This window comes from Haliotis rufescens, unplaced genomic scaffold, assembly GCF_023055435.1.
Source record: "Haliotis rufescens isolate VD_foot unplaced genomic scaffold, xgHalRufe1.0.p SCAF_28, whole genome shotgun sequence".
NCBI lineage: Eukaryota > Metazoa > Mollusca > Gastropoda > Lepetellida > Haliotidae > Haliotis > Haliotis rufescens.
The window spans coordinates 4,380,151-4,452,239 of NW_025963979.1; the positions used below are offsets into that span (position 1 = coordinate 4,380,151).

Genomic DNA, 72,089 nt, shown 5'->3' on the forward strand with positions numbered 1-72,089 from the left:
TACCAACGCAAGGGTATCATAGAAGTATTGTCTGCTTTTCCTTTCCTATCACGGCGAGCGTCCACGTGCTCGGGGGTATTATGAAATCTTTGACTTGACTTTAGAGTGATTGGGTGACTATGGTGTTTATCGCCGATGTCAGCTGTGTAGCCGGGACATCAGGACGGCCTGCGTTGAACCGGGGCACCCAATAACACGCAATCCGCCAAGAAACCTGACCATCTGATCAAATAGTATCGCTTCAAACGTCTTCGCCAGTAAATAACTAGTCTCGATTATCCGACGAAACCATTGGGCGTAAAAAGCTAAATAGCCATGAAAACTATATAAATGGATCACTGAAAATCAGTGAAGACATTAGGTTTTCACGGAAAGTAGCACCCGACACTCACAGAAGCTGCTTTAAAAAGTATTTGTTTGTAGCCTGACAACGCACAGAAGCACTCCTGTCATGCGACGGCGGCATGTTAACAAACCAGACAATCAGGTGATGAGTCTGAGTCCAAAGACACCATGGTGCACTTACTGATTTTCTTTCTGATCGAGATGTATGTTGAAAGACAGTGTATTAATGAGAGAGATGCAATAAAATCCATATGGAACTGGATAGTCCATGAATTAGTACGGCATATGGAAATGGAGACATTGCAGACAATAATGAATGATAACTGCTAGAGTTAATGTACACCATTGTCCTCTTCGTGTTATCTGATGGCATATCTGAAGATAGTCCATTTATTCATATCTGAACGTTATCTACATGGACCATATATGCAGCCTTGACACCGAGTAATCATTTGATAACATATCTTGAGGTTGTTGATATAGTTTGTCGACTAACCCTTATGACTTAAATACAGACATGGGGGTTTTATACGCGTTTTTGCTGTGTTTGATGTTAAACGTGAGAGGCGGACATGCAGAGAAGCCATGTGGTTTTCAGGTAACTGAGAAGTTGATTATTTATTTTACAACGAATGTGAGTTTAGTTGAAAATGTTTCGTAAATGGAATTGGAAAGCCGGAAATATTCTGGACATTTCACTGCGTATGGAAACTTTTCTTGATAAAAAAAAATGGAATCACAAATTTGAAAAATGTGGTACGGTGACATGATTGCATTGATTTTCTTTATATCCAACAACGCAGTGACCATGATAGCATGTGAGGGCATGTATTGTGTCATGGCGGTATGTATCATTCCAGAATTACGTCATACCTGTCGCACAGCTGATTGCACACACGTCTTTAATATGTCGATATCACCGTATGTTCCAATCGAAATTATAGGCCATCGACTACGCAAAAACACCTTTAATAATAATAATAATAATAATTCTTCATCTGAAACGTGGCAAGGTAGAAGAGGGAGGACCAGTCAGTTTACTTGGGGGGCGAGTTATTGACCATCTCGTGGAAGGTCAGACCTATACGAACTTGGTGATGCAGGTTAGGGACAAACTCCAGAATGCCCATATCAAGGAAAAACTTCGGACAGAGTACAAATGTAGGCTTAAGAACATCTGGAGTTCAGAGCTGAACGCTCGCAATGAAGTTAAAGCCACAAATACTTATGCTGTACCAGTCCTTTCATATTCTTTTGGTGTTGTTGATTGGACGAAACAAGAAATTCAGGGTATTAACACACCTCACACGAAGAATCATGTCAGACAATAGACCGCACCACCCTATATTATATTTCCCAATTATAATCGGAGAGTGTGGTTTGATTAACTTTGGGGATCTTCGTGATAGAATGTGCATAAGACTCATGATGAAAGCAAGGCATTCTACAGTTTACGTAGAAAGAGCTGAGGATGTTGGACATCATCTCAATGTCAGTATTGATTTTGTTGATGGTTTTGTACTGCTGGGCGGGACAAGAAATGAAATGAGTGTCAACCAAGCTAAGTGTCATGTCAAATCGGCCCAGACTCATTTTTGCAAGGAGAGGCTATCTGAACGACCAATGCATCGGGTTAATGTGTAGTGTGTTGAGAGGACCAGCCACCCTGCAGAGTCCTTCGGTTGGATGAAGTCGACTGGCCTGAAAGGTGAAACAGAAGGCTTTCTGTCTGCTGCTCAGGACCTGTCACTTCCCACTCGAAACCGTCAATATGTGATTTTGCATCAAAATGTAAATATGAAATGTAGATTATGCAATGAATGTAATGAGATTGTCCAACACATTGTCAGAGGATGCCAAGATTTGGCACAAGCACAATATCTTAAGCGACATAATGGTGTACCTCGATCATTTTATTACCGTCTTTGCCATGGTTTGTGGTTTTCATACAGAGGTCCATCCATGGTACGACCCGGAATATGTAGAGGGCGTCATTGAAAATGATAAATAAAAATTCTTTGGAATAGGCCCGTTTGCAGCCTCAGACGTATGCAGTCCAACAAACCTGATCTTGTCCTTTTTGATAAATCCAATGAAATCATTTTGGCACTAATGTGATTGACAAGATTCAGCAAAAACATGGTAAAAATGCAGACCTCGCTTTCGAAATGTCACGCTTGCATCCCATGTACCAAATTGTCCGACTCCCCATTTCTCTCGGTGCCTTTGGTTTGGTACCTCCCAATCTGTTGACTGACATTGGGAGAGTACCCTTCTTACAATCTGGGTAATGCAGAAGACTGCAGTGTTGGGGAGTCTTCACATTTTCCGAAAAGTTCTGGGTTGGTTTGCCTGGGCAGCGCTTCCTGGGAGAAGTCCCATTCGCTGTCTGGGCTGCGTATAGAGGGGGTAAGGGCGCTGAAATGATTATGAGCCTAACCATCCTGACCCTCTTTGCTGCATTTTTTATTTTAATCTGTAAATAATAATAATAATAATAATAATTCTGAGGCACCGCAATTCGTTCTGTAGATTGCGTCTCTTAGGCCTGTCAAATCCATATCCTCGCAAGTTCGAGAGATGCCCTGATTATGATCAATGCTTTGTGTGACACACACCCTTGCTGGCATGTTTCACTTCGGACTTTCATCCAACATTAAGTTAAGGCGTCGTGATATTAGCGAAATAATGAGAATTTGTAACTTTAATATACCACTTAACGTATTTCTAGAGCTGCAACCATGTGGAAGAGGACATGCTAAATGTGCACCTTGTTCCCCATACACACGATGATGTGGGATGGTTGAAAACTGTGGATGAATACTACTATGGGGGTGAGTATTTCCTACATGATATAAGATTTTGTTACATGCACAGACATAATTTCCTACCTATGTTCTTTCTGGGAATTTTTCTATTTCCCAAAGGTAATATTGGCTTGCTTTTAAATGTGTTTGTGTCCCGTGCCATCGGAGCGGCAGGACACTCACATTTTTTCAAGAACACGTGATATCATCATCATAGTGATTCATAAACAAATGTTCATGATACAGGGTGAATTGCAGGCATGGGAAATGCAGTGACATGACGCTTTTCTTCAGGGTACTGGGTCAGTTGCTTTTCCAGTTCTCTCAAGGCATACGTGTCGTACATTACCAGTTTTAATTACAATATCATAAAATTGTCTGCCTCATTTCTGAACTGTTCCCGATTTAAAACCAAAAATGACAATGTTGTAAAAGTTGCATTAGTGTCACAATATTCACTCACGTTTTCATAAATAGGCGAAGATCATATCACCCATTTTCGAGCATCACCGCACCCAAACATTATCTGTGAACGTGGAATATACATTCAATTTAATGTTAGATTTGTTACTCGAGTGTAATAACTACAAGCATGTCTTGTATGCAAATTTCGTAAATACCAAAGGTCAGAACAATCACACCTAGGTATTTGATTATGATAAACTAACAATATTTGCCCACACACGTAACTTTAAGCATTATACAATTAGTTTCGCTTGTGAGATGTACATATTATGCATGTATATTGTTTTTACCACACTGAACTGATAATTCTGAACATACCGCGCTGTTTAATATTCAGAGAAATCCACAAAGATTATTTATCCGACCATTGTATACAGCCTAATAGACAATGAATGGAATGTGAGCGACAGAGTATAATAACCTCACCATGGTATCATACCGCACAGGGCAAAATATGGAAAATCTTGAAAGATGTATTTGCATATGCAAAACATATCATGATACAGATAACTAAGTAATCAGTTATAACAAACATTGTTTATTGGCCCACGTGACCAAACATACAGTGAAAAGGCTATGTCAGGGTGTACGACAATTGATGTACATAATACATTAATTACAATACAACTAACTAAGACTTGTGACAATACGGGAATAATCATGAGAAGGCTGTTGTTGTTTTTCTATAATAACTAATACAAGATAATTAGCTGTCTGTCTGATTGTAATAACCTGTACGTGTTAAACGTGCTTGAATGTACAAGGTCTACTGTTATATCACAATGAAACTTATCACTTACGCGCAGAAAGGTCCATAGTTAATAGTTGATTTATATTTAAATAGCATGGTAATTGAAGTATATGTGTCTAAGGCAATTGCGTATAAAATGATCAGTTTTGTAGGAGTACATGCAATGCACTTCGTATTGTTATCAACATTACTGTGTGACCACACTAATCAGGACGTCCCTCCATACATGTACATTGTATGTATTTTTAACCAAGCAAATATATATGTTCATATATCAACTGCACTAATATCAGTGTCAAAGTGGTATTTATCAATCCACTACATAAAAGTATATACCAGTACATACATGTATTCATGTAGATTAATCAAATATTCACGTCAAAAAGAATATTTAATGACAACATTATTAAAGCATGAATATTTTACAAACTGGGGTTTACATGTATTTAACAAATGTACCTGCAATACATTCACAGCGTAACATCATAGAATACATTGTGCATGTATGGAGAGTGTTGCCATGGCCCGCCACACATAGATGGCGTGATAGTCCCATAAAACTCCTAATTAGTGCCACGAAACAATAAAATAGTTTTCGCAGAAATCCGCGGATTATTCGCGAATTATTCGCTAATTAATTGCAAGTTATCTGCAGAGTATCCGCGGATTTTTCGCAATTTTATAAAAGAACACGATAACGGATGATAGATTTATATATCAGAAGACATACCCATTTTGAATTACACATGAATTTGAGTTGCTTATCAAAATGATTATCCATTTTCGAAGAACTTGGCCAATACCAGACTTTTGAAGGACTAAGATAATATAAAAAAAATTATCAGTATCAAATGTCTTTTGAAAATAAATTAACGTCAGTAGTCCAGACTAATTGTGTTTCCTCCTTTCATAGATCAAATCATATAGTAATCTTATATTGTCGTTTCTGATGTTCATGTATCAATATGTTTAGAGTCTCCTTAATCCTATTAGTAATACATATCCTTATTATTTTTTATAAGGAATTATACATGAATAAGTATAAAAGTGGAGCGCCAATTTTTAAGCGTTTGTCTTTATTTAGCTTTGTACTACAGTAATAACACCTTGTTGATCTTACTAGTTTGTTAGGTCTTCATATGTTTCCTTAATAAACCTGAAAATCTATATTCCAATATATTTCAAAGCATATTATAAACATTCCACGGGGAAGATATCTAAACCAGAACTCTAATTATACTTCATGGTAAAAATCGCTTTTTATTATTTCATCCATACCATGCGGTTGACCCTTCTAAACTGGGAGTATCTGTATTATCGAGAGAATCTCGTCCCATTCATTTATTTCCATCATTGAACGAGTATAAGGAAGCATACAACTTTCTTTGTTTGTCCAAGTTCAATTGTTCTTCTATTATTTCATTTCTGTTGCCTAGGATATGAGTTCTCCCCAGACACCAATCAAATCTAATGATGCATTTTTTCAATAACCCTTAGTCTCGCCTTTAGGTTATTTATATGCATGTAATTTCCTTAGTCAACTTCAGGGTCAAGAACAAATTTCTTCTCAACAGGAAACTAGAGGTTTGCAATGGAAATCGTCAATATTAGTAAATAACTTCCTATAAAAATACAGGTCGTCCTTGTTCTAGATTCATAAATATTTACTAAAGTCATCTTTATTCCTTCAACAAACACTCGACACGAGAACAGTTTCTATATTTATCCTTATCTGTGTTGCTTATTTATTCTCAATTGTAATTGAAAAGTATGCCTACTTGTATTTTATATAAATGGGGCAACTATACGGCTAAGCCCCCATTCATTTAGCATTACCTTTACATCAGCGATATGTATATCCTGCAGACATACTATTGAAAAAACGTGTTTTTCCTCCAAATATTCATAATCTCTCTACAATATTGTTTTCTTCTAGGCCTTTGCAGTCATAAAAAACTTTTGTTAGCTTTGTTAACATAGAAGAAATTGGCGTTCTTTTATCAACTGCGTACATGTAATAAAATTTTGCCTTGCTACATAGAGTTTGGGGAAAACATTTACGTTCTTAAAAATATAAACAGAAATGGATAGTGTTTTAAACAAAATGATAAAGCAAACATACAAAAAATAGAGATACAAGCTAAGACATTTTTGTTACCTGTCACATCCATTAGCTCGACTGGACATACAACCTGCTGGTGTCGTCTACATCCTCGATTCTGTGATACCCTAGCTGTTGCAAAACCCGTCAAGGCGGTTCATCTATGTCGAGATCGCCTTTTTCTGGAGGTGGTGGGAGGAACAGACCGAGGACATGCAGAACACAGTGAAGCAACTTGTCAACGAAGGTAGTATAGATATTTTGTAAATACATTGTTTGTGTAGTTTCTGAATTATGTGGACCATGTCAACATTGGGTAAGACGTGCTGCACACTGTGTGAAATGGTAATACGGTTCTGATTTTGTATTAAGTTATTCAGAAACTCACAGTATTATATGTTTCATTAACATATGTACATGTATGGAAACTTAAAGAGGTATACGGCGATACTCCACACGATTCACGAGACTCACACTTATGAGCTGCAATTCTCAAGTTGTTTGTGTCTTTGCTTGATACTAATGCTTAACCCCGAAATATGTACAAAATTAGGAATGGTTACAACTTGAAAACATTATATTACAAGAACTCTTAATGTCGAAGTAAATGGCTCTGAAACATAGCACAGAAACTGTAATGACAATATTCTGTTTTTACTTGTACACCGGCCACTTGTCACAAACGTTGACCACCACACCTTAATCTTTGTTATCTCAAGAACACTATTTATCCTTTTTATTCCTTGTTAGGAAGATTAGAGTTCACACTTGGTGGATGGTCTATGAACGACGAAGGGGCCACTCACTACAATGCCATCATAGACCAACATACTCTTGGACTCCGGTTCCTTAACTCAACCTTTGGACAATGTGCCCACCCCCGAGTAGCGTGGCAGATAGACCCATTTGGACACTCACGGCAACAGGCCTCACTCTTCGCTCAGGTGTATATTGTTTTCACGAGTCCTGCAGTAATTGCTGTAATTAATAGATTTACAATGAAAATACTACCTTTTGGGGCGTGGATAGATAAAATAATGTTCAGTTATTCTCACTAAGCATTATTACGAGGAGGAACTGGAAAGTTCTGATCCTAACTAAGATGGACTGCGTTGATGGAATTGGTTGCAAATTATTCTTTATCTTAATGCCCTCCGAGGTCCACACGCTTCTGCCAACGATAATGGAGTGCCTGGATCTCAGTGGTGTATAAAGGCTTCCACCTGGGGATGTAAAGGTCCTCCACAGCAGTAATTATGTCATTATCATTTGCATAATTCTTGCCAGATAGTTCTTTCTTCAAGTTTTGGAAGAAGTGGAAATCTGCTGTTACCAAGTCTGGGAAATACAAGGATTGTTCATGGGAGTTCAAAGCCACAAGTACGTGTTGCAGCTAAGGGTCAGACTTGTGCACAGGTCCATTGTACTGGTGGGACAACGCACCTTTAGCGAGTTTTCCTCGACCTTTAGCCTTGATATTCTTATACAGTTGCCGAATCTAAGCATATTAGCATAATATTGGCCATTCATGGTTTGATCATTCGGGAAGCAGACCACCAGTAGTGGGAGAGACGTTAGATGTTTCCATTGCTTTGACTGTTGTTTAGTCTCTGGCTGATAGTGATGAACCCAAGACTCTATAGTTACAAAAAGCCCAACAAACTCAGCTAAGTCTGCTTCAAAATGACGAACATTCTCACGAGATATGTTAACCTGGTCAGGGATCAGAAACCTTGATTCCAGCGTGCTGAAACCATTGTCACGCCCAGTTCATTCCTCGGTATGTTCTCAACTCCTCATGGGAGATGCCTACTGAATTGGCTATGTGACGTGTAGCAAGTCGTTCATTTTCCATAATTCATAAGTTCATACCATATCCGCATGGCTGGGTGTTGGAGCCCTTTCTGTTAGAGAAACCTGATGATAGCACCGGAGCCAACTTTGTTCATTTTCATCAACAGAAGATACTTAGTCACTGTGATGCCTGCAAATATATGCTGACTTAAGTATTTGGTTAAACTTAAACCTGTCAGCATGGAAAGTATTGTGCTTAATACTGCAATCTTGCATAGTTAGGCTTTTCAGCCACCCATCGTAGTTTTGCTCAGATAGTTCGCACCAATTGTTTACATTGCTTGTGAAGATGTCTTTAGCAGCGTGACGTCATATGCACGTACTGCCCGAACAAATATCGACGATCACGACGTCACAAAATATTTCATCTGACGTTTCAACAACACACCGACTGAGATAAACCCACATGTTCTGCATTTTCGTAGAAAAAGGACTGTAGGTAAAAAAAGACACTAATCTACTCGCAACAATGAATTACTGTTGAATTCTATCGGGACTGATTATTCCTCTTAGTTTGTGATTAATGCTCGAAATGCGCTTCTATATTAAACAGGCAGATGCATACACGGGTTTATTTTAGAAATCTAAATGTATAACTATCATGCTGTTTTTGTATGTAAGTAATTTTAATGACTGGTGACTCACTGAAATCAACTTTGTTTCCCGCAGATGGGTTACGATGCGTTGTACTTTGGGAGAATTGACTACCAGGACAAAACGACGAGGCTGAATGAGAAAACCATGGAAATGATATGGAAGGGAAGCCCTGAAAATATTGATGAGTCCGGAAGAAAAGGAAGGGGTGCATGCATGATGTTTGACACTGTTGTCTGTATCACGACGGCTTGTTAATCATTAATCGGGTACAAACACAAGCAAGTAAGGCAATCAAGTGGTTATTAACATAGTCAGGGAATCTTATTTAGTAGCTTTTCAGTACCACAAGGGGTCACGGGTAAAGAGTTGACTTCATACAATCTCATTAAAATCAGATCTTAGTTCTCGCTACCGCTAAACAAAGTTGTTTAGCGGTAGCGAGAACTAAGATCTGATTTTAATGAGATTGGACTTCATAGGGCATATCAGAAACCAATGAATCCGGTTCGCCCTAATTATGAGCTCTAAATCCGTGCCCGTGTGTGTGTGTGTGTGTGTGTGTGTGTGTGTGTGTGTGTGTGTGTTGGGTTGGGTAGAGGGGGCGTCCCTTAGGTGTGAGATGGTATTAGACTGAGGTACAATATCATGTTGGTTGATCACATTCGAGGTGTAACTTCAGATCTATTCTCTGGAACCCTGTTCAACGGTTACGGCCCACCCTCTGGATTCTGCTATGACATCGCATGCGAAGACCCACCCATCATGGTCAGTTAGCTTTCAACAAATGTGATATTGTACTACCTGTTTCATTTTAAGGTTATTTTGTCGTCATGGTGGATCTGTAATTCCCATAAGATGCTTTCGTTCCTTTGTTATAATTATTATTATCAGGATGATGTGCGGATGCATGATTACAATGTTCAAGACCGGGTTGATGCGTTCATATCTGCAGCCAAGGAACAAGTACGTAACAGATCATTTATTTTAGTCAGTAATACCCTGTTTATTTGGCTAATAATTGTAGACATAATATTTGAGGTGAGGTGAAATTGGGTTAAACGTCGCGTCAAAGATTATTGCACTTACATAGCGACGTGCATGTACGTGTGTCTGTTTTTGTGGCCGCTTGTACTAGTCCGGACTGATGCCGATTTATAGTGCTAGCTCACTGAGATATCATGCCGCAGTTTTAACATGAAACCCCCCCTCAGACACAGTATACTGACTCCGTGCCGACCAGTCCTTGTTTTAGCCCCTTAATGCCGAACGCCAGACAGGGTAACAACAAGTACCATCTTTTAACGTCTTTTGGTATGACGCGGCCGGCAGTTGAACCCCGGACCTCCCGCTCTCCGGGCGGAGGCTCTACCACTAGACCACGGGGGCGGTCTGCATAATACATGAGAATATTTCATTCGTAAAATATATACGCCTCATCACCTATTTTGTTTAGGCAAAACACTACACAACCAACCACATCATGATGACTATGGGATCAGATTTTCTTTATTCCAACGCGCACACATGGTACAAGAATTTGGACAAGCTCATCAGATATGTAAATCAACAGGTAATCAATAATGTATCCTAAGTGAATGTCTTCTTCCTATCATATTGAACAAACAACACTCGGTTCGTCTTCGATTTCATAATTCATGCAGTCTCATTATTATCAGATCTTTAGCTCCGACTCGACTCTCCCAAGTGGAGCTGTCAATCCCTCAAAAGTGTCAAATAAATAAGGATGTGTGTGCTTTTGGGCCAATGAGATGTCAGATTTCTAAAACGTCTGCCTAATTCTTATCATCCCTTTCCCCAGAAATGTTGGTCTGAACAAAGGAAAAGACACACAAAAGCAGAAATGTGACGTCTGTAGTACAGCCATGTGATTGCAGATACCAGGGTGCAAATATCCACAACACACCACGGCCTCTATCATCATTCATTCGGAACTGCCCGTTTAAGTCCTTTTCGAGGAACAGATATCAGATCTGCTGTCTATTACTTTTTTCATTAATATGACTTGTAGAAAAGCAACCCTGGTCAATATCGTGTATGTATTGGTGTTCAAGTCGACGTTAATGATTACATATATTGCATCGGAACCGTTAGCATTGTAAACTGTCGTGCAGAAGAAAGTATAAATTTGAAAATTGAATTTGACAACCAGGTTTTAGCCGTTATACTGCAAACATAAGGTCCAAAAGACAACTAAGATGCCCATATCAAATACATCACTATACTTCGTTTCACTTTTAGCCAACATCAAATTTATGTTTGTCCGGTAGTTTATATTATAACTTTATGCCAGCGACATAAATGAATCACAAGTCTTTTGATAACTTTTGAAAGCAATCACATCTGAATATCAATATATCTAAAACCAAAGTTAAACCAAGACAGATTATAGATGTTGTATAGTGTTTACTGTAACAAAGATGAATTTACATAGCAAATAATGTGAACAAGACACAAAGATCATGCATTATACCGATACCATAATCTTTATCATATTTATTATATCTGTTTACCTGCGTGGTTGTTCCTGTACTAACGCATGGGTATCTAACATCGAGTATAGAAAGCACAAATTGTTCAGAAAATGTGCATCTACGATTCTTAAAACATTTAGCTTCCCTCATATATATAAGGATCACTTTCTAGGTCAGTTTAAACATAAATGGATAAGTTAATATACGTTTATATTTTACAAAACTGTCCTTAACTACGTTTGGGACAACATGGAAAGCTTGAACTAATTGACTATCTTGCCCCTGGATTGTAGGGCCCGCGACTGTTTTGTCAGGTCAAGACTCGACTGTGTTACCCAGTCCGCAGTCGTATGCTTTCCCTTTTCGCGAACATCTGATGTTATCACAGAATTTCAAAGATCCATTCAGACAATGTTAACCGCTATTTTACCTTTTACGCCCAAATGAATCCCTTTCGGAAGGTAATTGAGGTTGGTTATTCGCTGGCGTTGATGTTTATATTTATAGGTGCCACTTATAACGGCATATAAAATGTATTTCACTTTGAGTGTTATTTATGAAAGAATAGGACATTTACATTTTGTTTAATAGTAGGTACATTGTGTTTGTTTATGCCTGTACATATATTCTTGTAGGTAATCAATGTACTTCCTACATCGCAGAGAGTGAATAAAGCTCTGTCCTGTTCAGTCCAAATGCTTCACTCACTTGTACCGAGGCTTTAGAAGCCTCAACGCCTATCAGGAGAGTTAACCTCCTTTGCAGGGTTTGACAGGCGTTTTGTAAATTGCTTAGTGTCTTTTGCACATTGACTGTATACATCGAACTGTTTATGTCATATATGTATGTGAGTATTCATTTGTTATTATCAGACGTATTTGTCTGTTGTATCTCCTTGTTTCCTCACTTCCAGCAGGTAAACGGTAGCAGCGTGAACGCCCTCTACTCCACACCATCATGTTATACATACCATGTGAACAAGGCTAACCAAACTTACACTACGAAGGAGGACGATTTTTTTCCCTACGCCATCAAACCGCACGGGTTCCTCACAGGCTTTTACACCAGTCGGCCTGCTATTAAAGGATTCGTCAGAGACGCGAACAACAGGCTACAGGTACGTTGATTCATTGTCACGTCAGGTACAATGTCCCGGTATTCAACCTTTGTAATGTTCATGTGATAAATATGAAAATAAATTACCTGTGATTTCTTTGATGTATACCCAGAATCGGTTATTTGGTATTATTTGTTTGACGTTGTAATCATTACACAACTATCATATAAATTTGAATGGTATGTAAGCAGGCTATACAGACCACGTGCCAGTATTTAACAGCTGAATGTGTCTTCTGCCCTACTCGTACATCAGATCGTGAGACAACTACATGTCCTTGCAAACCTGCAAGACTTCGACAACAGTTTTAGTAAGATGTTCCAGTTAGGTAAGATGAAATTAGATTTTCTTCATAGCTGGACAGCCTTGTAAGGTGTTGTTCCACAACTTAGTATCGTTACTGCACAATACTTATACCAAACGGTTACTTATGTATGTTTGAAGCTCATACATATACATTAAACTATGTAGGCGAAATGTATGATAACACAATGCACGTCTATTTTATTGCGGTTTTGTTATCTCCTTTGCTTCATATAATAGCTCAATGTAATAGTTATCTTATTATAAAAGTAATATACAATACGAACGATAACTGTAATTATAAGTTAACTAAAATTACATAAACACTTAAATAACTCAAATTATTCCAAGATATATTCGAAATTAGTTTATTACGAGTTCATGAACGCATTACTTACAGAGGAAGCCATGGGGATAGTACAACACCATGACGCTATAAGGTGAGTCCAACTGTAGGTTATATATACATGTACATTATGAAGATTTATCTCAAAGCTTAAGTATAAATGCATGATGTTCGCCATAGTTTTTAATATTGGGTATAGGTAAATATCTTTCTTAATCTGACGTTTAGATGATATAAGGTTTCTCCATTTGATGTGAAAGTGACCTTTGGGATTGTACCGTACTACGTCCACATTTCCTAGGAAACCCCATTGGCAATGCCTTAGTATGAATACATATAGAATATGTTTGATGAAATGTAAGTTTCTTATGATATAGCTCGTTACTGATCTAATAATTCTATTGAGGCCCATTTTTTAATTAACCAAATCAAAGGACCTAAGTGTAGGGCATTTGGCATTTGGGGCCTTCACAGCTCATATTATCTCTCATTTTGAGGACACACAGCTTACATTATCTCTCGTTATGAGCATACACAGCTCATGGTATCTCTCATTCTGAGCATATACAGCTAACATTATCACTCGTTTTGAGCATACACAGCTCATATCATCTCCCGTTTTGAGCATACACAGCTCATATCATCTCCCGTTGTGAGCATACACAGCTCATATCATCTCCCGTTGTGAGCATACACAGCTCATATCATCTCCCGTTTCCAGCATACACAACTCATATCATCTCCCGTTTTGAGCATACACAGCTCAGATCATTTCTCGTTTTGAGCATACACAGCTCAGATCATCTCCCGTTTTGAGCATACACAGCTCATATCATATCCCGTTTTGAGCATACACAGCTCAGATCATCTCTCGTTTTGAGCATACACAGCTCATATCATCTCTCGTTTTGAGCATACACAGCTCAGATCATCTCCCGTTTTGAGCATACACAGCTTATATTATATCCCGTTTTGAGCATACACAGCTCAGATAATATCCCGTTTTGAGCATACACAGTTCATATTATCTCTCATTTTGAGGATGTATTTACACGAGACAGATGATGGTTATAATATGTCTGTCAATGTATACATGATCAAGAAATCACATGTATCGAATGAAATGTTGTAAAGTCGGCCCAAAAATACCGTATGATTAACTTCAAAACTTCAAATACTCCTTGGAAAACGCACTGCAAACCATACGCAAGTGGAAAAATTGGAACTGATGAATTGTTATGTCAGGAATAAAACGAATGTATGCGTTCGATTGCACGTCTAAGAGTCATCGCATTTCGGTATGCCAAAACTAGACCTTGAATATCGAAACATCTCTGTCGGACGTCTGGAAGTCGGCGAGTCTTAGTAAGCAATTGCCCGTCATTTCAAGATCCACCAGAGCACGATTTCCCGCCTTTGGGATTGAAACCACTACCAAAGAGACCAAGCACCACAACTGCAGTTCAGGATCAGTACATCCGAATAGTCTACTTGCGTTATCCGACTGTTACATCTACAGAAACCACCGTCAATGTGCCTTGCCAGCACAAACAATCCGCAATCCACTGCGTGCGTACGGACGTCGAACAAGGTGACCGTATGTTGGTGCCATGTTGGTTCCCGTATTACCGCCGATTTTCCAGAACATTACTGCGCTGCCATGGCCTTCCAGATCACCCGATTTATGGGATGACCTTTATGGACGTGTGCGACAACGTAAAACGCTATCTCAAACGCTTCAGCAACTTCAACAGGTACTACAAGATGGGTGGGAAAGAGTACATAGGCTCGAAATTAGAGATTCATTCAATGTCTGAACAGGTGATGCAGAGCCGTGTTACAGCCGATTGGTGGTCACAACAGACACTGATGTTAACGTATCACACAGTGTGAATTTGATTTGACCTTTGCCATTCGCCACAACATACCTGTGACATTCTCAATGTGGAAATTTATGTACCTTCATGTCCGATCTAGTTGTTCAATCTGTCTTTAGTAAAAATGGTCTAAAAGAATTCTTTTCGTAAATTCGCAATGTAAGTTGACACGAATTGACTTTCACTCTTTGAATGTTCATACTCCAACGAATACAAAGTACTATTCAATGCTAATTAAACAACTAATCGTTATATTTCCAATAATCTAAAACTATCAAGTATCAACAGAGGCTCAATTTTTTTTTTCATATGAGACAAAAGTACACGTCTTATAATTCACCATGTATAATTCACGCATGCGGTGCGTATTGAAATCTCCGAATTTCTTCTGGATAGTTTTGTTAAAAAGTTTAATGACATGCGGATTACAAGTATACCACTTATTGAGGAAGAATAAGCATATGCACCGAAACGTTGTGTTCCTATTAATAAAGAAGTTGACATCCATAAATTCTCTTCATCATGTTGCATCAATTCTAAATGCCTTTCAGAGACTTGATACAACACTTATTCCAAGGTAGCCTCTATTTCCACGGTCATGTATCGAAATTACTGTGGCCTCTTATTCGTCTAAACAAACTGGAGTATTGAAAGCCCGTGTCTGTAAATGTTACAACGTCTGTAACTGTCTGACACCTACAGCCACCTTTGTACTACCATCATTTTACGTCCAACAGACATGTGTTACTTTGTATGATAAGTGTATAAGTGCTTTTCTCGCATCTTAGTGGGACGGAGAAGCAAGCTGTAGCCCGTGACTATGCTGACCGGCTTGACAGAGCGTCGATAACAGTCGAGGTAACATCTGATGTACTACCGTGCTACACAGTTGTGTCCCTTCAGCTGACAGATAATGCTATCTTTTGTGTGTCAGACACAGACCATACTCAAATGTCGGGAATCACTTGTCACAACTTTGACGATGCTCAGTCCTATTGTTTATGCTCATTATTGTATTGTACATTACTGTAAGTCAACCTAAACGAGCTGTGCAACTATGTCACTTCTGATTAATTACTGTTTATACTTATGACTTGGCTGTATAAGCCTTGGTCCAGAGACGAAGAAGGAAGGGTTAGACTGGATGCCCTATGACATCAACACAAGAGCTAATATCACTATATGTGCGGACCTAGCACATAGTTGCTTTATACAAATACAAGTCTACAAAAAGTACTATCTACCGAGAACCTTATAGGAATATGCAAGTCTACCCAAACACGCAGGCAACGCGCTGTTTTTCCTTTCACCGAAATTGTCGCCATCATGCACGTTCAGTCATAAAATAAGACAAAGTAAAGTGTAAATATTAAAGTTATATATACAATAACACTTATATGTTTACTTGATGTATTACGCCACACTAACTCAGTATTGTTCTTAAAAGGACATTGTGTTAGAGGGGCTTGCTCGACTACTATCAAACGGTAGTGTGGCAACTCCCAAACCAAGATCAACCTACTGCAGTGGCCTTGTACAGAGAATATGCAAAGTACCACATACAACAGAAAAGGTATCTAAATAATAATCATATATCTGAAAATTGTTTTCATTTTATCATCTATGGCAAGAAAAATATTATAAAGAAAATATTCATTTCACATAATCGATATTCTCATAATCTTTACAATCATTCATATGCAGTTAGTTAGCAAGGAGTATGTCCCACGTACGACGTGTCCACCATGCCAGGACTCAGTGAACACAACATTGGTGATATCTGTTAACCAGGTACAACTCATAGTTTGGAACCCACTCACCCGCCCCACTACGTACTATATAAGGGTGATTGTATTCCAATCTGGCTTGACCGTGGTAGGTCCTAGTGGTGAGCAACTAAATTACGATGTGAGTAAATATTAATTGAGGTTTCCAGTAAATAAATAGGATATTCTTAGTGTACAACTTATTAGACATTAAACAATCGTAATAGTGGGATCCGGATTGTTTGATCACGAAAACGCTTCTTTCTAATCACGCTCCAGTATACCAATCAAGTAGTGAGGGATGACTATACAGACTGCATTTCCATGTCACACATAGTAACGCGTTAATACACATAAAAATGATAGATTTACAGTGATCTCGTAATCATCACTTTGCAACTTAAGAGAACTTACCCCTTTGTCGTTTCGTCCATAAAAGACACGAAACTTACGCTTTGCAGTTGTCACAGGTGGCGAGTCATTACTAAACATCGATTTTCTATTTTAAATATTAATCTATCTACTCTGAAAAAAATTCGATACACCAAAACATTACAACCGCATGCAAGATGATGTCTTTGAACGGAAGATTTGCATTCCTTTTCACTTTTAATTATAAGGCAACATACCACATAATTACTTTTCTCATATCAGAAAACAGTGACCAGTGCATGTCCGTAATTCTTACATGTCAGCAGATTCTAGCTACACACAAGGATAAAATAAGAATTCAAATTCATTATAGACGAGAAATCATTGCAACTATGAAGGGATAGGTCCATAATAGGTCAGGTTCTTGACGAGTCTACTGTTGGCAAGGAGATCATCATACCCGCCTCTCTACCGTCGCTAGGATTAGGCGTTTTTTTCCTCGATACACAAAAAGGTGAGTGCCATTTATTGTGATATCTTTGCAAACATAAACACTTTTATTGCACATATTTTTCATCATTTTACATAGTTCCATAAGCGATTTCAATTTGAGAAATATTTTCATACCTATTTCCAGGATCTCCAAAAAGCAGGAAAACATATATTGGGGATAAAGTGGTTGGAAATAAGGTAACCATAAAAATAGTAAATGAATGAACATTTATAGTACAGCAATAAGAAGAAGAAGAATTCTTATAATGCGCTAACTTCCACGCAACAAAGCATGCTTAAAGCACTGACAACACACATACATATGCAAACAAGAGTTAAATGGCACATGGTGCATGCATGCCATTACATGACGAGATTTTCTGTCACTAGCTTTCTGTACTTGTTATTACTGTTGCAACATTTCACTTGTAATAGCCTGAGTGTACACATGACGATACTATAACTGTCAGAGGTGACATTCCTGGTACGTAGGTGAAGCCACATCAGATATATTGTTATTGGTTATGTTTCACATAGGGTGTTTGTGTGTGTGTGTGTGTGTGTGTGTGTGCGCGCGCGTGTCTGCTTGTGTTTGTGTTGGGTGTGTGTGTTAGGTGTGTTTGCGTGCGCGTGTGTCTGTGTTGGCTGTGCAGTCGTAATGATTACTTGGTGCTGAGAGTCAGATGCGCATGGAAAGTTAACGTCACCTGGTCATTATCGCTTCTCTCCCTATTTGTTCACACCAGATGGTGTCGCTGGTGTTTGATGGTACAACCGGTAGGCTAAAGCAGGTGAATAATCTACAGAAGAATATCAGCATATATCTGGAACAGGAGTTTCAGTATTACCTGTCTTATAACGGGGATTGCCATGATGACGAGCACCAGGCATCGGGAGCCTACATATTCAGATCGAACCACACAACTACTGAGAAGTTTCCTCGACAGTTTTTTAATACGACTTTTATTCAGGTACTGCGAAAACAATATTTACTGGATGAGAATAGTTCAGTGATATGAAAATGATTTACGAAATAATAACTCTGGTATCCTATGTTTTTAAAACATGATTTATGAAGTAATAATCCTATTTAGCATAAAACGTGCACGGGTGGTCCAGTGGTAGTTTGCGTCACAATACACTGTTACTTCCGTTTGCCGTGCCGTGTTGGCTTTTGTTTCGAATCCCTAATTTTTGTCCGATTATGATCATTGGTTTGTCAGCACCAAACTCGTAGCAGGGTTCCACCAAAATGACAACGTTGTATTTCTTCGGGCTCTTCCTCCAGTTAGCCTCATACGCTGTGATGTTACTGAAACACTGTTCAAAGTGGCTTTCAGTCAAATTCATTCACCGAACATAGCATAGCACAACACATGTCATGGCATGGCATGGCATGGCATCAGTCCTGTAACACTGATTTAGTGTTGTATTAGTGTAGTACAAGTCTCCCTTGTGTTGTATTCAGGGCAAGGTGGTACAGGAGATACGCCAGGTATTTAGTCCTTGGGTTTCACAGACCATCCGAATCTTCGAAGACAAGTCCTACATAGAGGTAGCATGGGCAGTTGGACCGATACCTATTGAGTATGTCCGATGATATCTCTGGACTACAGTAAGACTGAACTACTAACTATTTGCTTCAAGTTACGAGATACGAGCATGAGCATATTGAAAGCATAACGATGCTTGTTTCGTGATTTTCATCAAGATTAGATATTTCGTACACGTTGAAGAAATGTATGATAGCTGTTTTATAGGTGGTCATAATTGTGAAACAGTTGTGAGTGTATAAGTGCATTGTAACTGCATTATTGTCATAAACCGAATTTGGACGTTTTACTTGAGGGACAAACAAGGAAAAGAAGTCATCAACTTGTACAAAACGGATCTCAAGACAAATGGACAGTTCCACACAGATGCCAATGGTCGTGAAATGATGGTCAGAAGGTATGATGAAACGTAACTATCTATTGAGACAATATACACTTTATAAGTGTTAAATGGTTGAGTGAGATGTGTTTGCAATATTACCGCCATATAACGGCGGGGACCCAAGAATGGGTTCCACTCAGTTTGCCTATGTGGGGAATCGAACCCGTCTTCGGCGCATCGAGAACACGCTTTAACCTCTAAGGTACCCACCGCCTCTAACATGTAATCAGATAACACATCGTTCATGGGTCCGAACATGACAAAAAAGACAATTTACGCTTCATCCGAGGTGAATATCAGTGAATAATGTCATATTACACTTGCAGGTGTTGACTGTTTCAGATTAAATCATCGCGATACTTGGCATCTGAATCAGACGGAGCCAGTGGCCGGAAATTATTATCCTGTAAACTCTAGAATTTACATCCAGGTAATCATCATCTAGACGATGTATTTCATTTTATAATTGACACACGAGAATTTATTATTCTGTTACAATTTATGTTGTTCTGTTACAACAGCAACGACAGACACGTGGGATCGTACGTGGTCACATGACATTAGAGATCTCTAATTAGATTATGAGATGTATCATCGGTCATCATGGGTCAGCTGTCTGTACATTACTGATTAGATGGCCGGTACTCAATAACTATCCCTATATTTAACATGTGGCTGAACTATGATATCCTTTGCCACAGTGGTTTGGTGATACGCACAGTTTCAATAGACAGGCTAAGTTTAATTACTTTCCTGAAGCGAGTAACTAGCCATAAGCCAAACAGGCCAAGCTGACACGTAGACTTATATAATAAGCTTGAGTGTTACATATTTTGGAACTTGTAAGAGATATTATTAGTTATCTTTTCTATAACGGCTGTCTGTGAGTATCAGACATATCACAATGTCTTTATTTCGTGTGTAGGACATGACAAGGAACGTGCAGTTCACTGTGTTGACTGATCGATCTGAAGGTGGGAGCAGTTTACGTGATGGAGAAATTGAATTGATGGTAAATACAGAACCTTCCTGTTACATAGCACTGGCGAATTTGTTTGAGAAGACAACACGAACATGTGGGTAAATTCACGTTATTAATTCATAATACCTAATATTCTCAACTCAAGGTTGCAACCTAACTCCTGCTGTCAAGTAAATAGAATATGTGAGGGAAGTGCTTCATAATCAGGTAATCTGCAGTTGCAACCTGGTTACTAGATGAAAAGATGAGCTATAAATGAATGTCAGCCCATTGTAACAATCAAACAAGGTTTATAATAAGGATCTAGGATTCGAACCCACGATTAGCTGATTCGGACTGAGGGATGCAACCCTGTAAAGTATAGTGTGCCACCAAGACGGTATGTCCTTTTCACAATAAAATACCGTTTTTTCGAGATAACACTGTATAGCACATGGATTAATCTTGACAAACGAAGAAGTCATAAATGATATGCTTGTGAATTTCTGTCGGTTATGAACAAAACATTCCACATGTGAAAGAGATAGCCTTTCTTCATAAGGTTTTACGTTTGTCTATCAGGTCCATAGACGCTTATTGATGGATGATCACCTGGGAGTAGGCGAACCATTGAATGAGACGGGCGATGACGGCAAAGGACTCGTGGCTATTGGTAAAACTAGTGTTTAAAATCCATTAACTTTTCATATTTCGTTCGATATGAAGTTTATGATTCTCATCACAATACTTGAACAATCATTATTAAGTTCATATACGCTTTATTCTTTAAGTATAAGTATATATGAGTTATATATTACTCAAACTACAATTATGATCAAAGCAAAATTATTATAATATTTATCTCTGTCAAAGGGTTCGTTGAAGGTTTTCAACATTTTCTGTTGTGCATCCTTTATCCATATCATCATACAAATTAAGTCAATGCCATCTTTACACAACTCAGATGTGGTACTGTTGTAGGATCACATTACTTGTTTCTCGACACGGTCCCTGCATCTGCAGCTAAACATCGACTTCTCGCTGAAGAGATCTACATGAAACCATTGGTGTCTTTCTCAGAGACAGATCACACCTTCCAGTCATGGAGCGATCTTTATGTTACGAATGTAGGTCTATCCTTCTTTGACAATCAAACACTGTTGGATAGATTCTCATAGACACGTTACCAGTATTGAAAGAGACGGTAATGCTGGTTGTAGTTACACGTTTTCCGCTGAAACTCAAATATATAACTGATATAGATAAGTCAAATATCATACCAACTAACTGTCCTAATCCTGACAACACATACACACACAATCCCATTCTTTCAGAACATTCTAAACACCACCAACTTTCATTCCAACGAGTCACCATCTTGGTTGCAGTCACTGTTTGAATAGCAAACCATTAGACATACCTCCCTCGCTTAGATTTGTCATACATTCATATTTATACTTATTCATTTACATTACAGCGATCGTTTATCCAGAAAAGCCTCCCAGAAAATGTTCATCTCCTCACCCTTGCGCAGATCCCAAACAAAAAAACCGAGGCAACATCATTCCTCATCTTCAGGTTGGAGCACCAGTTTGAAAGAAACGAGGACCCTGAACTATCTAAACCCGTAACAGTGTATCTGGACGTAAGGAAGTAATAAATCACAATTTGCATTTGAAATAATTGAAATGTTTAGTGTTTGATGCATTACCGGATCTGTGAGAGTTACGTTAGCATGGTTAACTTCCCTGAAAATTTTCATCAATTCAACAGGTTCAACTATCTTCAAAGAAAGTAATAAGGTTCATACGACCAATATGATAGGTACAACCTTCCTTAAAGTGTGTTTTCTCCTTCTTTTAGGAGCTGTTTACTTCATTTGACATTATCAACATAGAGGAACTGACTCTAGCAGCAAACATGCCACTGAAAGATTTGAATCGCCTGGCTTGGCGTTCAGCATGGGGGCGGCAAAGTTTTTCAGGAAGATTGGTTCCACAGAATCGACCGACAGATGGCGATCCTTTAATAATTGTTCTCAATCCCATGGATATCAGGACATTCAAGATCGAAATATACTACAAGGAATTACTTCAAGAATAATCACCCTTATCACATCTGAAACACATATGTGTCAACAAATCTAGTTTCACGACACGAGTTGCTTAGTCATTAGTTTCGCATACATATCGCCTGATGATAATGAATTTACGTTTATCAAAATGGAACTTATGTACTAGTATATATATATAAGCATGACAAAACGACAAAACCCTATATCATAAGCATGTGTTTATAAATTAACATTAAATAGTGATGGTATCACTCCCTATCGGTGACCAATCACAAACACAGGCAAAGGCAAGTGAATTGAACCCGAAAATATAGTATAAGTCAAAATAGGGAGTAGCCTCAGGCATCATTTTTGTCACAGAAATGTTAAATGTAAAAGTCTCCTCTACATTTAAACTCTATCTACCGTACAACTTTTGGAAGTTTTACTGAGGCCTTCAGTGTTGTAGAACGAGCATGCTCGATTATACCTCAAAAGGGACATAAAGGGAAAATTGTGACTATTTGAAAGTCGAAGTCATTCCTCTTGTCATACCGTCATGTTGAGAGGTTTGTGTCACTGAATGTTTATGCATAGACCTAAATATTAAACAGAATCGGTTGTATTGGTGTCATTTATTTCAAGCTCAGGTAAGTGAAGTCCGTGCATGGAATTAGATATTTGACCATTAGTGAACAATATCAGATTTATTGATATACATGAAGCTTGGTGTAGACGTCTTGGCCTTGTGTTGATTTTGACAATCCGAGCAGAAATTTTTATTTATATGCATACATTAACAGATTCAGGAAGGAATGGAGCATTATCGGTGACCTAACGGGTACCTACATCTTGCCTAAATGCTATGTAGCCAAATTTCGGATAGATTTTATCTATGAAGGAATCCAACATTCCACAAGTTGTTTTCTGGGAAAACTTTGGATGACATATGCTTTCATTGTTGACAAATTATCCTGCATTTTTGTAGGTAGAGATTTAACTATAGCTATGGTCACCACGTTCAGTGACAAATGTCCCATGGATCAATGAATGAAGTTTTTGTCGTGTTTGACGTCAGATCACATATACACAACATTAAAAGAAACAAATCCCCAGGACCTGATGGTGTCACAAATGAACACCTGATATTTGGAGGAGGGATGCTTGTAGTAACCCTCAAACACCTATTCAATCAAATACTTGCATCCCAGTTTTATCCATGTGCCTTCAGAAAAGGTATGATAATACCTATTTATAAAGGCAAAAACGACAAACATGATCCACGTAACTACAGGGGCATAACTCTTCCATCGTGTCTATCTGAACTCCTAGAGAAAATCATTTTAAGTAGAATAGGAAAATATACACCCAGTAATCTTCAATCATTCCCCGATGTTTTACAATTTGGTTTCAGAAAGGAACATGGAGCAATCATGTCTGTATTCACCGTTTTAGAATGTGTTAATTTTTACCTAGAAAGAGAATCACAAGTGTTTGCTGCATTTTTAGATAATGAAAAGGCTTTAAATCGTATTTGGCACGACGGTCTATTTGTTAAATTACATGACCTTGGTGTGAAGGGTAAATTATGGAACTTACTTTTCCATAGCTATACAGACAGCTGTGCTTTTATATCCTACAACGGAGAAAGATCTGATGAGTTTCCCATTAAACAAGGTGTTGGGCAAGGTCGAGTTGTGTCAGCATGGTTCTTTCTCGTTTTCATAAATGACCTTATATGTGAACTACGGAAAGCAAACGACGGCCTCTGTTTATGGCATGTATATACCCTGTGTATCATTGGCCGATGTCACAACGCTCTTGTCTACAACCCCACGGGGCTTACAGTCTTCTCTTGATATTTATATTTATATGCCAACAAATGGAGACTCCCTATAATACCCCCAAGAGTAAATCACTTGTAATTCTTCAAAACACGCCAGCGTCATAATATAGTAACCTACAAGTTTGGCGATGCAACAATTGACACCTCCGAATAATCATAAACAGTAATTTATCCTGTAAAGAAAGAATCATGACATGTTGTTCAAAAGCAAGAAAATGTGTTAAATCACTACGATCACTCGGCCTCAACGATTCCGACCTCCACTCAGTTGCATGTGTCAATATATGGATAGAATGGTTTTATCTTCAAGCTTTTATGAATGTGAATTGTTACCAGCCTTATACGGTAAAGAACTTGAAATGATTGAATATACACAACGTCACTTTGCTCGTCATATACAAGGATTTGGTAAAAGACATCCAACCGATTCGTCTATTTCTAACTTGGGAATGTGGTCAATGAATGGCTACATTGATAAATGTAGACTACAATTATTAGGAGGGCTCTGCAATAACGATTGTAACTCAATAACAAAAGATCTATTTTGTGCTCACATTGCTACTAACGCTATTGTCAACATTAGTCCAGTAAGCATATGCAACATCCTTCTATATACTGCTAAAAATACCAGTTAGATAACTATATAAAGGAATATACTGATAGCGGTTCATTCCCAACTAAATCGGCTTGGCGAGCTCTTGTAATCAGACGTCTATCAGAGAATGAACAGTACATCTGGAGAGAGAGACTAGCACAGAGACCAGATCTTTCACGATACCACAAAATTCATAAACGGTTACAAATGCATGTTTTTTTATAATATAATGTATATTTATCCACATTTAAGACAACCCCTGCCACTTTGTATTAAAATCGGATCAAGAGCAAAAGTTTCGAAAGAATGTAACCATTGTAATAGTCATTGCTATGACTATGATTGCCATATTTTTTTGCACTGTGAAATGTTTATGCCTGACAGCAAAAATTTCTTCTCGTTCCTTAATTGATAAACTTGATGCAGATGTATATGTGAAAACAGATATGCTTGACGATGATGAAATGCTTTCATTCTTTCTCGGTGCAGATGTCCATGACATTGTAAATTATTTATTCATAGCACTGTATAACATGATTTCATTGTTTATAGTCAAGTAATTTAATTGATGTATTGTAAATAATGTATTTGCCCATGCAAAATCTTCGGATTCAACTCTAGGGGAAATAAAGAAATTCATTCATTCATTCATTCATTCATTCATTCATTCATGTGTTGTATAGCGTTATAATGCTACATCCAGAATTGAGAGAAGAAATACAGTTTGCCATGAGGATTGGATCCAGGAGCAAAATATGTAAGGATTGTACAAAATGTAATACTTTTGTTAATGATTATCATCACCATGTCATCTTAACCTTGAATGTGTACGTTCTGAGAGAGATTTCTTCATTTCGACTCTCATTGGTAATCGTAATGCTGAATGTATGTTAAAACAGATATGATAGAAGAAAACTGTGCCAAATTCTAACGGTATTAGTCAAGTGTCATGTGTCAGGATTTTTTCTCGAAAAAGTATTGTATGTGTGTTTAATTTTCCATATTTTGTTTTTGCATCTTCCCGGTACTTTGATCGGGTTTCTTGTTTAAGGTACTACATTAATAACTGCCCGTAATTTTTAATGGGGTTTAGTGAGGACACATTTATTAAGAACTGCGGTTGTTGTGGTCACTTTGGTGCACCAAGCAAAGTTACGTGTGGAAATTGGGGCCAGAAAAATTCTCCTGAATTGTACTTTATTCTACTTTACTGGTTTGTAAAAAAGGGTAAACGCTAAGTAAAGTTGAGTTCAACATTAAGTTGGCATGAATTATTCCCATTTAAAAGTTCAAGAAAATTTCAAGATATCATGCATTAGTAGAGAATATAAGTGCGAGAAGGACTTAGCACATAATAGATTAGCTGAGAATAGACAACATCTCAGGAGACAGAAGGGGGGAATAGTGTCCTACTTTCGCAGTCTTGAGAAATTGATTAGAGATACGTTAGGGGGAGGTGTTAGCTACAGTACTTCTCTAGACAATGAGATAAAACTCATAAAAGAAACAGTCGACAATTTGGTGCTTAAAACTATGCAACTCATGGATTTGGTTGTTGGTGACCCTGATGAAAGTAAGCAGTCAGCGACTTACTTTGATGAGGTGAAACAGAGATATGGACTGTTAATGACTGATGTTAATGTTTGGAAGAAAAAACAAAACCATTATAATGTCGAAGGTGATGAACCAGATAATGTAAACCCAGGGGATTCTGTCAGTCAGAGGGGCGATATTGCTGGAAGTCATATTGGTTCCATACATCATTATTATTATTATTATTATTATTATTATTATTATTATTATTATTATTATTTACAGATTTAAATTTAAATGAAAAAATGCAGCAAAGAGAGTTTGGGTGATCCTGGCACAGTCAGGCTGGTTGGGCTCATCATCAGCTCAGGGCCCTTGCCCCCACTACACGCAGCTCAGACAGCGAATGGGACTTCTCCCAGGAAGCGCTGCCTAGTCAAACCCACTAAGAACTTTTCGGAGAATGTGAAGACACCCCAACACTGCAGCCTTCTGCATTACCCAGGTTGTCAGAAGGGCTGTATTCCTAGTAGCAAACCCTGGTACTCTCCCAATGTCAGACAACAGATTGGAAGGTACCAAACCTAAGGCACCGAGAACATCGGGGAGTCGGACAACTAGGTACTTGGGATGCAAGTGTGATATTTCGAAAGCGAGGTCCGCATATTTGCCATGTTTTTCCTCAATCTTGTCAATCACATGAGTGTCAAAGGGGACAGAAAATTCAATGATATAAATGATTTCATTGGATTTATCAAAAAGGACAAGATCAGGTTTGTTGGCCTGGATACGTCTGAGGCTGTAAATGGGACTATTCCAAAGAATTTTGTATTTATCATTTTCCATTACGCCCTCTACATATTCCGGGTTGTACCATGGATGGACCTCTGTGTCAAAACCACAAGCATGGCGAAGACGGTAATTAAATGATCGAGCTACACCATCATGTCGTTTAAGATACTGTGTTTGTGCCAAAGCTGGGCATCCACTGACAATGTGTTGGACAGTTTCATTAAATTCATTACATAATCTACATTTCATATTTACATTTTGATGCAAAATCACACATTGACGGTTTCGAATGGGAAGTGACTGGTCCTGAGCAGCAAACAAATCAATCGAAATCGAACTTTAACATCACATGCTCTCTCTCTCTCTCTCTCTCTCTCTCTCTCTCTCTCTCTCTCTCTCTCTCTCTCTCTCTCTCTCCTCTCTCTCTCTCTCTCTCTCTCTCTCTCATTCTGTTCCCACGTGAGTATAGACCAAGGTTCCTGCATATATGTTCTAGCTGATCACGGTTTCCTTGAATGTCATCAATGTGGATGACAATCACACTATTGATTAGAACTACCACGGAGAACTGACAATAAAGAGAGCATTAAAGCGTGTTTGCGTAATTGATTTGCGCATCATGTGCGACATGCTGGATGTCCAAAAGACCTGCCTCAGCAAGTAACTGCGTCCATGTATGTTTCCAGTATCTGTAGGGCTAATGTTGACAAATCAGATGTACATCTTTTTATTCAGCGCTTTACGTCAAATATATCACAAATGGATTCCAATATAGGCCATTGTTGGATGCATATTTAAAATGTTGGAGATACATGTAGCTTATTGACTACACATTTGCTGAAAACACGCTTGTCAGTGTTAATCGATTTGAGCATTGCAGGCATGATATTTGAAATGCACTCGAACAAACGTAGTGTGTGTACTCGTTTGCAAAGTGATTTATTTCTTTTGACAAATACGTCAAACACAACACGTCCCCACACGTCAACACAACCACGGACACTGATCCACGTACAATTGAAGTCTTTCACATGCTACACATACCATGCATACGCCTAGGATGTATAGCGTATTTCTTTTGAGCATACCGTGTGCATTTATATATATGCAAGTAGCCGGCTATACTTTCAAGGAAGGTAATTGCATTCTGCCTTTTTACATTTATATTCAAGTATTGTGATTATCATACTTTTTGTCTGTATTGTGTTACATCATTTACATATTTTTAGCAGGTACGTTAGTCGAAATTGTAAGCATTTGTAGTGTATAAAGAATTACAATACTTAATGATAATGAATGAAACAGTGAAACATATTGGTAAGTAAAACTTGCATTTATTTTTTAAACCTAAATTTCTGGCATTATTTACGTGAACGATTGGATGTTTTTAATGTTAAACGTAGCGCTACAGTCACCAGTATTCCAACTTTATCGTATTTCAACTTTATCACGATGGTAAGTATATCAACGACAGTTATCACATTTTAGTATGTTATTATTAATGTATTGTTTCTGATATTTTAGGCAAATCACATTGCTCTGCTTCAGGTCTTTCAGAGCAAAGACAAAATGCATATACTGATTATATTGATGCATTCCCTCTCGTGAACCAGCTCCTAACCGAGTCTTCTATATCACACCTGATGGCAGTGACAAGTGATTGTCTATTAGGTACTGTTTTCTCTACAAGTTACATACATGGCGTTTTGCATGAACGAATAATACAGTTTCGTTACACCATGTTAGTTGTTTTGCAATGACGCATGTTGAATGGATGTATGAATGTATACTGTTGGAAATTCATTTTGTGGTATGCCAAGATATGCAAATTACTGAATGGAAGCTGTAAGCAACTGATTTCAAGTTACACACTAACTTGCTCACCAGGCTGATGCTTTGATTTGAGCATTTCCTTTCAGATCAGACAGAGCGATTTTGGGGAAACAACCGCGACATCCATATTGTTTTCAGTACAACTGATAATTATGTGTCAACAACAGAAGCAGTGATACATCCGCTTTTGAAAAGACAAAGTATTAACGCTTTTTGGAAGCACTTGAATTTTCTTGTGGTTTGTAGCAGTGACTGTATAAACAAACTTATGATAAAAGTAAGTACTTATTTTGCACTTTGAATTGCTATTGATGTATTTCGTTTAGTTCTGTGGGTGAAGAAAATTCGTTTCCAGATAACATAAATATTGATGAACATGTTCGAATTCATTATGTATTCAATTTCGGCCTTTTCTCATTTCGCTTTATCATTCTACTGCCTCTACTGATGCCCAGTTTCTAACTGTATCAGAATATCTCCTTGAAATATTCAGTAAAGAATATTTAGAAACAATCTTACTCATATATACGACATTGCCTGCAAGATTAAAAGACTATCATTGTTTGAGTAAGGTATAAATGGTAGTTTGTATTGCGCCTGTTTATGTACATTTGGAGGTGAGGTGAAATTGGGTTTAACGTCGCGTCCAAGGTTATTGCACTTATATAGCGACGTGCATGCACGTGTGTGTCTGTGGCTGCTTGTACTAGTCCGGACTGATGCCAATTTATAGTGCTAGCTCACTGAGATATCATGCCGCAGTTTAACATGAATACCCCACTCAGACACAGTATACTGACTCCGAGCCGATCAGTCCTTGTTTTAGCCCCTTAATGTCGAGCGCCAGACAGGGTAACAACAAGTACCATCTTTTAACGTCTTTTGGTATGACGCGACCGGGGATCAAACCCCGGACCTTCCGCTCTCCGGGCGGACGCTTGTACATTTGGAAAATAAGTACATAAATACTCGTAAATGTCTGTTTAGGTTCACCAGTTAGACGTCGACGTCGGCAAACGTATCCTCTTGCGTCATTTCTCAAGATGGGTAATTATTCCAACTGATAATCACACACATTCTACATCAACGACAGACATGGTAGTTGACAACATAAACATGATCACTAAGGTACGTATTATTGGACTTTGGTGACAATAACTAAAACAAGTAAGAATTACCATGATACTTTTTCTATGTCGAGCAATAAACTTGATCTTGTTTCATAATCCGAGGATTGAAGACGGAAAGGGTAATAGAGAATCAGTATGTTCCTGTTATACTTGGTTGTTGACAAACAGGACAGACTTGATCGTTCCAGAAGTTTCGTGACGTTTTTAGAAGGCTGTACCGACACGAGGGTGATCGGGGCCTTTTTGCGACCTGACAAGCATCTCATATGCCTGCCAATACGGATTGAGTACCAGACTGATAAAAAACAATTCTTGCCAGCGTCTAACACTATTCCGGATTTAAGTACGGCGCACAAGCCTCTTTCAATATCAATATAAACTACGCATTATGGTGCCTGTTTTTTATTGCTTCTGCTACTTATGTGATTACTTTTGTGAATGTAAACCTGAAACTGTGTTTCAATATTATGTGTTAATTATTCCTTGGTCTTGTGTGGTCATTTACTGATTTCACAATTTAGTTCTGACGAACAGATTCTTGGGTTCATCCTTGGTGTTTCAATTTGGCAATCAACTCATGACCGAATATCTCACCAAATATCCATTTAATTTCATAGTTTCATAGGTTGGTGATAAATTATACTTAAACTTACTAATAACAACATAATTGTGCGACTGAGATTTCTGATGTATCGAAGAGCCCTTTTACTCTCTAAAGATATTTCAAATGCTAAATCTATTGTGTTGTCAGGTAAAAAGGACTATAAGAGAAAAGCCGTCACAAAGAATGGAAGTGCTGTCTTTGCTGTGGGAACCTCACGGAAGGGAATGGGGTATTGTTGCTGACAGTTCATATTGGAAGTCATTCCCGAACACGAAATATGGTCTGAATGGAAGAACGTTACGGGTTGCAGCGCTTGAGGTGTGCATTTTCATCATAAGAGCTATGACCATAACATGCATGGAAAATTTAATTAATGAAAATCAATATTAGTTAATAAGACTTCTAGTAGAATCACATATGCTGTAAGGTAATCCAAGTAAACGGGGAAAAAACTGACAAACCAACATTAATAATTAGAAAAAAGCCGCACAATTCCGGTGACTATTTTCATGAACGTGGTCACAGCTAAATAATGAAACTCAATGACAGCTTAATCCGTTATCCATGCCCTTATATCTCGCGTTTTGAGATTGTGTGTGGGGAGATTCATGTTTTTGGGGTTTTTTTTCACTCAGTGGTTACCATATGCAAACCGAGAGGTTACCGACGGAGAGATTGTGTACACTGGTGTTTCTGTGGAGATACTCAAAAGATTATCCAGCACATATAATTTCAGGTAAGAATGACATCTGCTTTTACAAAGAAAACAGTATCCCTGACAGCCATGGCAATTTGACAGATTCCATCTCAGGTAATGAATGTCGTTCTTCTGTAACAGCCATAAGCATATGGCCAACTGCCAAATATCTCATTGCCAAAGGACAACACGTTCTTGTTGCATGTAGCAAATAGACAACGAAGAGTCCCCCTTTCAGTGAGTTTTAATAATTATTCTTCAAATTTGTTCATTTTGTTTCTTGACTAACGCTTTATTGAATTTTGCATATATATTCGAGTTTTCTAAAGGAAAAGGATTTTGAAGAACGAAAATTAATTGACAGTACTCGATATTTCCTTCAAATCTATTGTGATCAGTGATTCCGAAGATATACAGGCATCGCTGGCTCAACACAAACTCCAACGTTAACTACGCTTAGGTTAGGTTGTTTTTGCAACTCATGTGTTGTTTATGTTAATTGTTTTGACCAGTGTGACGTTTGTGGAGCCGGTAGACTGTCAGTGGGGAGAGAGAAATCACACCACATGGAACGGAATTGTAGGAATGCTTCAGAGAGAGGTACAGTCCATCGTCCTACACTGAATAACTGGGCCAATACACATGGCTTTTCGAATATCAAACACTGTCCGATTATTGGCTTGCATATTAGAGTGAGTGAGTGAGTGAGTGAATATGGTTTTACGCCGCTTTTAGCAATATTCCAGCAATATCACGGCGGGGGACACCAGAAATGGGCTTCACACATTGTACCCATGAATATTAGACACAGAGATGGGGATATATAGACACTGACAAATAGAAGATTATTAAATACAAGATAATTAAAGATATTCCTATTGTTACATCAAATGTGTAGTGGATTATTAATCACGAGATTCGTAATGATCATTAGATATTATTGTTTCTGTGGTTATTTTGCCAAGTATAATATTATAACAATCAATGCATCCATGCGCGTTGCAATGCAAACTGGGTAGTCTTTGGGGCAGTATTTATAACATGAAATTCGTTTTTCAATATAAAGTGTGTTTGATGCTCATCCATCTATCATTATTCAGGAAGTAGATATGACCGGTGTTCCGTATGCAGCGAGCACAGAAAGAAGTAAGGTGATGACGTACAGCTACCCGATCATTTACTCAAGACAGTCGGCAGTCTACAAGAAAACAGAAATGCAGATGACAAAATGGACTGCTTTAACGTCTTGCTTCAAGTGGGAGATCTACCTGTATGGTCTCATAACCATGTTTGGCGTAATCATCCTGTTTCTGATTCTGCAAAAAGTGAATCCAAGACATGGTGAATTAAAGCACGGCCTACGAGTATCTGACATTGCGTTTCTGGGGATATTCATCCCCTTACGCCAAGGTAGGCATACATTGTTTGTTTCATTATTATTACCATCATGGGAGGGCGGTACAGAAATGGCTTCCGCCCGTGCGTCACTTTCCTTTCCGAATCATAACTCAAAGACAGCTCAATATTTCTTGATCAAACTTAGCAGTTTTTACTTTTACTCCATCAGGTGTTGCAGCCACTCCAGACTCATCGTCGTCAAAAGTTCTTCTTGGATTCTGGTGGAGTTTCTGTATCGTAATCACCTCCGTGTACACAGGGAACCTATTCGCATTTCTAACTGTCACTAAGGAATATGTTCCATTCAGTACGCTGGAAGAAGTGAGTCAACAGGACGAGTACGATGTCGGAGTTTCCAGAGGGAGTTACATAGACCTATCATTACAGGTACCACGTTTTTTTATTCTCTACACTCTAACACACGATATACATGACACATACACAATTACACACATATATTCACACAGGTACATTTGGGTTTTTTCGATGTAAGAATATATATCACCCACAACACTGACGAGAAATTACAATTTGGAAATACGTTTCCCAAATCATGTATTTAGGTCCGTGTCAACATTAATGCAACATTAATGCATGACAACAAGTACCATCTTTTAACGTCTTTTGGTATGACGCGGCCGGTGATCGAACCCCGGATCTTTCGCTCTCTGGACGGACGATCTACCTCGAGAACATGGAGGCGGTCACATTTGTAATGAAAAGCTAGACAGAAAATTTGGTTCTAATCCATAAATTATTTCGTAAATACTCGAAGATCTTCCCCCATGTTTCGAGTCTCCTGGAATGATTTGCTGAGTACGTTTCGATATATCTGAAAACGCGAGTGCCTTGTATTTACTGTGTGCGCCCATGTATACAGAACCAGTACTAGCAAAGACCCTTACAGCAATAATAATATTTGGCTACAGTCATATATATTCGTTTTTCTACCTTTTCAGAACGCTCAAACTTATGTTTAGCCTCAATAGGACTCCATGCTGTGTTTTGAAACAAATAGGTAAAAGAGTATGAAACACATTTTCTTTCGCCTTCAGGTATTAAAATCAACTATATCATAATATTGCAGATTGTATTTCTTGACAAATTCTTAGGTGTGGTGGTATAGCTTCACCAATATGTGAATGGTACGATCGTATGGACTAATCCTTGATGGACATGGTGACTCTTCCGTGGAGAGGAAAGTGCTTCACAGCAGAGATGTTTACTTGGGTGAAACCAACGAGCATAGGTATGGTGATGACATAATACCCCACGATCTACGGATCCTGGCTTAACTACATGAAAGGGACACAAGTATGAATAGCGAATTGTTGTGCCTTAATAAACCACTGTTCCCCCCTGTCCCGTTCCCTGTGTCATGTGATCATGTCCCCTGCCTCCAGTAAATGTGTTCTCACTATTCTATAATTACAGTCCTACATTTGCATTATGAGATCTAGTTGTTGCAACCAAGGGAACGAAGTACATTAAGATGAATTGTCAAATTATCAAATTATTATCCAGTCATAACGTTAAACCTTTAGTTACTATTTCTACTTAGCTACGGGTGATGTTATATCGATTGATGCATCTTTACACGCCGACGCAATGTATACGTGGAACGATACATTAGGATATGCGCCTTATGTTAACAAAGATTGGAAGATAAATACCGTTTTCTACTACACTGTCCTCCATACCATGACGTGAGAGTGCGTAATTGTTAATAGGTTTTTGCACTCATAGACTTGGAAACTACACAATATGAATTATCGTTACGTCTGTCCCACGCTTTGCTTCTCAGAAAAGAACTGCTTACATAATATTCTGTATCTTGAATCAGTTGGGTTATAAACAGAACAGTTGACTCGGCGTCCTCTCTTTAGGCCTACACCTCGAACCTGTCTTGATCTGGGGTTTTTATTTGAATTGTAAGAATATTTTGTTGTTGAGTTGTATGGAAACGGGTCTGTCACATAAGCGATAATTTGTCATGCACGTATTCTATTCATAGTTAAAATATATTATATCATGTGTGTTGCTACACAAAATCCTCTCAAATCGTAGGGAAGTGAGCTGTAAGTACAATTAAGCTTTGGGAAGATACCGTGAGTGAATCACAAAATGAACATGCCGCGGTTCATAAACACCGTCGTTATTTCATGTAGTATGAATATGAATAATATTGAGTATAGGAGAATTAACATAGTAAAGGTCTTGTGAGGATATTATAACTGGTGAATTCTCGACCTCATGACCTTTTGCTTAAGTGACAATGTGATTTCTGAGGTTCGTATCTTACCTACGCCACAATACATCTGATGGTACGTAACATATTTTCTTTGCCAGAATGAAAACCTCAGACATTACTTCTATTTATTGAGGAGTGGTGACTATGGCATTTCGACAGGAAGAACTGTCACAGGTTGCATTGCGATGGTACACACAGCCTGGTTTTGACGGGGTCCTGGGCCTGGACATCGGCACGTTGTGTGCTCATCAATTTTCACATCTCTTCCTGCGGGAATTATCTGTTTTAATGCCCAACAGTTGGAACCTTGAAAGCACAAGGACATACGGTGTATCAAGTTTGCCTCATTATTATATATTATATAATATATCCTTAACGAATAAGTATTATTCTTCGTATTCTCCGTTAATCTGGTTATCATTAATGCTTTCAAATTTTATTAAATGAAGATGATCTTACATTGTAGTTTCTTCCATGTAAGCACTATTTCAGACCGCGAAGGTTATGATGAGTATACTGAAGTGAGAATCACAACTTTGCTATTGTCTTTCAATCCAATTATGTTTGGTTATTCATTGCAGTTAAGTTCGGTTAAAGCTTAATATAAACCATTCGTCATTCTTCAAATGTAATCACGATATGTAATCTTTACAATATACTGTACTCAAAATTTATCATTACGTTGTTTAGGTTCACATGATATACAATATTTCGATATTATAGTAAAACCATGGCAAGCAATGAAATTCAACATAACATCACGTACCATTCGGACATATAGGACAGCACACGTCGGGTTTGTGAACAGGGTCGACACAAGGTGTAAAGAAGCAATCGGCAATGGCACACACCTCCCGGCCTTGGCTGCAGAAGCAGTGTTTGCAAGCTGAAGGCTGGTAGGAGGAACCTTCAGGGTGGAACTGGCCATTAACGTGGCACCCGGGCTGGAGCGTTGGCCCGCGGGGCAGGGAGACCGCTGTGGGTAGCAGGGACCCGATGTAGGAAACAGCCAGCAGGGAACAGAACATCGATATCGCCATGGAAAGCAGAATAGAGAGTGAAGATTCTCAATTAGGCATTTCACCTAGATGTTACCGTATAGATCTGAATCCAGGTCATGCGATTGTAAGAGATAAGATAGGAAAATACATCATTCTGTGAAGTTAGGACTTGGAAGCTTGTGTTGTATGTATATATGTATAGTGTGGAGGAAAGCAATAGGAATTTTTGTGGAAATTTATCATATAGCGTTTACCTCATCCAATACAGCATTTACCGAACATGAGTTGACATTATGACACACCATTCTGTTTACCTGACGTACTGATTACAAAAAAAAAACAATACACAAGATTTTTATCGCGTATATCACACGTGTTATTCTTGAATATGTCTTACTTGAAACAAATCTATGGGTGTTTACTGTCCTGATTATAACCATGTCTCTGGCATTTACCGTCCTTATTACCGTGCATTGAGGCCTTTCATATTATCATGTCTAGCGTGTGTGATGTCCTTATTAACCATGTCTGGTAAGTTGACTGTCCTGCTTATAACCATGTATAGGGTGTTTAATCCCTTACTATGACCATGCCTAGGGTGTCCTTTGTCCTTTTACCCTGTCTAGGGTGTTTACTGTCCTTCTAATGACCATGTCTGTGGTGTTTAATGTCCTTCTTATGACCATGTCTGGGGTGTTTAATGTCCATCTTGTTGACCATGTCTGGCGTGTTTAATGTCCTTCTTATGACCATGTCTGGGGTGTTTAATGTCCTTCTTATGGCCATGTCTGGGGTATTTAATGTCCTTCTTATGACCATGTCTGGGGTGTTTAATGTCCTTCTTATGACCATGTCTGGGGTGTTTAATGTCCTTCTTATGGCCATGTCTGGGGTGTTTAATGTCCATCTTATGACCATGTCTGGGGTGTTTAATGTCCTTCTTATGACCATGTCTGGGGTGTTTAATGTCCTTCTTATAACTATGTCTGGGGTGTTTAATGTCCATCTTATGACCATGTCTTTGGTGTTTAATATCCTTCTTATAACCATGTCTGGGGTGTTTAATGTCCTTCTTATGACCATGTCTGGGGTGTTTAATGTCCTTATGACCATGTCTGGGGTGTTTAATGTCCTTCTTATGACCATGTCTGGGGTGTTTAATGTCAATCTTATGACCATGTCTGGGGTGTTTAATGTCCTTCTTATAACCATGTCTGGGGTGTTTAATGTCCATCTTATGACCATGTCTTGGGTGTTTAATGTCCATCTTATGACCATGTCTTTGGTGTTTAATATCCTTCTTATAACCATGTCTGGGGTGTTTAATGTCCTTCTTATGACCATGTCTGGGGTGTTTAATGTCCTTATGACCATGTCTGGGGTGTTTAATGTCCTTCTTATGACCTGTCTGGGGTGTTTAATGTCAATCTTATGACCATGTCTGGGGTGTTTAATGTCCTTCTTATGACCATGTCTGGGGTGTTTAATGTCCTTCTTATGACCATGTCTGGGGTGTTTAATGCCCATCTTATGACCATGTTTTGGGTGTTTAATGTCCTTCTTATGACCATGTCTGGGGTGTTTAATGTCCATCTTATTACCATGTCTGGGGTGTTAAATGTCCTTCTTGTGACCATGTCTGGGGTGTTTAATGTCCTTCTTATGACCATGTCTGGGGTGTTTAATGTCCATCTTATGACCATGTCTTTGGTGTTTAATGTCCTTCTTATAACCATGTCTGGGGTGTTTAATGTCCTTCTTATGACCATGTCTGGGGTGTTTAATGTCCTTCTTATGACCATATCGGGGTGTTTAATGTCCATCTTATTACCATGTCTGGGGTGTTAAATGTCCTTATGACCATGTCTGGGGTGTTTAATGTCCTTCTTATAACCCTGTCTAGGGTGTTTACTGTCCTTCTTATGGCCATGTCTGTGGTGTTAAATGTCCTTCTCATGACCATGTCTGGGGTCTTCACTATCCCTATAACCATGCTAAGGGTCTTTACTGTCCTGCTTATAACTTTGTTCGTCTAGGGTGTTTATTGCTCTTCGTACGACCATGAAAAGGTGTTCACAGTCCTACATTGATATATATAGTTCACACGTTTTGTCACACCTGTGTCTATATCTGTTGACAATAAGGTCACCTAATTCTGTATCGAGTTGTGATACCAACATTATAACATGCTATTATGGCGACATTGACGTTTCTCCTTGCTTCGACTTTATGCAGTGCAACTGCCCTTCCAGCCCTAACCTAACCACCACCTACTGTACTGAACGGATGTATCGTCGGTGGTAATTTCCTCCAAGATGGGTCATCCTATCGTCCGTCACCGTGTGAAACTTGCTTCTGCAATCAGTGGCGTGTCGCCTGTATGATTGCAGATTGTTTTATGGCCAACTGTGTTGAAGCACGCTGTGAAGACACCAGACGCTTGCTGTCCTACTTGTCCAAACGGTAAGAGATTGTATTTTGAGTTCATTGTGTATGTAAACCTCTGTTGAGAATAGGCTCAGTGAAACAAAATTATTGTGTCTGTTCTATAGTGATAGTACACGCTCTATGAAGGAAACACAAAGCATTTACGCATGGTTGTTAACTGAATGTATTTGGGTATACACGTTTCTTCGATTTATAACTATTGGTAAAGTGTGTTTCACCGTTTGCAAATCACATGCTGCTTGTGAATATATAGAACTGAAATGAACGAACCGGACGTCGGCATAAAACTATTTCATAAAGTGATCTGATCAGTTTCGTGTGTCTACATTTATCCATCAGATTCAGTGACAGTGCATTTCTGTTATATGGCCACATGGTACATGTTTCGATACCGCAAACATTCGCTTTACTGGTACGTAAAGCCTTTAACACAGAATTGACGGAAACGTTCTTTCCAAGTTCTCCGATATATAGAAACAGTTTAATCGATGTCACGCTAAGCATGTTTAATAACGAGTATGTGCCAAGCGTTTTTATACTACTAATAAAATGAGCAATATGTTATTTTTTCTCTATTATTGAACGCCATTACCAATACATGATACAATGTTTGTCTTTAATTAATTAGGTCCCTATTGTCTGGCGAGCAAACAGAAGATACAAGCTGGGAAGGATGTGCAAATAGATGAGCACACAACGTGTCGGTATCCTCACCAAGCCTTCGGCTTACGTCAGGCGGTATGTAACGCCACTGCAGCCACTGTGGCACCACTTCCATAATTGGATGTACACACGTACAATAAATAACACACATGGTACATAGACTTTGTTTATTTGTAGAAATTAAAACAAATGTACTTAGTGGCGCTGAATGAAGAGACAGTTTTAGTGAGTGAGTGAGTATGGCTTTACGCCGCTTTTAGCAATATTCCAGGAAAATCTCGGCGGGGGACACCTGAAATAGGCTTAGCACATTGTGACGAGCGAACGCTTTAACCACGAGGCTACCCGACCGCCCCAGAGACAGTTTCACTGGAATCAAATAGACGATGGTTTCACTGTTGCCACAGATTTACAGATATATACAGGGTAAGCATAGAAACTTATATGTAATGTTTGTGGACTTCTCTAAACAATTTGATTCTGTAACAAGAAGTAAAATTAGTGTTTTATTCGTTCTCACAGGAGGAGTAATAAAACGGTAAAGTTATTATATATCTATCAAGATTTTTACTTGTGACTCTGTGTGCGACAAGACCGTGTGCTAAGCCATTTTCTCTTCTCATTCTATACTGGTTAATTTGCTGAACAGATAAGACGGTATAATTATGGGGAATTTCGAATACACGCAGACAGTATTAAAATATTTATGTAACTCTTTGCAGATGAAATTGTTACGTTTCCATTGTACTATAAAATACCTACAAAGGCTGATACAAACACAATAAGAACTATATTGTAATAATTGGAGGCTCAGTGTTATTTTAGATACGACTTGGGTTATTGTGTTCAGTAAAGGTTATATACTAGCAAAAAAGGTATGGTATTTCAAAGGCAAAATATGGGAAAGTTACTTCTTATAAATAGTAGGTGGTTACATTTTCAAATAAGTTGTGAAAGCAACATATTAATAATGCAGCGGTTCAAGGGAAGAATCTACTGTTCGGACTGTTACATAGTGTACAAAAGGTAAGTGATCTCTACTCCAAGACGTCCTTTAAGAGTTTGGATAGTAAGATTTTCCCATTTTTTATTTGGCGCTGAAGTACTGGGACAAAGTGAATCTAAAGCAATAAATTCATCTTTGTGCGTGTAAAAGATTTTGAGGTACGAAACAATGTACTTCAAATGTACTGGTGCATGGGGAGGGAGTGTGGACGTTGTGAACCATTGTATGTATCCCAATATATCACATTGATAACAAATGGCTGAAAACACTTAATATGAAATGTTACCTTTTACCACGTAAGTGTTATATGATGATGATGTTGTATGATCCTGGGCATCACATGCAAAATATGCAGCAATTCAAGCAGAAACACTAAGGTATGTCAGTATTTTGGAGATATAAACCATACATCATTCTTTGGAATGTTTGATGTTAAGATAAATCCAATATTTCTATATTGGGCAGAAGTCTGGGGATTAAATAAGTTTGAAGAAATAGAAATGCCAGTAAATATGCCATCCTATCGGTTAGCTAAGAAATGTTATAATATTACGTTAATATATAAGAAGTTAAGGTTGGATACGAAAACATATGGCAAAAACAGAATGTAGAATTATATGTTGAATATCCTCTGGTATGGATCCGGACAAGGAGAGAGTGATTTAGGTATGCAACAGCAATTTTATATGGATATATCTCACTAGTAATATAAATGGAGCATAAAAGGCAATGCACGATTGACTTTGTAATAACCTTGTCTGGACCACTTGTATAACTTTCTCTTTATATCGTGTATTTTACGTGTGACTGTAATATGCTCAGAAAAACAATCATCTATTTGCAGAAACACGGGGAATCTCATGCCAAGTCATCTCAACTTTACAACATAAAAGCGACAAAACCCTGATACAACTCCGGCCATATCATAAACATTGTGTATATGAATCGTTACCAGATAGTGTTTATGACCTTGTTAGTACTAAGAACTATGCAAGCACATGTACATGTAGGTGTATAAGTTGTAGTGGAATAGCTCATACTTTAATCATTAAAGAAAACATATTCTCTCCAAACGGTTATAACTCTTTACAACATCTCTACTACCACCCATGACAGTCAATGAGATGCTGAGCACGTGCGATTACGTCATTGCTGTAGTCGTCACCGGTAGTTCCAACGTCAATCCCCGCCACTGTCTGTACATTCTTCACTCCAAAGTTATAAGCAGCAATCCCACCTGAAATCAAAGACCTTGTTTCCCATATCGCACATGTGTGTTTACATAACATACAATGATTAATGAAGATACACATGACATAATCAAAGTTCAAATTATGCTGCATTATCGAACCAAAACCAAAAACTCATCTTATTTAACATGTGGCACCATTTCGTTCTGTCTGTTTCTGGTTTTCTCTTGTGATGGTTGCTGAGAACGTGACAAAGATGGCTATGGAACACTATACCTTGCAGCTGCTGTTCCTTGGTCCAGTTTGGGTGTTTGTTCTGGACGCCAGTTATCTTGGGGATAAGAACATCCTGTATCGCCTGCTTAATGTGCCCTTCACTGTCCCAGGCGTGCTTCTTCCAGTCTACCCCCGAGGTGTTGATGTCACACTGACAGAGAAAATATTCATTTACATATCACAATTAGAGATCATTCGGATTATTCCTAATATAAAATTCCTTTCATCTGAAACCAAATCAGTCATTACATATATGTACTTCTATTACACAAAGATATCATTTCTTTCATTCGCTTGTAAAAGTACTATCAATAAGTACTGCTTTATAACTAAACTTTACTACAAACCTGCATGATGCCATACCCATTTCCTCCATCACCATAGCCTTGTGTAGACTTGATCAGTCTCCCTGCCCGAGACTCTCGACTGGCAATGGCTGCTATGAGAGCAGGGGAGATGTCTGAAAGACACGTCAAGTTTTCAAACTTTGTCTGGAAAATGACTCCCAAACTGAATATATAATTTTCAAAGTGAGTTTTAACTCGTACACATGTAGGCGTATAAACATTGGCTGAGGGTAATGGTTGAAAGTTTCTGTTTCGTAGATCACATTGTCGAATACTATTCTGTAACACATATATTTCCTCTTGCATTCAGGATTTGTGCAAAACATTGACTCTTTTGTCACACACTTAAGATTGCAAGGTACAGTTACTTCTACAATTCTAACTTGTGTCTTATTTTGAGACTGTCAGTTGTAACCTACTGAGACTCTCTCCAACTTTCACAATGATGTTCTTCAGCTTGCCCAGCTCGGCTAAATCAGCAGCGACCAGAGACTGAGAGGCAGCTACTCCTGATAGGGACGTCAAACATTTTGTATCAACAAACTCAAATAGTAAATCACAAAACAAACATCGTATTTCTACATGCTGCGCTGTTGTGCATTACGGGTATTTGTAGATGTACACTTTATACCAAAACCATAACATTGCGGCTAAATGTGTATTTTTATGTGAAGGCCACCAAAATATGTCATGAGCATGGGGAGAAGTGAGACGTAAAAGACATTTTACATATTACTTATTGCTTCAATGATGTCGCTAGAAATGACTAAACACATTTGACTCTGTCTTGAACATTCACACCTTTATACAAAACATGCAGAACGATCTGCACTTGCACAGTCTTGAACATTCACACCTTTATACAAAACATGCAGAACGATCTGCACTTGCACAGTCTTGACCATTCACACCTTTATACAAAACATGCAGAACGATCTGCACTTGCACAGTCTTGACCATTCACACCTTTATACAAAACATGCAGAACGATCTGCACTTGCACAGTCTTGAACATTCACACCTTTATACAAAACATGCAGAACGATCTGCACTTGCACAGTCTTGAACATTCACACCTTTATACAAAACATGCAGAACGATCTGCACTTGCACGGTCTTGAACATTCACACCTTTATACAAAACATGCAGAACGATCTGCACTTGCACAGTCTTGAACATTCACACCTATATACAAAACATGCAGAACGATCTGCACTTGCACAGTCTTGAACATTCACACCTTTATACAAAACATGCAGAACGATCTGCACTTGCACAGTCTTGAACATTCACACCTTTATACAAAACATGCAGAACGATCTGCACTTGCACAGTCTTGAACATTCAAACCTTTATACAAAACATGCAGAACGATCTGCACTTGCACAGTCTTGAATAGTAACAAGCAGTTATTGCTAGCATGTTATCATAAAACACTCATTACTCATGGACCGCCTCCGTATTCTAGTGGTACAGTGTCCGCCCGGTGAGGGGAAAGTCCGGGGGTTATACCAATTGAAAGATAGTACTTGTTGTTACCCTGCCTGGCGCTCGGCATAAAGGGGCTGAACAAGGACTGGTCGGCTCGGAGTAAGTATACTGTGTCTGAGGTGGGTATTCATGTTAAACTGCGGCATGGTATCTCAGTGGGCCAGCACTAAAAAATCGGCATTAGTCCGAACTAGTACAAGCAGCCACACACACACAAACATACGTTAAACCCCATTTTACCTCACCTCATTACTTATACAAAGTATATATATCACATATTTAGAAATCAATTATATAACTGTTTATCTAGACCTGGAAGCGATTTGACAAGTAAGACATAATTGAGACGGAATTGCACTGAACAATTTCTAATATCTCTCATAGCGTCTTGAAAATGTGTGTTGTGACCACTGTCACCGTACCAGCTAACTGTACCACACAATCGTCACATACCTGACACTTCGAGTTGATCTTGCAAAGATGTCTTGGTAGACGCCCCCTTTGGGTTTATCTTGGTTATATCTCCATAGTAGGTCAAATCCATATTCATTCTAAGTGAATTCCCGTGTCTGTCAAATTCTGACACCTGTAATAGGAAAATAGCTCCATCAATGTTTCAGTGTTCAAGTGCTACAATAAGACAACTGCAAGTTACTGCTTGTTTCAGTTACACGTGACACCGAGCGTCCTCACAACACTGATGTCGATACAAATATCAGTGAAATGACAACATGGCGGAGTTTCAGGACAGTAGTGAAAATCTCGATGATTGAATGGGTGCTCTAAGAACGTCGAACTCGTATCCAACATAAAATGTATGTGAGGAAAACGTATCTACAGTCCAACGTCTCGCCAAATAAACGCAGGACTCGGATGCAATGTACGGCGCAGTTATATTTCATTTATTACCCTACATTAGTATTATACTAAGTATTTCTTAAGAGGCACAGATCGCACAGTCGTGAAAGACGCAGCAATTTCCTGTGCAGAGTTCAGTCCCTTAGGTGTGCGAAACCCTACATGACTCGAATCCGAGTTGTACCCTGATTGTTTCTTGATTCTTGTGAGAGCATTACCTGTGCTCATCGGTGTGACCAAGGCGGTAAAACTCTAAGACCTGTATCACTCACTCACACGTATTTTCAAAATCATATGACAACCATCAACATATACCTCGAAGTTCAACTATTCCTCTTTTCAGGGACCAGTAACGTTTTCCCATGTCAATGATTCAAACTATTACTGGTTTTTAGCCTCCTATTACCAAATGTCACGAAGAGACAAGAGTACCAAGTGGCTTGGTGTCGGCTAGGTCACAGATGAATTGAACAGTTTTACATAATGTCACGATCACCCCACGTATTCGTAGCTTGTTTCTGTTCGGTTTTCCTTTACACAGCCAGAGCTTAATACGTGGGGTCGTCGTGTCATTAACAAAACTGGTTGTTTCACCGTGAATGCATCAGTGAATGCTTTGAAATGAATCCCAGCGTTCTACAGTTAGAAAGGGTTCAGCATGTACTGATGCTGCGCTGAATATACATTAGTCATCGTTTGAAACAAATATACGTGTAACACCTTTCCCCGTCTATTCTATTACTTGATCAAACATGATTGTGATGTAATTGGTTTAAAAATAGAAACCTGGAAAGTACAGCACGTTTATGAAAGTTACAACAATGTGTTTAAAGCTGAAAATAGTGACATTTATGCTAATAAACACTGATTTGATAAACAATGGTTAGTGTTGAGTCCCGAAGTTGTATTAAACAACTGTCTGTACATAAGGTTACCACACAATGGTGAAAGTGCGATGGAAGTCCGCGGACCGCTCACCTGTATTGACTGTTGAACGACAGGCTTTGCTGGCAGCACAAGCAATAGGGGAGGTAACTCTTGCCACGTTACGTGTTATTGAAAGATTCTATTCGTGCCATCGTTGCGTATCCGTCGCCGCGATATGGGATCGTCAGTTGTTACAACACATGCGCAAAAAAACACGTTATTCTACAATGAAAACACTGTATGTTTAAGTAGGTAGACATAATGTACCACATCCCAAGGATATGTTTCTTCGGCCTTTGGAATACTTTTTAAACGGCGTTAACCAATCTCATTCATTCACTCTCAGATTTGAACTTTGCGACAACCCTTTTTTCAGCATGTGTAGATAATATAGGTAACTGAATGTGAAAGGATGTGGAAGATCAGAAGTAATAAGTTATCACATAACATATATTGGATGTTTGTTTCAGGGAACATTTACATTTCGATATGACTTTCTTGTCAACAACCAACCACTGCCTCGAGATCCTGCTCCAGTTAAATTGTGTCCTTACATGATTGGAAGCCTAACATTATCCTTAAATATCGAGCAGAATTTAAGCTATGGACAGATGTATGACAGTAACTGTTACATAAAACTGCATAATATGTTGCTCCATAACATCGAAGGTGTGATTTCAACGGGCTTGTTTTGTAACCAAAGCAGCAGTAAAATCTCTCCACCTCAACGGCAGTGGGCCAACCAGCGTCGGAGGCCTGACTGGCCAGTGCATAGTCCCAGGGAGTGCGATGACTTGGGGCAGCCATTCAAATGTGCTTGTGCACAGGAACTGTATTAATTATTGGATTATTTAATGGATTTTATATGTAACACAGCCTCACATTTATATTGAGGAAACAAATTGTTGGAAACTAAAAAACATTTATGTAAACTCTACCATATAAATCATTTGCACTTAATGTCTGTCTGTCTGAAATTACGAACATAACCAATCACGTCATCGAGATATCCACTTCGTTGGATGGATGGAGGGAGGGTGGTTTGTGTAGAGGATGGGTGGTATACATGTTTGTGTGGGGAGGGCTTGATGGAAACGGTTTGAGGAGGGGTAAGGGAAGTGGTGCCTGGAAGGGGATGGCGGATGGAGAGGCGGAAATAGGAGAGGGACAGACAGAAGGATATTGCAGGAGGGTGTGACGGATGGAGGGTGGGAATTGTACTGGTACATATTCATTCGTGAGTCGTATTGCCTACTGTGCGTTTATAGCATGGGATGTCTGATATTTTTAAATAAACTAATCGCACATGCAAACATGAAGTCATTTATTTTCTCTTGGGATTGTATCATTAGGTATACATGTACCTGGAATTATAATAGGGCACATAAAGATACAAACATTGCACGCCGGGAAGCAGCACTTCACTTTATGGAGAATTAAACCGATCATGTAATACAACTATACATAACTTGGGTTAAAAGAGAGTTATATAACCACCATGTACACGGGAGTTAACGATTACCATTTGACCCAAACTGTCATGTTGCCTCCCACCCCCACCTACCTGTTAGCGACTTTTAACAAAACCCTAATAAAGAAAAACAACTTCTGTGCGTGTATCCATGCCCATCAATGATAACGTATATGACCCGTGTCAACACGATCAATGAAAGGCAAGTAAAACTGTTATGATCTGCTTCCGACCGATCAGCTGACACAGCTGAATACAACTCACGAAAACACACACACACACACACACACACACACGCACGCACGCACGCACGCACGCACGCTTACACACACACACACACACACACACACACTGTTTTCAGATAATGTAATTTTTCAACGGAATTAATAGTGTTCAGACTTCCTTTTGTGGCAAGCGAACGACAACAGCAAAGTCGTTCTTTGCATTATTCACGAACTCGATACAGTTTGCTGTTACCTATTTTTAATAATTTCTAATTGACCAACTGAACGTTTAACCGGAGATTCCCTCCCCTTATTGTCTGGGGCCATCATGAGATCATATACCGTGCCACATGTGTACAATGTTGTAGACATTTTGAGAAACACTGCAGCTTTTGAAGTAAAAAGTCATCCTATGTAATATTTGTTTAATCTGTATCTATATCTTCACATTTTATTACATTTGTTTAATTTAAATGTAAGAACCATTTTGCATTATCGTGTTATTTTCTCAAAGCAATCGTGTTTCCGCACGATGCCGCGCATGGATACCAGTCCCCGATTGCAGCAGAGTCAATTAGGTTGCCAAACATACAATCACAGGAGTCAATGTATACTGATTTCAAAGATCGTTTTCAACTGTTAATCAGACACGTATTAAGAACTAACGACTAATGATCTATTGTCAACCGTCGAAGATACCTCGAAGTAAAATATAATTCCCTGCACGGCTTTGAATATCCGAAATGATAAGTAGATGTAGCCGCGCAGCGTGTGCCGTGACGTTCCTTACAGCGTGGACATAACATGCACTAAACATACTTTTCCTTATGTACATGGCCTTTTATGTATACATTTAATGTGTGTGCATATACAGACCCATCCTGGTGTACAAGTATTGTAGCATATTCCTACACTGATATCATCAATTTCATTCAGAAGAATAGTAATAAGTACCCCACCCATGACAATTCCCGAGATTAGTCGCTTGAACGCGGCGGTGGCTCACGATACTATCGACGTTGTTCACTGACATAGTGAGTAACAGACAAAAGGAATTCCACCAAATTTAATTCTAAGTATGTGAGGCTATATAATATGCTTAAGTATTTAATTCAAGCGTACACAGCAATGTGTACTCATGAAGAACTTCCAACCTGCGTAATGGCGAGATGTATTGCTTTAAATGATGTACTTAATCGTAGGTAGTCATATTATACGGAACGACGTGTCTTTCAAAACCAACTATATCTATTAACTTATAGACATTGCACGTAACACATTTAGATCAAGTTGAAATGTGATATATGCAAGTATAACTTACACATTTATCAAGTATGTCAGGCCTTATCAATTCGAAGACACGGATGGCCTGGGTGCACCAACAGTTTCTGATTCTCTTTCACACAAACTGACAGCCCACACAAACACCAAAAACAAAAAGGGACTTTATCCACAGGAACCAGACCAAAGAAACATTGACTGATAGAAAGATAAACCTGCCTAGATCCAATACTGGTGTATTCTGTCTTGTCTCCACATCAAAGATGGTTACAATTGTGTTGCTCCCTGAGCCACACGCATCTTGTGTCTAGGAGTCGGTTACTTGGGGAAGACAGATTGGTTTTTGTCGTGAGTAATACAGGATCGAATATTTTCACAAGTGGTTTTCGGCTTGTCGGTGTCTCGCGCGGTAAATCTGCTGGAAGAGCAGAGGTGTCCGGTATCATCCAGCCATTCAGGAAGATTTCTGGTGACGTCACTTGCAATTTTATGGTCCGAGCAAGGACGAATGAGTGGTTTGAGCATCTACAGGATCACATGGGCTCGTTACGGTGATGCGGTAGCTTAGAGATGAATACTTAATGGTTTTGAAATTGTAGGCTTTAAAACATAAATTGTTTTTTTCAGAACGTGTTACCAAAATAAAAGACTGTAATGATAATATGCTGAGGCAGCGATATTCACACCTTGGCGCTGTGTTTCACTGACACTCTGGTCACGTGCTAAGTTTGTTAAACTTGTATTTTTTTCTGAATTTTCAGGATACCTGTTGTCTGTTTCTTATTAACTAACAACCTTGGAGAAGTGTATGTGATCACACAGTGCCACTCAAGATGAGAAACAAGAACAGGTATTGTCACATGAGGGGTGTGGGAGGCTGCAATGTTAGCTTCTCCGCCTGATTCTGAAAGCATGAGTAAGCGGATTTCTGCTTGTTTTACTTTTGATTTCTAGTCTAGACACAGACGGTAGGATTAAGTACATAGTTCTACAAGGCAGTCTATTGGCCAACGTAGTCACTTTGTAACATAAGACCGTCTGTCTCGTTATCTATCTTGGATATCTGAAGTCGATAACTTTTTGCGAAGGTGAACATGACGAAACGAATGGGTATTACAGTCATGCAAGCCCCAAACACTGCCAAGGTTAGATCATATCACTGGCCGAACTTGTTGGTCTGCTTTCAATACAAAATTTCACATTTATCATCTATTGTTGTTAACAAAGGAAATCGAGACATCTTGTTTACTGAAAGGGCACTGACTGCTTGGTGGTGTTGCCACACATTTCGCTGAAGACTGTCACCCTACACTGTACACCAGTGGTCACCCAAACCTGACTAGAGCTGGTATTGTATCAATACAATGATGCCATGTCGGTGAAACCCATGTAAACCGTATACACGTGCACCGGGGCCATTTACAGACCCACACGTGTGCAGTGGAGTTACGTATGTCGTCATTCATGTGTCAGAAAGCAAAATATAACACTTTCCACTATGAAAGTAAGCACAGCGTTCTTATCATACAAAATGATTAACTTTCTTTTGTTAGAGATATAAATTCATGTTTTCCATATTTCATTACAAACAAAAAAAGTCATATAAAGATATACAGACACAAAAAACATTATGTTTTTAGACAATAAATGTGGACGTGTGTGAGTGGGACTTGAATACTAACTGCATGGGTCCCCCGCTTAAAAAGCTTACAAAAGCTTAGAAAATTGTCTATCTACCCGTGGCCACGTATTCTCAGCAACATACAAACTAAATATTGTCACACACAATTCATTTCATAGTCTGCATAAAATAAATATAACATTTAAAGTTAAAAAAGGATCATGAGAATCTGGGGTTGACACTGATAATAATACATGACCAATTATTAAGATACAAGTTTCAAACTGTTTAAGTTACTTTCATGGCGTATTAAACATTAACAAATGGAGACATGTGTGTATTTTGAGAAATAAATTTATCGTTCTGCAAATATTCAAAGCATCACAGCCGATGTGCGTGTTGGACTGTGTGTATTTGAGTATTAAGGATAAATGAGATTACACGTATCAGTTGGATGCGTCAAGCATGATTGACAGGATACGGAACAGCCTGTTGGGCCGATGTGTGTATTACGGGTACCTGTGACAGGATATAAAACAGCCTGTTGGGCCGATGTGTGTATTACGGGTACCTGTGACAGGATACGGAACAGCCTGTTGGGCCGATGTGTGTATTAAGGGTACCTGTGACAGGATACGGAACAGCCTGTTGGGCCTATGTGTGTATTACGGGTGCCTGTGACAGGATACGGAACAGCCTGTTGGGCCGATGTGTGTATTACGGGTACCTGTGACAGGATACGGAACAGCCTGTTGGGCCGATGTGTGTATTACGGGTACCTGTGACAGGATACGGAACAGCCTGTTGGGCCGATGTGTGTATTACGGGTACCTGTGATAGGATACGGAACAGCCTGTTGGGCCGATGTGTGTATCACGGGTACCTGTGACAGGGTACAAAACAGCCTGTTGGTCCGATGTTTGTATTATGGGTACCTGTGACAGGATAGAAAACAGCCCGTTGGGCCGATGTGTGTATTACGGGTACCTGGGACAGGATATAAAACAGCCTGTTGGGCCGATGTGCGTATTACGGGTACCTGGGGCAGGATATAAAACAGCCCGTTCGGCCGATGTGTGTATTACGCGTACCTGGGACAGGATACAAAACAGCCCGTTGGGGCGATGTGTGTATTACGGGTACCTGTGACAGGATATAAAACAGCCCGTTGGGCCGATGTGTGTATTACGGGTACCTGGGACAGGATATAAAACAGCCTGTGGGGCCGATGTGTGTATTACGGGTACCTGGGACAGGATATAAAACAACCTGTGGGGCCGATGTGTGTATTACGGGTACCTGTGACAGGATACAAAACAACCTGTGGGGCCGATGTGTGTATTACGGATACCTGGGGCAGGATACAAAACAGCCCGTTGGGCCGATGTGTGTATTACGGGTACCTGTGACAGGATATAAAACAACCTGTGGGGCCGATGTGTGTATTACGGGTACCTGTGACAGGATATGAAACAACCTGTGGGGCCGATGTGTGTATTACGGGTACCTGGGGCAGGATATAAAACAGTCTGTGGGGCCGATGTGTGTATTACCAGTACCCGTGACAGGATATAAAACAGTCTGTGGGGCCGATGTGTGTATTACGGGTACCTGGGGCAGGATATAAAACAGCCTGTGGGGCCGATCTGTGTATTACGGGTACCTGGGGCAGGATATAAGACAACCTGTGAGGCCGATGTGTGTATTACGGGTACCTGTGATAGGATACGGAACAGCCTGTTGGGCCTATGTGTGTATTACGGGTACCTGTGACAGGATACGGAACAGCCTGTTGGGCCGATGTGTGTATTACAGGTACCTGTGACAGGATACGGAACAGCCTGTTGGGCCGATGTGTGTATTACGGGTACCTGTGATAGGATACGGAACAGCCTGTTGGGCCGATGTGTGTATTACGGGTACCTGTGACAGGATACGGAACAGCCTGTTGGGCCGATGTGTGTATAACGGGTACCTGTGACAGGGTACAAAACAGCCTGTTGGTCCGATGTTTGTATTATGGGTACCTGTGACAGGATACAAAACAGCCTGTTGGGACGATGTGTGTATAGGGGTACCTGTGACAGGATACGGAACAGCCTGTTGGGCCGATGTGTGTATCACGGGTACCTGTGACAGGGTACAAAACAGCCTGTTGGGCCGATGTTTGTATTATGGGTACCTGTGACAGGATACAAAACAGCCTGTTGGGACGATGTGTGTATAGGGGTACCTGGGACAGGATACAAAACAGTCTGCTGGTTCGATGTTTATATTACGGGTACCTGTGACAGGATACAAAACAGCCTGTTGGTCCGATGTGTATAAGGGATACCTGTGACAGGATACAAAACAGCCTGTTGGGACGATGTGTGTATAGGGGTACCTGTGACAGGATACAAAACAGCCTGTTGGTCCGATGTGTGTATAACGGGTACCTGTGACAGGATACAAAACAGTCTGCTGGTTCGATGTTTATATTACGGGTACCTGTGACAGGATACAAAACAGCCTGTTGGTCCGATGTGTGTATAGGGATACCTGTGACAGGATATAAAACAGCCTGTTGGGCCGATGTGTGTATAGGGGTACCTGTGACAGGATACAAAACAGCCTGTTGGGACGATGTGTGTATAGGGGTACCTGTGACAGGATACAAAACAGCCTCTTGGGACGATGTGTGTATAGGGGTACCTGTGACAGGATACAAAACAGCCCGTTGGGCCGATGTGTGTATTACGGGTACCTGTGACAGGATACAAAACAGCCTGTTGGTCCGATGTGTGTATTATGGGTACCTGTGACAGGATACAAAACAGCCCGTTGGGCCGATGTGTGTATTACGCGTACCTGTGACAGGATACAAAACAGCCTGTTGGTCCGATGTTTGTATTACGGGTACCTGGGACAGGATATAAAACAGCCCGTTGGGCCGATGTGCGTATTACGGGTACCTGGGATAGGATATAAAACAGCACGTTCGGCCGATGTGTGTATTACGGGTACCTGGGACAGGATACAAAACAGCCCGTTGGGCCGATGTGTGTATTACGGGTACCTGGGACAGGATATAAAACAGCCCGTTGGGCCGATGTGTGTATTACGGGTACCTGGGACAGGATATAAAACAACCTGTGGGGCCGGTGTGTATTACGGGTACCTGTGACAGGATACAAAACAACCTGTGGGGCCTATGTGTGTATTACGGGTACCTGGGACAGGATATAAAACAACCTGTGGGGCCGATGTGTGTATTACGGGTACCTGGGACAGGATATAAAACAACCTGTGGGGCCGATGTGTGTATTACGGGTACCTGGGGCAGGATATAAAACAGTCTGTGGGGCCGATGTGTGTATTACCAGTACCCGTGACAGGATATAAAACAACCTGTGGGGCCGGTGTGTATTACGGGTACCTGGGGCAGGATATAAAACAGCCTGTGGGGCCGATGTTTATATTAGGGGTACCTGTGGGCAATCTGTCGAATAAAGGCATCTGCTTGGGTTATTGTTTTGTCAGAAGACGTCAAGTTTTAATGTATAGAAATGAGAGAAATGTAACATTTTGAGTTGGTTCATTTTGCCGCTTTACGATCATATCAATAGGTAACTGTTTGGGGTTTCTTTTAAACAAATTTCCTGGAAAACTGTTTTATCGGGCTTTTTTCTGCAGATACTGACAATTGTTTTATACAGACCTTACGATTGTGAGTTATTTCTGAATAATATTTCGTTTTTAATAAACAATCATGATAACACATGTGCGTTATGACAACATGGCATATTATGCACGTTGTTGATGTTATAAGCAGACATCTAGGCGGCAAGACACCCACATCGCTAATCTTGGCTCACAACTATAACTGTTACACTCCTGACACCAAGACTGAGACACGATAGTAATACCTTTGATAATCACTATTACTCTGCAATAATGTGTTACAGCAAATGCACAAAATCTATACCCAGGGACCATAAATCAGCGTTTGAAGCATACAGCCTTTTAGAACATTTTGCAGCCAGTTACGTGAATGTTATCGTGTTTGAGGCTGTGGGGAAATCGTTAATCCCTCCATTCTGCGTGCCCTTCGAAGCTGAAGAGTGACGTTGGGTTTACATTTCCCAGGTCAGATCAGATTATCATCACCCGTTTTTGAGCCAGTTCTGGCGACAGGTAGCGTGTAACTCTACCATAGTTCCTGACCACCGGAACAGCCAAAACACAGCCAAGACACCCTGATGGACACGCTGTGACAATACGACACCAGTCTCAAAGTTTGTTAATCCATAAAAACATGTTGTCAAGGCTACTGAAAAATATGTTGTCAAGGCTATTGAAAAATATGTCGTCAGGGCTACTGAAAAACATTTTGTCAAGGCTCCTGAAAAATATGTTGTCAAGGCTACTGAAAAATATGTTGTCAAGGCTACTGAAAAGAATATGTTCTATTCATATCGCAGTATGAGGCGTTAACGAGATATCTTGTTCGATGTAATGACGGCAAGGTTTTTAGAAGTAAACCTTTTTATACCAGACACATTAATGATTGTGATACGGATGTTGAAACAAATCATATGCAATAAATACGTCAAACACGCAACGTATAGATCTTCTTCGACGTTAACGTATAACATGGTTTTCTCTTCATAAACCCAGCTATGAACTTTACAGAAAGTGTTTGGGATTTGATTGTTGTTGGGGTATACGAGGAAACCAGTTAACTCCTCCCGATTCCACAGCTGACATGTGATGCATAATGTATAGTACATTACAGTTCTGTTGTGGACATCGATGTTTCAACGAAGTGACCTAGATCAACGCTGTGTATGATCACCTTATGTTATGTTTGGTCGTGAGTTGATTGTCAGTTGCCACGATACAGCTGATTTAATGATATTGTCGGTGATATCACAAAAAGTTATAAATGCTGCCATGCATTTTCTCAGCGACGATAACCGATGATATTCATGCAGATAAACACGTGCAGATCTTTTGCAACTGGCTTTACCATGTGTTAGGGTGATGAACGTGAAAACAAATATTAGAACTGTCTAACTTGGGTAATCTGGATCTCTATCAATACCAAACCAAATTGAACTACGAAAGCATACCTTATAATCAATACTATACTACAGCACGCGGCACTAGGATCTGCCTGAAGAAGCATTTTCAGAAGATTAAGCACTCGGATGTTGTGTTCAGTGCTCTTCCAACACAAGCGAGACTATCTTTGAGTAAGAGCCAAATTATTGAAGATATGGCGTTATTAGTCGAGTAACATTTCAGGTAATTTTCATTTATTGCAAGTCGCTTTTTTTTTGCAGAGTGCAAACGTGAATGTAAATAGTGCCACATCATTCTTCCAGCACATTCGAACAGTTAAATGATCACGTCATGATTTGAAAGACATCTGTGTCATATGAAAGTTGATTTTGAATGAATTTTAAAATTGTTGCCGCATATAGGCTATGCATTTCATGACACGTATTATCCTTTATAATCAATGCAATATATCGAGTTGATAGATCTGTTCGATATTCGTTTCTGTTCTTGTTGGTGGTCTTATTTTGTATCTTACAAAAAGTGATGAAATATACAACCTAAAGGTAAGACAATAACGCGTTCAGCTTATCTGCTCAGTGACTGGTACCACGACTGCTGGGTTGAGGCAGATCGATTCGCAACATCACGATGCAGCTGTCGTATGTGTAAATAATGTTGAAATGGCCTTTCTGGTATTTGTTTCTTCCCATCTTGTTGGACTCATTTCTCACTTTAGAGTGTATGATTGTCAGTTTGTCGAAAATATCAATGCTTAAAGTGTCTAAGTCTTATCATTTCCATACACACAAACATTCTGCCATCGGTCCCTTCTCTATTGCAAGAGGGGACTGATTTGGTGCAGTGTGTCCTTCCTGACTGCTTGTCATCGTGCCACAATGGGTCAGGGGCCCACAGTACCTACATGTCTCTGTGGTGTGAAAACAACATCCATTCCATACTATAATGATTTATACTGACGGGCCAAACCAAATAACGACGTTAGTTCCATCGTACAAACCAGTGATTCTCGTGCTAGCGGCTCAGTAGTACCAGTATTCATACACCTGCCTATATTGTATATGATCGAGCCTGGAGCAGCAAATCCATACTTAATGTCTAAAGGCATGAGCAGTGATCCACACAAATCGGAGTACGATGACACACAATCATCCAAGTCCTAGTACCTAGCCATAAGGTCCTCCATGTCATTCAGATCTTCCGACAGGCATCAGGTACCAAGGAGAGGCATTTTCACACGGAGTCACCACGAAATATTGAAGAAAGTAAACACATGGTGTATTTTTATGTGTTTATTGTCCTGTTAAAGCAAATATGACATATATTGCATTGTCACTGGTAATAATTCGCTGTTAGAATGCACTATGAAGACATTCTTGAATATATAACACTGTCAGTTCACAGACCAGCACACGCACCGCAGGTTGTTTTACACAACTGTGGATATAGAGACAATCTTATATCAAACTCGACCACCCTCGACACCTATACTTGTGATAAAGCCACTGATAGCGATAGTGATAGGACCAAATGAAATCCTAAGTGTAGTGTGTGTCATTCCATGTAAACTCACATCAACTCGCTGAACAAAACCCATTGGCCAGTGTTTGCTAACATATTGTAGACTGATAGACACATATCAGAATAACAAACCGTGTGACAGTATGTGTTATCCTGGGAAATGTATCCTTCCCATTCATCGACATTGACCTACTTATTTTTGTTCAGGTCAATTGAGCACAGGTATTTGTGTTTAATTTACACACGTCGGTGGCTATCATATCAATTTGTTCTATTTAACGCACGTCTATGTATTTGGTCTTATGTTTGTATACCTTATATTGAAAAAGAATTTCCGTATGCGATTGTCATTGGTGTGTGTTGTGGTAGGCCATCTTGAAGTCGTGAACGACGTAAATATTTCACGGCTCCAAGCTGTACAGTTACAAGCACAAATTATTGTTATCGTCCCTTTACTTATCCATTGCATCGCATCGTGCTGACTTATGCCCTACCCCTTTCCGATACTGAATTCAATGTTGGTTTCGTTGAACATCCCATGCAAGTCGTAAGATGCGACCATGTGGATCGGGTGGTCAAGCTCGGTGATTTGGTTGATTGCATGTTATCGTACGCCGACGGTGTGGTACGTTGCTCATGCTGTCATTCACTGAATTGGTCGGAGGTCAGAGGTCAGAGACTTTACCACCTGAAACAAAATATCGTAATCAGTACGAACCTGCGATCGAACCCACAATCAGCGGACAAACTTCTGCTGCACAACGTATTCCAGATTCTTTGGGGACTTGTCCAACGGGATCAAAACAAATCATTGGCCGAAACATATATGACCTGATAATAATCAAACTTACCTGAATGAGTTATAGCTATTTTAATGCTTGCTTAGGTTTGAACTTCACACGACACATCTTGTACACACGACACACATTGTACACACGACACACCTTGTACACACGACACACATTGTACACACGACACACCTTGTACACATGACACACCTTGTACACACGACACACCTTGTACACATGACACACCTTGTACACACGACACACCTTGTACACACGACACACCTTGTACACATGACACACCTTGTACACACGACACACGACACACCTTGTACACACGACACACCTTGTACACATGACACACCTTGTACACACGACACACCTTGTACACACGACACACCTTGTCACATGACACACCTTGTACACACGACACACGACACACCTTGTACACATGACACACCTTGTGCAGATGACACACCTTGTGCAGATGACACACCTTGTACACACGACACACGACACACATTGTACACACGACACACGACACACCTTGTACACACGACACACCTTGTACAAACGAAACACCTTGTACACACGACACACCTTGTACACATGACGACCTTGTACACACGACACACGACACACCTTGTACACACGACACACCTTGTACACATGACACACCTTGTACACACGAAACACCTTGTACACATGACACACCTTGTACACACGACACACCTTGTACACACGAAACACCTTGTACACATGACACACCTTGTACACATGACACACCTTGTACACACGACACACCTTGTGCAGATGACACACCTTGTGCAGATGACACACCTTGTGCAGATGACACACCTTGTGCAGATGACACACCTTGTGCAGATGACACACCTTGTACACATGACACACATTGTACACATGACACACCTTGTGCAGATGACACACCTTGTGCAGATGACACACCTTGTGCAGATGACACACCTTGTACACACGACACACGACACACATTGTACACACGACACACGACACACCTTGTACACACGACACACCTTGTACACACGAAACACCTTCTACACACGACACACCTTGTACACATGACGACCTTGTACACACGACACACGACACACCTTGTACACACGACACACCTTGTACACACGAAACACCTTGTACACACGACACACCTTGTACACATGACGACCTTGTACACACGACACACGACACACCTTGTACACACGACACACCTTGTACACACGACACACCTTGTACACACGACACACCTTGTACACATGACACACCTTGTTCACATGACACACGTTGTACACACGACACACCTTGTACACACGACACACCTTTTACACACGACACACCTTGTACACATGACATACCTTGTACACATGACACACGACACACCTTGTACACATGACACACCTTGTGCAGATGACACACCTTGTACACATGACACACCTTGTACACATGACACATCTTGTGCAGATGACACACCTTGTACACATGACACACCTTGTACACACGACACACTTTGTGCAGATGACACACCTTGTGCAGATGACACACCTTGTACACACGACACACCTTGTACACACGACACACCTTGTACACACGACACACCTTGTACACATGACACACCTTGTTCACATGACACACCTTGTGCAGATGACACACCTTGTGCAGATGACACACCTTGTGCAGATGACACACCTTGTACACATGACACTCCTTGTACACATGACACACCTTGTGCAGATGACACACCTTGTGCAGATGACACACATTGTACACATGACACACCTTGTACAGATGACACACGACACACCTTGTACACACGACACACCTTGTGCAGATGACACACGTTGTACACATGACACACCTTGTACATATGACACACCTTGTGCAGATGACACACCTTGTACACATGACACACATTGTACACATGACACACCTTGTACACACGACACACCTTGTGCAGATGACACACCTTGTACACATGACACACCTTGTACAGATGACACACCTTGTACACACGACACACCTTGTACACACGACACACCTTGTACACATGACACACATTGTACACATGACACACATTGTACACATGACACACCTTGTACACACGACACACCTTGTGCAGATGACACACATTGTACACACGACACACCTTGTACACATGACACACCTTGTACAGACGACACACCTTGTACACACGACACACGACACACCTTGTACACACGACACACCTTGTACACAACACACCTTGTGCAGATGACACACCTTGTACACACAACACACCTTGTGCAGATGACACACCTTGTACACACAACACACCTTGTGCAGATGACACACCTTGTACACACGACACACCTTGTACACACAACACACCTTGTACACACGACACACCTTGTACACACGACACACCTTGTACACATGACACACGACACACCTTGTAAACACGACACACCTTGTACACACGACACATGACACACCTTGTACACTCGACACACCTTGTACACACGACACACCTTGTACACACGACATACGCTGTGTACTTACAAAGCAGATAATTATATATGATGGTGATATATCGAGATCCAAACCTAACGGGGAAATCACCGTGATACTGTCTCTATACAGTTTATACACTGCCCTTGTGTCGCCAGTAGGCTACCGCTATATCACCGTGATACTGTCTCTATACAGTTTATATACTGCCCTTATGTCGCCAGTAGACTACCGCTATATCACTGTGATACTGTCTCTATACAGTTAGTTTATACACTGCCCTTGTGTAGCCAGTAGACTACCGCTATATCACTGTGGTACTGTCTCTATACAGTTTATACACTGCCCTTATGTCGCCAGTAGACTACCGCTAAATCACCGTAATACTGTTTCTATACAGTTTATACACTGCCCTTATGTCGCCAGTAGACTACCGCTATATCACCGAAATACTGTTTCTATACAGTTTATACACTGCCCTTGTGTCGCCAGTAGGCTACCGCTATATCACCGTGATACTGTCTCTATACAGTTTATACACTGCCCTTATGTCGCCAGTAGACTACCGCTATATCACCGAAATACTGTTTCTATACAGTTTATACACTGCCCTTGTGTCGCCAGTAGGTTACCGCTATATCACCGTGATACTGTCTCTATACAGTTTATACACTGCCCTTGTGTCGCCAGTAGACTACCGCTATATCACCGAAATACTGTTTCTATACAGTTTATACACTGCCCTTGTGTCGCCAGTAGGCTACCGCTATATCACCGTGATACTGTCTCTATACAGTTTATACACTGCCCTTGTGTCGCCAGTAGGCTACCGCTATATCACCGTGATACTGTCTCTATACAGTTTATACACTGCCCTTATGTCGCCAGTAGACTACCGCTATATCACCGAAATACTGTTTCTATACAGTTTATACACTGCCCTTGTGTCGCCAGTAGGTTACCGCTATATCACCGTGATACTGTCTCTATACAGTTTATACACTGCCCTTATGTCGCCAGTAGACTACCGCTATATCACTGTGGTACTGTCTCTATACAGTTTATACACTGCCCTTATGTCGCCAGTAGGTTACCGCTATATCACTGTGGTACTGTCTCTATACAGTTTATACACTGCCCTTATGTCGCCAGTAGACTACCGCTATATCACCGTGATACTGTCTCTATACAGTTTATACACAGCCCTTATGTCGCCAGTAGACTACCGCTATATCACCGAAATACTGTTTCTATACAGTTTATACACTGCCCTTGTGTCGCCAGTAGGTTACCGCTATATCACCGTGATACTGTCTCTATACAGTTTATACACTGCCCTTGTGTCGCCAGTAGACTACCGCTATATCACCGAAATACTGTTTCTATACAGTTTATACACTGCCCTTGTGTCGCCAGTAGGCTACCGCTATATCACTGTGATACTGTCTCTATACAGTTTATACACTGCCCTTGTGTCGCCAGTAGGCTACCGCTATATCACCGTGATACTGTCTCTATACAGTTTATACACTGCCCTTATGTCGCCAGTAGACTACCGCTATATCACCGAAATACTGTTTCTATACAGTTTATACACTGCCCTTGTGTCGCCAGTAGGTTACCGCTATATCACCGTGATACTGTCTCTATACAGTTTATACACTGCCCTTATGTCGCCAGTAGACTACCGCTATATCACTGTGGTACTGTTTCTATACAGTTTATACACTGCCCTTATGTCGCCAGTAGACAACCGCTATATCACCGTGATACTGTCTCTATACAGTTTATACACTGCCCTTATGTCGCCAGTAGACTACCGCTATATCACTGTGGTACTGTCTCTATACAGTTTATACACTGCCCTTGTGTCGCCAGTAGACTACCGCTATATCACCGTGATACTGTCTCTATACAGTTTATACACTGCCCTTATGTCGCCAGTAGACTACCGCTATATCACCGTGATACTGTCTCTATACAGTTTATACACTGCCCTTATGTCGCCAGTAGACTACCGCTATATCACCGTGATACTGTCTCTATACAGTTTATACACTGCCCTTATGTCGCCAGTAGACTACCGCTATATCACCGTGATACTGTCTCTATACAGTTTATACACTGCCCTTATGTCGCCAGTAGACTACCGCTATATCACTGTGGTACTGTCTCTATACAGTTTATACACTGCCCTTATGTCGCCAGTAGACTACCGCTATATCACCGTGATACTGTCTCTATACAGTTTATACACTGCCCTTATGTCGCCAGTAGACTACCGCTATATCACTGTGGTACTGTCTCTATACAGTTTATACACTGCCCTTATGTCGCCAGTAGACTACCGCTATATCACCGTAATACTGTCTCTATACAGTTTATACACTGCCCTTATGTCGCCAGTAGACTACCGCTATATCACCGTGATACTGTCTCTATACAGTTTATACACTGCCCTTATGTCGCCAGTAGACTACCGCTATATCACTGTGGTACTGTCTCTATACAGTTTATACACTGCCCTTATGTCGCCAGTAGACTACCGCTATATCACCGTGATACTGTCTCTATACAGTTTATACACTGCCCTTATGTCGCCAGTAGACTACCGCTATATCACTGTGGTACTGTCTCTATACAGTTTATACACTGCCCTTATGGTGTCGTAAGACTGATGTATTAATACATTTAAAACATAAAAAGAGTATTTGTCAAAATATACTTTATTGATAGACGTTCATGATAAAGAAATAAGAGATGAAAAATTCATAAATACGTGTTACAATATAAATGCATAAATTAGTAATATCAAATTTATGAAATGAAATGAAAGGTATCTATGTAAGTATGTAACAATAAAAAGTGAACTTGTTAAGTTACAATTTAACAGACCATACATGAGTTAGTTGGATGTGATTAGTGCCATATATAAGTCTTTAAAGGAACGGTGGAGTAATGGTCTACAGTGCAAAAGACTTGGTGGATTTGGTTTCATAATTAGAAGCTGACCAAAGTGATATGGTTTCATTCTACCGAACCGTGGTTGTCTATATCTAACTTCCTACTCTAGATTAACATGAAAGTTTTGTAACCTGTGGCAAGATACGTTGAAGTGACCTTGCCCTCTTAGTCAAAATTAAAGCCTGGAGATTTCAGTTTACATAAACATATAGGAAAGTGAGGTAGGTGAATGTTCCTTATTCCCGACAAAATCATCGCGTCGTGCTTACAGCTGGAATTGAAGATTTGGGAAAAAAATTAATAATGAAGTATCACACTAAGACATATTTGTACAAATGACCGGATCAATACAAATATGCTATGTGAATGTATTAGTTACCACGGGTTGATTCCAAACGAGCTAACTGATATTTTCTAAATGATTCTAATATTTCAACATATCATTCACTGCGCACAGCAAGGAACATTTAAAAAAGTTCCAAAACACGACTGAATTTCTTCATACAGGCAATCTACCACAAATAAACAGTCCCTTTCTTTCTACTTATGTCGAAAACACATTAAACCTCCACTGGGTCCGCGGCTGTGACATGCGTCAGCTTGGTAGCGTTAGTAAATTTAGCTGCACTTGTCGACGCTTGGAATTGTTGAGATTTCACCGAGAGTCGTAGATGCAGGTGAACTGTCGCTGGAGACCACACACGCAGGCAGCACAGCCCATTCTGGTGTTGGTTATTGACATCAGCTGCAAAGAAATAACATTAGACTAAAAGTGTAGGAGGGTTTAATGTACACCAGTATTCGAGTCAGTATTCCTTCGTTTTTATATCTATGATATTTGTCCCAAAAGAACCCCTCTTAACCAATTCATGTTGCTGTTTCTGAAATATCCACAGTCGTGAGAAATGTAGTAAACTGCATCATATGGCACTCTCCGAATTTAAAATGACAGATGGTTCGTGAGCAACGAACAAAGAGCCTTTATAGTTGCGTAGCATTGAATGTCAAAGCGGAAATGCTTACATTGGTGTTGTGGTTGCATGTTGCAGCATCGCTCGGTGTCCGACACCCGCCTGTCACCAGTGTGATGCCGGTGTTGCTTCCCTCGTCTCCCCACTCATACACCAGCTCGTACAGAAGGGTGGCCTGTCGACACAAACACTCTGATAAGAAACACCAACATACTTAGCCTTCAGAATCACTGACATGCCCTTCATTTAACTGTAGCTGTTCTGTCAAGGTGGTATTAATACAGTACTCCTAGCAGTTCCAGAGTGAGAGACGGGTATCTCTGAACCACGTTCATAGTGATACCGTACTCTAAAACAATACGTTCCTGAGAGAAATGCCAAACTCATAGAATAACTAGTTTCGATTATCCGCCGAAAAAGATTCCATTGCGCGCAAACCACGTTCATAGTGATACAGTACCCCCTAAGCTAGCGGTTCCAGAGTGAGAAACGGGTATATTTAAACCCCCGTTCATAGTGATACAGTACCCCCTAACCTAGTGGTTCCAGAGTGAGAAACGGGTATATCTTAACCCCAGTTCATAGTGATACAGTACCCCCTAAGCTAGTGGTTACAGAGTGAGCAACAGGTATATCTAAACCCAACATAGTGATACAGTACCCCCTAAGCTAGCGGTTCCAGAGTGAGAAACGGGTATATCTAAACCCCAGTTCATAGTGATACAGTACCCCCTAAGCTAGTGGTTACAGAGTGAGCAACAGGTATATCTAAACCCAACATAGTGATACAGTACCCCCTAAGCTAGCGGTTCCAGAGTGAGAAACGGGTATATCTAAACCCCAGTTCATAGTGATACAGTACCCCCTAAGCTAGTGGTTACAGAGTGAGCAACAGGTATATCTAAACCCAACATAGTGATACAGTACCCCTTAGCTAGCAGGTACAGAGTGAGAATTGAGTACATGTATATCTAAACCACTTTCATTATTAACCAATACAGTATTCGTAGCGGTTCAAGACTGAGAAATGAGTATCTCTTGACCATATAGATTGTGATAGACTAATCAAGGCGGCTCTGTAGAGAGAAACGAGTGTCTCTAAATGAAGGATAAGCAGAAGCAACGATGTGTATAGAACTTACTGCGCCTGTTTTGCCAAAGTTGGTGTAGGCAGTGCGAGGTCCCGGGTATTCAATATCGCAGCGGATGACGTACTGGGCCCATTGCTCCAGCTCATCACTCCAAGTCTGTAACAACAATGTCTACTTCAAGCACTAATCTCGTAAACCATTGTCTGTCTTTAATCCATTTTTATGTGAGGTACAAGACTATCATCTAGATGCTGCGAATATGTAGTCTGACATACCAGTGGAGCAGCCATTTCCCTGGCCCTCAGGTTGTTTGTGACGAGCAGGACAAAGTGCACCTCCTGGGTTGTCATGGAGGCTGGATAAGACAAACATGTTACAAAGTTACAAAAAGACATTGAAAGAAATACTGCATACGAAATCGACACGTGAAGATCCGGGGTAGAATAACTCATCAGCAATTTATTCTTGCCGTAAAAGTCGACTGTGCTTGTCGTAAGAGGCGACTATCGGGATCGGGTGGTGAGGCTCGCTGACTTGGTTGATGGATGTCATCGTATTCCAATTGCGTGGATCGATTCTCATGATGTCAATCACTGGATTGTCTGGTTAAGACTCGATTATTTACAGACCGCCGTCATATACCTGGAATATTGCTGAGTGCGGCGTTAAACAACAAACAAACAAGCATACGAAATCTTAACCCTTCTCATAGAATAACGAGTACCATCTAATTAGGTAATCTAATTTTTTATTTTAAAAACAACAACCTAAAACAGACTTTTCTGATACATTGTCTGGAAAAGGTTTGCTCTGTGTGTGGGATTATATATTGAAGTAATCTGTGTAAAGCATGGGTTTTCATGGATATGAGACTGGACTAGGTGTACTCACGGATACAGACCGAGGGAACAACCACGGGCGGTTCAATGGCGGGCACTCTCTCGGGAACGTTGGCTACTCCACTACCCCCGGGAGCAACTTCAGGCCCGAGAAGGTTTTGTGCTTGCGATGACTGTATCATTACTACAAGAATAACGTTGTTTCAATTGTATTGCTCAGGTAAATATTGCCTGTGTTGTTTAAAGTTCAGTCACACAAAGGTATTTATTTTTCAAACATTCGTCAGGTGGGGTGTTAAATTTTGTTATGACCTTTTATAACTACGAGGCATGCTTAGGGATTGGATATTTCAGTTTGGATTGATTGAATAAAAATCCTTACCACCCGGGACACACAGATCTGCTTCACAGACCATCCCCGCAGGGCAGAGCGAACAGGCTACGCCAGGGGTAAAGGGAAAGTCATTTGTCATTTCACCCCTGAAAAATACAATGGCAATAGATTACACATTACTACACTTAAATCACTACAGACTGTAACATTAAAAAATATTATTATACATTGTTAGGTTCGAACAATTGCTGTTCTCTTGGGCTTTGTCTTCACCAGCTGTGTAAGTGACCATTGACTCAATTGATTGTGGAAATAACTCATTTCATATTAAGTTTGCCGTCATGGTTAAGTTCCGTTAGAAAATATTTAACAAATAGGACCAACACAGACTTCCTCATTAGCACATGAAGCTGTAGGGACAAAACGGCGTTAGTTACTGACTGAGTTGTAGTGTGGTATTCCAGTATATAGTCTATAATTAACGTTTAAACATTGTCAAGGTTTTTCTATTGGACTACATTTCGTCCACTGTTCTTATATAAAAGGGCGGTGGGGTAGCCACGTGGTTAAAGCGTTCACTCGTCAAGCGAAAGGCTCGGGTTCGACCCCCCACAATGGTACAATGTGTACAGCCCATGTCCCTCGCCATGATACTGCTGGCATATCGATAAAAGTATCGATTTCCATACTTACTCACTAAGTCACTCATTAATATAGATACCGAGAGACCCGTAAAGACCCAGGTAAGAATAGGTCTTCAGCAACCCATGCTTGTCGTAAAAGGCGACTATGTTTGTCGTAAGAGGCGAGTAACGGGATCGGGTGGTCAGAATTGCTGACTTGGTTAATGCATGTCATCGTATCCCAGTTGAGTAGATCGATGCTTATAATATCAATCACTGGATTGTCTGGCCTAATTTCGATTATTTTCAGACCGCCGTCATATAGCTGGACTATTGATGAGTGCGGCGTTCAACAACGATTAAACAAAACTTAGATACCCAAAACCAAGGACAGTTGCCAGCGTAGTCGTATTGTAAGTTCAGTACATCTCACATGCATTAAATAGTTGTGATATAAGCGTGAGTCTGTCAGTTGAGTTCAACGCCCCTTTGAACAGTATTTCAGTTATTTCACGGCATGTGAGATCAATGAGGGAAAAGACATTAGATTTTCACCGTGAATAATTGTACTTTTTGAAACATTTGTGACGGCAAGTCACTGACATGGCGATGTGATATTGCAATGTACACCCTGGATAAATGATAACGCGGAGAGCTCGTACAGTTTTTCTGTTTATCTGACCGTGGATGGATGCCGGATTTCCATCGTACAGCATCCTCTTAAACAATACCCATTACCGTACATTATAGGTTGTAGCAGGATCACGAGGGGTGCATTATAGGTTGTAGCAGAATCACGAGGGTTACGTTATAGGTTGTAGCAGGATCACGAGGGGTGCATTTTAGGTTGTAGCAGGATCACGAGGGTTACATTATAGGTTGTAGCAGGATCACGAGGGGTGCATTATAGGTTGTAGCAGGATCACGAGGGTTACATTATAGGTTGTAGCTGAATTTATCTTACCGACATGCTTTAATATGACATTGTAAAATAATTCAAACAAATTCCAAATTGATACATTCGATTGAGCTAAGGTTAGCTTGTGCTATGTCATGTGACATCCATTGCTTTGAAGCGGGGTATAGCGTTTTATGGCGGGGTATAAGAGAATAATTCCCGCGCTGAGAAATTTATTCCCCTCCAAGGCGGAGTACACAGTATTTTTTTTCAAGATCACGTGGACCAATCAGATCTCATCATTTCGACATGGAGGTATGATAAAAGGCCTTATACAAGATGTGATATCGCCTTCTTCGTGTCACGGATTGTTTTTCACCCTCAACCCCTGGATGATGAGAGATGGATATACAGTGAAATCAGTTGTTATGTTTTAAATCGATCCAACTTTATGGTGCCCGAAAATCCTTATCACCATTATACCCTAATAACAACCCTCCGCTTGCTTGGAACTTTGGATCTGAGTTCACGTTAACCAGTAGTCAACAGTCTGTGTCATTGTGGCATACCAAGAGAAAGTCATGGCATGTAGCTGACACGCGAGTCTGCATATCCATTCCTAAACTCTTTAAGAACACATACAATGTACTCTACTGCCTTCACCCAGCTGTCTACACATTAGGTATAAGTCACCTCGAGAAAACGACTGACCCTTGGTGAACCACAAAGTACCTTCCAGATTTATTTAACCCTGTCAAAGATTCGACTACCCTAGGTCTTATCGAAATTGGTTGGACGCTTTATAAACCCCAATACACTACACACATTTCTCTGTATGAAAGTCGGAAAAAGTTCTGAATCTTTTGTTTGTATGATGTACTTTGGACGGCAATTCGAACCAAGTGAATATCACTTATCCACGTTGAAATTATGTCTAAGTCAGATTATTTTTTTCATTTGATTAAACAGTCTGCAGTACGAAACAGTACGAAACATGAGACGTTCAGGAAGTAAACATTTTCAGGGAAACGACTTGTGTCAAATTGTACATTAAGCAATGTCACAATAGAAACATTTTCACCAATGTAACTCGCAGTCTTTACAACTTCACTAAATTGACATTTGTAAACAATACTTGAATGACTGAAAGCATAACGCATGCCTTTAACGTACTCGAGGTGAACGTTTCCTTGTAAGTCCCTGCGGGCAACACTTTAGATGTTGGTGATAGGGCACATAATCAGGGGAAATAACTATTTCTATATAGTTTCATGTCCGTTCAATATAACTTTACTTACTCTTACTTGATTAGGTTTTAGTTTATATATTTGTCCTGTTCATATGATTTTCATTGATGTCATTTACAAAATCTTCACATTTTCCAAAATTTCCTCAGATTATAATTCCATGCTGTACTAACTGTAACTGAACCTCAACTGATAATACTCACTTTGGGGAATAGAAGCATGCGAAGATTGTTGTATAACGCTTCTCATAAGCACCAGTCTTCATTCGTGGGCATCTGTGCATAGCACAGCCAATGTTGCTGGATGTGGACCACACCACCTGCACAGGGAAGCACGATAGGATGATGCATACATGAGTTGGGTTTTATTATTTTAACATCATTTTAGATCAAACAGGTTTGACGGCAAATGCGAGAGGACGTAGACATTTATGCCGCATTGATGGAACCTACGAGCAAGTGTCATATGAGGGGATTCACTTTGGGGGGTTATTCAGCAAGCGGGTGAAGTTCTGAAGAGGTATGATTAATCTTGATATCAAACTTACAGAGACATGTCCCCTGGAGGATTAGCCTGGATGATCCTTTTTAGAGGAGTGTAGATGGATAGATTTTCTAGGAAAATGGATTCCTGAAGGTTGGTGAGACATACAGAATGTATGTACCAATGCATCGCGCTTCAGAAATTGTTTAATGCAAAACTAGCTTTACGCACCATTTAACAGTAAACAGACAACGGTCGCATTACACATCGCCGCGTGTCCAAATATACGACACAGGAAAAATACTATTAGAGGGCAATATGTGTGAACAGGATTTCAATCTAGGTAATAAACTAACCTGAAATATGGTATTCTGGCATTATACTCAGCTGTTATTAGAACCAAACTGATGTTTATTCCTATATCACGTGTGTCTTCTCACCTGCGAATATGCGCAGGCACTGCCACAATCTGTTCCATACCGGAAGTAGAGTTGATCATTCTTCCAGGACGTGACAGCCTTGTGCACAGTACGGTCAATTCCTTCCCAGGTGCGGACCATGTGGGGTGCATAGTACAGGTTCTGACCACATCCGCTGATGTGGGAAGGAGCACGCTCATATCGACAATACTTCACCCAGTTCTCAGCCTCCTTCGCGACACCATCATCCCACACCTATAATGTTGAAAGCAGGATTGTGATGACCATTTGTGCACGGTACACAAGTGTATTGAAAAACTCATTTTACCTGTTAAATATCGTATTTGTAAAACTGCCACTTACTGTAATAAAGTGTCCACAAACAGTAGTTCGTTAAGCCCATATACGCTTCCGGGTGATCGGAATGTTCGGGATACCTTACTTCGTGATATCCGGGAGCTGATTCATTATTCCTACAAATTTTGTACATCAAATTTGTCACGGTATGTTGGTTCAAGCATAACAAGCCATGACAGAGCAAAATGACAACTGAAATAGGCAACATTTCCTGTTTCGAATTCAGATAGGTTTTGCTACTTCCCGTCAAACAATAAAGAGGTGAACGTTTGCGAGGCATAAATCTGCTTCAGATGTGTGATAGTCTGTATTTTGTACATTCTTACAGTGCGTTTCATGTTCTCACAAACTATGCTGCGATCATTACATAACCCGGTTTACACAATGTGAGGGCAATGTGTCTGGTGGATTTACTTTCACCTCACCTCACGAGACTGACCACAGTAGCCAGTAAACACAATGGACGTAATGTGATCTGACCTCAAAGGAAAATATGTCAACTGAGCTCAAGCGTTTCTACGTCATTCACAGTTGTGTACACTGAATGGAGTATATGGCAAATGTCCGTTTACGTGTCTTTGTATAGTTTACGTTATTGTCAACTTATGTGGAAATTGGAAGTAAAACTTCATAATAACATAACTGACAAGGATAACATTATACTTTGGCCGGTACATACTTTAAAAATAATGTTCCATAGTTATGTATAATATTTTGCAGCTACGTGGCATGTCTTTATATCTATTTTGAAACATAAACCTTGTGTATATGATATACCAAACATTTAGAGTAGAATGATACACGAATTTAGAGTTGAAAGCTAGCTATAAACTTGTTCTTTCCACGAAAAAATACAAACATTTCCAGCACGGTGTACGAATATTCCCCCGAAGGAAGCTTGGTGTTTAATAACTGATCCCACGGATAGGCCTGCTATAAAGGGCGAGCTTCTCTTTGAATCGTGTAAGAGTTGCATAACATTATCGACTGTGTAATCAATCAGCTCGCTCAGCAGGTCACCCAGCACAGACCCAGGACTCAGTTGCGACTGGGTCAGTTGCTCGATTTACGCTTTCAGCTTAATCGTGCACTCATGCATTGTTGAATCTGTACTGACTTAATGTCAGTGAGCATTCAAAGGCTGACACTGCCGGTTATCTGTTAGAATTGACAGCAGACAGGAACCTGGAGTCAGTGGCAGATAACGAAGATACCGTTGTACTTGTGTGTGACAAATATTAAAAGTAACCCGGGTATTGGTATCATCATGTGCCAGAGTTACCTGTGTACAGCTGCAGATGGAGATGTGGTGTTTTGTCACACTATGCGCTGGTGGGAATATATATTTATAATGACATTAACAGCGTAAAGTGTGAGAGTTGTCACTTAATGCAAATAGGCATTCTTTGTACTACGGCATTTTCGACAGAATCTGCAATACGAGTATTTCATTCACCATTGCATGTAATGACGGAAATATGCACTGGGCAGCAAACCTCATGGAGTAGTGATTTTGACCTTCGCTATCTAACTGGAAGTTCTCCTGACCTTTCACCCCTCCTGCATGAGAATCGTGTCTGATGTCTGCGGTCAAGTTGTTCTAAACATGCACTGTTTGTATGAGTAGAACTGTTCACCATACATTACAACTTTTCTTGAATAGTTGCATTATCCAATAAGTTAAAACAGGTAAGCATATTTGAGTTACGTTGGCTTGTCACAAAAAGAAAGTACCTGAGCAGTGTGCTTGTGATGTCATTACATGTAATGAAGCCTTGATCGAAAGTGTCAGGAGCACACTTCAGTGATGAGCTGTGAACAATGTGGAGTTCCATTCAGCTTCGTCCCGAACGAGCAA

The 72,089-nt window shown here is 39.9% G+C and overlaps 4 protein-coding genes, 1 long non-coding RNA gene and 1 pseudogene across 5 annotated transcripts in view; 3 read left to right on the forward strand and 3 right to left on the reverse strand.

Moving 5' to 3' along the window:
• Positions 1 to 823: 823 nt before the first annotated feature.
• On the forward strand, positions 824 to 24,457 carry LOC124137258 (annotated as a pseudogene).
• An 8,324-nt stretch (positions 24,458 to 32,781) lies between these two features.
• On the forward strand, positions 32,782 to 34,870 carry LOC125384167 (glutamate receptor 1-like). Its single transcript, XM_048402676.1, has 3 exons — positions 32,782 to 33,074; positions 33,232 to 33,449; positions 34,175 to 34,870. Exons 1-3 carry the CDS (start codon positions 32,819 to 32,821, stop codon positions 34,202 to 34,204), a joined length of 504 nt encoding a protein of 167 aa, XP_048258633.1. The 5' UTR covers positions 32,782 to 32,818; the 3' UTR covers positions 34,205 to 34,870.
• Positions 34,871 to 35,424: 554 nt separating this feature from the next.
• Positions 35,425 to 36,429, reverse strand: LOC124140155 (von Willebrand factor C domain-containing protein 2-like). The gene is made up of 2 exons (XM_046507569.2): positions 36,080 to 36,429; positions 35,425 to 35,619 (listed from the first exon to the last, which is right to left on the reverse strand). Exons 1-2 carry the CDS (start codon positions 36,351 to 36,353, stop codon positions 35,456 to 35,458), a joined length of 438 nt encoding a protein of 145 aa, XP_046363525.2. The 5' UTR covers positions 36,354 to 36,429; the 3' UTR covers positions 35,425 to 35,455.
• LOC125384168 lies at positions 36,424 to 40,284 on the forward strand. The gene is made up of 2 exons (XR_007222974.1): positions 36,424 to 38,777; positions 39,391 to 40,284. It is a non-coding gene; the product is annotated as an uncharacterized LOC125384168 (long non-coding RNA).
• LOC124139770 (glycine, glutamate and proline-rich protein-like) lies at positions 39,578 to 45,669 on the reverse strand. Its single transcript, XM_046507093.2, has 6 exons — positions 45,573 to 45,669; positions 44,190 to 44,322; positions 42,664 to 42,753; positions 42,245 to 42,357; positions 41,898 to 42,048; positions 39,578 to 41,668 (listed from the first exon to the last, which is right to left on the reverse strand). Exons 2-6 carry the CDS (start codon positions 44,284 to 44,286, stop codon positions 41,532 to 41,534), a joined length of 588 nt encoding a protein of 195 aa, XP_046363049.1. The 5' UTR covers positions 44,287 to 44,322; positions 45,573 to 45,669; the 3' UTR covers positions 39,578 to 41,531.
• A 17,044-nt stretch (positions 45,670 to 62,713) lies between these two features.
• The window catches only part of LOC124139762 (peptidase inhibitor 16-like), a 12,969-nt gene continuing 3,593 nt past the window's right edge, over positions 62,714 to 72,089 (reverse strand). Inside the window, exons 2-9 of the mRNA XM_046507081.2 lie at positions 69,896 to 70,129; positions 69,176 to 69,291; positions 66,253 to 66,350; positions 65,923 to 66,054; positions 65,307 to 65,386; positions 65,083 to 65,187; positions 63,993 to 64,115; positions 62,714 to 63,714 (exon numbers count right to left, since the gene is read on the reverse strand). Of these exons, the coding sequence (XP_046363037.2) occupies positions 63,625 to 63,714; positions 63,993 to 64,115; positions 65,083 to 65,187; positions 65,307 to 65,386; positions 65,923 to 66,054; positions 66,253 to 66,350; positions 69,176 to 69,291; positions 69,896 to 70,129 (978 nt within the window). The 3' untranslated portion in view covers positions 62,714 to 63,624. The remainder of the gene's footprint in view (positions 63,715 to 63,992; positions 64,116 to 65,082; positions 65,188 to 65,306; positions 65,387 to 65,922; positions 66,055 to 66,252; positions 66,351 to 69,175; positions 69,292 to 69,895; positions 70,130 to 72,089) is intronic.

Coding starts and splice junctions, on each gene's coding strand:
- LOC125384167 (XM_048402676.1), top strand. CDS start 32,819: ATGACGTACAGCTACCCGATCATTTACTCAAGACAGTCGGCAGTCTAC. Junction 33,075..33,231: donor ATTCATCCCCTTACGCCAAG/GTAGGCATACAT, acceptor TTACTCCATCAG/GTGTTGCAGCCACTCCAGAC. Junction 33,450..34,174: donor ACATAGACCTATCATTACAG/GTACCACGTTTT, acceptor ACAAATTCTTAG/GTGTGGTGGTATAGCTTCAC.
- LOC124140155 (XM_046507569.2), bottom strand. CDS start 36,353: ATGGCGATATCGATGTTCTGTTCCCTGCTGGCTGTTTCCTACATCGGG. Junction 35,620..36,079: donor CTGTCCTATATGTCCGAATG/GTACGTGATGTT, acceptor TGTGCTTTCAAG/GTTCCAACTGTTGGGCATTA.
- LOC124139770 (XM_046507093.2), bottom strand. CDS start 44,286: ATGAATATGGATTTGACCTACTATGGAGATATAACCAAGATAAACCCA. Junction 42,754..44,189: donor AGATCAACTCGAAGTGTCAG/GTATGTGACGAT, acceptor CGTCCCTATCAG/GAGTAGCTGCCTCTCAGTCT. Junction 42,049..42,244: donor ATGGGTATGGCATCATGCAG/GTTTGTAGTAAA, acceptor TTTCTCTGTCAG/TGTGACATCAACACCTCGGG.